The 65,755-nt window shown below is 36.8% G+C and overlaps 5 protein-coding genes across 6 annotated transcripts; 3 read left to right on the top strand and 2 right to left on the bottom strand.

The window, feature by feature from the left end:
* Positions 1-9,136: 9,136 nt before the first annotated feature.
* On the top strand, positions 9,137-21,388 carry LOC136238991 (heat shock 70 kDa protein 12A-like). Its single transcript, XM_066029719.1, has 3 exons — positions 9,137-9,468; positions 11,188-11,403; positions 19,952-21,388. Exons 1-3 carry the CDS (start codon positions 9,160-9,162, stop codon positions 21,179-21,181), a joined length of 1,755 nt encoding a protein of 584 aa, XP_065885791.1. The 5' UTR covers positions 9,137-9,159; the 3' UTR covers positions 21,182-21,388.
* A 3,818-nt stretch (positions 21,389-25,206) lies between these two features.
* On the top strand, positions 25,207-37,623 carry LOC136238988 (heat shock 70 kDa protein 12A-like). The gene is made up of 3 exons (XM_066029716.1): positions 25,207-25,599; positions 27,223-27,429; positions 35,978-37,623. Exons 1-3 carry the CDS (start codon positions 25,309-25,311, stop codon positions 37,526-37,528), a joined length of 2,049 nt encoding a protein of 682 aa, XP_065885788.1. The 5' UTR covers positions 25,207-25,308; the 3' UTR covers positions 37,529-37,623.
* A 3,729-nt stretch (positions 37,624-41,352) lies between these two features.
* On the bottom strand, positions 41,353-44,050 carry LOC136238989 (protein asteroid homolog 1-like). Its single transcript, XM_066029717.1, has one exon. The coding sequence runs from the start codon at positions 43,960-43,962 to the stop codon at positions 41,959-41,961; it is 2,004 nt and encodes a 667-aa protein (XP_065885789.1). The 5' UTR covers positions 43,963-44,050; the 3' UTR covers positions 41,353-41,958.
* A 7,018-nt stretch (positions 44,051-51,068) lies between these two features.
* LOC136238990 (heat shock 70 kDa protein 12A-like) lies at positions 51,069-58,618 on the bottom strand. Its single transcript, XM_066029718.1, has 3 exons — positions 58,190-58,618; positions 56,937-57,152; positions 51,069-52,414 (listed from the first exon to the last, which is right to left on the bottom strand). The coding sequence occupies exons 1-3, from the start codon at positions 58,496-58,498 to the stop codon at positions 51,173-51,175; spliced, it is 1,767 nt and encodes a 588-aa protein (XP_065885790.1). The 5' UTR covers positions 58,499-58,618; the 3' UTR covers positions 51,069-51,172.
* Positions 58,575-64,601, top strand: LOC136238987 (heat shock 70 kDa protein 12A-like). Of its 2 annotated transcripts, none has more exons than XM_066029714.1 (3): positions 58,575-58,669; positions 61,056-61,262; positions 62,977-64,601. In XM_066029714.1, the coding sequence occupies exons 2-3, from the start codon at positions 61,116-61,118 to the stop codon at positions 64,528-64,530; spliced, it is 1,701 nt and encodes a 566-aa protein (XP_065885786.1). In that variant the 5' UTR covers positions 58,575-58,669; positions 61,056-61,115; the 3' UTR covers positions 64,531-64,601. The 2 variants fall into 2 exon arrangements, with proteins under 2 accessions (XP_065885786.1, XP_065885785.1); XM_066029713.1 differs by lacking the exon at positions 58,575-58,669 and adding an exon at positions 58,721-59,159.
* Positions 64,602-65,755: the final 1,154 nt, after the last annotated feature.

Raw genomic sequence — 65,755 nt, 5'->3', positions numbered from 1 at the left:
ATATCATAGCAGATGAATGGGTTGCCTACACCTGTAGCTATTATTATAGTGATCATGAACTTTTATTTTCTATAACACAAGGACAGCTCCAGGAATTTTGGTGACACTGAAGTTTCCAAATTTTTCTGTTACATGTACACTTAAATCTGAGGAAATGCTCCCCCAGAACATTTTTGAAAATTATGTATTGTGAAATTGAATTTGGTGACAATTTTCACCAAAAGATTTCAAGCTGAAATTTTAAACGTATGTCAGGAATTGATTGATTGATTGAATGATTGATTGATATAGGCTTCTGCTGACATGACAGTAGGAGCACGCTAAAGAATTTAGAAGTGGCCATGGAGCGTAACTATGTGAAATTTGAAGCATACAGCAGACACACATGCGGCGCTTTAAATCGAAACGGTACATTCTTTCGATGTGTGCGCATGCGTGTAGATCTATGAGAAGTCGCCATTTTGTTGGATTGTTATCCTGAAGGATCTGGGTGCATACCCCCAGGAAAATTTTAGGTTTAAACACACTGAGATATAATTTTAGACTATGTTAGTACAGGTTTTTTTACTGTGCTGGTACAAGTAAACCAAGAAACTTTAATACAAAATGTGACTGTTCTATTAGGGTAGTTGACTGCTCTGGATTCGTGTGTGTGTGTGTGTGTGTGTGTGTGTGTGTGTGTGTGTGTGTGTGTGTGTGTGTGTGTGTGTGTGTGTGTGTGTGTGTGTGTGTGTGTGTGTGTGTGTGTGTGTGTGTGTGTGTGTGTGTGTGTGTGTGTGTGTGTGTGTGTGTGTGTTCATTGCCTGGATATACTTGACCAGCCCCCTAGATTCACCCCCTGATAACACAGGTACTTCATCGTCATACTGTCGTTCTGTCATTATAGCAGTTGTCTTAATTCCCTCCCCTCCTCTGAACAACCAAAATAAGTCTGCTTGGACCATTCATCTGTGTACCCCCATTACACATGTAGTGATTTATAATATGAATTCAGTACACTAGCTATTCATTATGCAAACTGTTGTAACCATTTATTGTAGACAACCACAACAAGATTATACATGCAAGATTCTAGCTAAAATGTTTGAGGTGTAATTTGCATGTAGCTAGTTGCAATGAGTATAGCTATTAAATTGTAAATACATCTATAAAAATAATCCAGGTGATGGTTTGGGTGCATATTTATCTAGATACTTGTGCAAGTGGAATGTTGTAAGAACTGCAATAGCTACCCTTACAAAGCAATGAGCTAACAATGAAGTGTTTTGATTACTTTAATAGTTTATAGAATTGTGAGTACATATAATACATTTGATAAAGGTGATGATTATGTGGGAACATATGTACTGTAACAATTCTGAGCATCTGCCAGTGACTTACAGCAATAGCCTTATTTGCATTAATTAAATTGAAGAAATTAAACAACTATAGTTACAAAAAGAGAACTCCTGTAACTAGCTACACAGAAATCCATGCTTCTAATTAAAATCTATATGAAGAATGTCTTCAGGTATGATTTGCAGGTGAGGAGTACCAGAGTGGGTATACTAGGAATTCATGGTGAATTATATATATATAGTTATAGACTGTCTCAGTTGCTACCAGTAGATCTTGTAGTATAGCAGTGATGAAGTCTACAAAGATAATAGATCAGCCTAGCTCTATTATATGAATTTAGGCATGGGGCTATAATCTCTTCTTTTTATGGGCATACCGCCGATACCGGCATAGACAGGGTCAACTTTCGTCATGACTCTCTTGTATTTTAGCTAAACATATCAGTAGCTTTATGTACAATTTTGTATTTATAAATTAAAGCATGTATACAGAGCTGATCATATACATATTAAACATATAAATAAGGAACGGTCTGTGGTAGTGCAGTAAATCCCAGATGCAGGAGTTTGGGAGCAAAGCCCTCATTATGCTGACAAAATTCAATTTTGTAAAGGAAATCCAACATAGCTAAACACCTTTAAACTTCAAAACTACATGTATAAACTTTAAATCAAGTTACAATCTGGACCTATACCAGCAAGGTAATAAATCATTATAGCTTATCAACATTTACTTGTGCAAAAAAGATAATTTTAGTTACAAGAATTGCATGGTATATCTAAATAACCATAGATTGCCATTCACAACACACTCAACACATGGTGACATGAAGTATGCTGCTTATACTTATGTACATATATTATCATAGCGAGCATGCACATGCATAGCTACCAACTAAAGAAGATTTAAGCATGAAAGTATTATAGTGCGGGTCACAAATTGTGTGGAACTGTTTGTGTCAACACTGAGTTAATCCAGATCAACACTGAGTTAATCCAGATCAGCACTGAGTTAATCCAGATCAGCACTGTATGGTTTAGCTCTATTAACTTTTTTGCATAGCTTATGAAACATACAAATTCTAATTTTATCAAACTGCTTAAGTCCGGCTATACTTGTAATGTACCAGATACTTAAATTGTTGTTTCCTTATCCTTATCCATGCTTGTTTTCAGTGAAGATGGACATAGCTGCTTACGTATGTGACTACTAAGATTTTGTTAAATAATATCAAGTCACTGTCCATGATATACAGTGTAGATCTATAGCTATGCATGCATAATAAATAAGCTCCATTATGTTGATCATATATTGGAATGAATGTTGGGCCCTGTATTTGTCATTGATAAGTTCTTCAGGCAATTTATTCCACTAATCTGGAGTCAAACATCTAAATAATATTTAGTGGTAGATTGCCAACACCTGGGTGTGTCGGCAAACGTTATATTTATGTACACTTACTGCTATAATTGGAAGGGATAGCATGTTCTGCAGTGTAATGGTGATGCAAACTATGTGATCCACTCCTGGAAGCCATGAAAAAGTTTGAAGATGCCAGGTACTTTTGAAAAAGTGGATTATACAAATGCCTATAGTTGTAATGAGTTAGATTAAGATGGTCACTATCCAGGAAGAACACAATCTAAGTAAGATATCACAATTTAGAGTCAACTAGCAATTCAATCACAGCAGTACTTAGACACCTTATAAGGAGTAATCCAAAAAAAGTGTTAAGACATCTTTGGAAAATCTGGAATGACCAGGCAAGTTTTGCACCAACCATTAAACCTGAAGGGTAATCCTCTGTAGAGCAGTTCCATAAGTAGAAACCTCTGGAATTGCACCACCACGTTTTAGTTTGTATTACACTAGACTTTATAGCTAGTATAGATCCAAAGTAATAATGATTGCAAATCCTTTATAGTTTGACTGCAGAGTCCTGGCCAGACACACTACAACTGCAGCATTATCTGCAAATTGTAGAAATTTCCCATATTTAATATGCTGTGAGTCTGACATATAATATTATCATTTAAATCAGAAACAGAAGAGATCCAAGAGCCGCAAGCTGTCTGTGGGTCAAGTCAGTAAAATCACCACCATGGCCAGGGATATTTTCTGTGTTCAACTTCAGGTTTCTGACTCTCTACTTCACAGGCTTTAGGATAGTGATTAATAAAAACTCACTGCCTTGGCATAATCCAAGTCCGCTTCCTACAGACTATTTACCACACATATTGAAAACATTCAGTTAGGTAGTTAGTAAACCTTGCAGATCCTACAGAGCATGCAGTCATTGTAAATAAATGACATGATTAAGATAAAGATAGTCAAATGTTTTTTCTTATCCCCAAAAAAGGCAAGACAGACTACAACTCTCTTGTTTACTGCGATAATCAATGGTTGCTACAGCCTGTTTAAATTTGTTACATAAATGTTCTTGAAAAGGTGGAGAAAGGAGAAAAAAATCCATGAGCAGCCTTGAACCTGCAGCCATCCGATTAACGCTGGAATGTTTACAGGAGTCTGCCAGGCAGTCGGGATGTTTTCTCCCTATCAATTTCAATTTCTCTATAGACGAAATTAACTATATATCAAGATATAGTGAAAGAAGAAAGGTAGGAGGAATTTTTGAATGTCCAAGTATGGTTGGTACTTTGTCAGATTTTGCACTAGAATTATTAACATTACATGTAGTTGCACAGTATGTAGAGGCATTTCATCTGAACATCAAATTTGTAGCTACCAGCATCAACAGGATCAATGAACAGTTATACATAAATAAATTATATTGTGCATTAAAGGTACTGTATAAGTATACAGTATATGTAACTTGACTTTAGCATGATAACAATATAGTCTAGACAAAGAGGTGAATTGGAACGCACAACTTTACTTGCTTCACTAAAGCTTAACGAATTCCTTGATGTTCATTTGAGTAAAGTGTGTTATATGTTTGGCTGTTAAACAGCTTTATTATATTCCTACAAATAATTACACCATTCATTGATCCTTATAGGAGAGCTTATAGTCCTTCTCTTTGCTGTTTTCAAATATCCACGTACCCATACATATTATTACACTTCCTACATAGTACAGACTATATATGTACCTAGCTAACATATGATCAAACAATTTTGAAAGGGGTACTGAATTCATTATGACTGTTTTCTATTATCTCTGCATTTCATTACGTTTGATGTGTCTCCATGTGGTCTTGAAAAATCAATGCTATGTAACTATGGAATTGTTGTCATGTATGATAATCTTTTTTGAATAAGTCCCTTTTTACTCACCCTCATACAGGGTTTATAAACATAATACAGTGAGTACCTGGTATTCCCTTTAATTGTACAATAAAAATAGTACACACATGTACAAACATGCATTAAAAAAATAATGTGTATTAAAATAAAAAAAAGTTAAAAATGTACATTATAATTACATAGTACCAAATTAAGCAACCTGTGCATATATAAATGCAAACAATATAAATATACGTATGTCAAACTACAATAATATGTGTTTATAAGGATATGTACTCAGTACACATGCATGCAAATTTTGTATTTGAAACTCCATATTCATTTTTTCCTTCCTGCTTTTCCTGATTTAGAGCTAGTACCTACTTGCAGTAGGTCTCTCTTTGTGTTGATATATTCATTTGTGATGGTAGCAAAGCTATCAGCTGATGTCAGAAGATTTTTAAACCTTTTGAAACTTCTACTGGTGGACATGTTGTCATAGAAATTTTTTATTTTCACATCGTCACCATGAAATTTCTCCTTCTGAGAAAATTTAAAAGCAGTGCCATGCAAAGGAATGTACACGAAAGGTTGGAAAATGGTGGATGGTAGTGGTAGGTATACATGTAGACCCAGCAAAGAAGCAATTAACCTAGCATGTTGCAGTATGACCATAAACTGTGAAGCAATAGTAACTCCAGTTGGACCAGGTCTTGCAGCTAACTTTGGTGGTGTCCTACCCAAACCACAACAGAAGCAGGTCATTATTAATGGAGTAATATATGGTTCGTGTACAAGATTGCATTTAACAGCAAACAAGAGGCAGACACAAGTTAAAGTTGCCCTAAAGAAGTCCTCGGCTTCATCAGAATCAGAATCTTTTAAATCGAAACCAAGGATTTTTTGATCTACAATACCTTTGAGCAAAAATATTTCATTCACAACACTATCATCGTTCATTTTTTCAATGCCAAATTTGACCTGACAGTTCAGCAGAGCATTAAACACCAATACTACTTTTTGATCAAATGGTAAATCTCTCAAAGCAGATATGGTATCCACCTTACATGGATTTACATCTATCTCTACCTTTGTGTAGCCATCTACCCCAAGTTGCCCATACTCAGTAACATGTGGTACACATAGCAATTTGTACATCAACTTGCGGGCAGGCTGTAGTATCTCATGAATGCAAGGCATACGTTCATCTAACTGTTCAATTTCACTTCGCCATACTACCCCAGTCTTTGTAAACAAAAGAAATTCCTCTGCTACAAAATCATATAATGGACTCACCGGAGACTCTGGAATTTTTGGAAATAGACTTTTTGGAATGCTGCATGATATTCAGCAGGGGCGGATCTAGGATTTATAAAAGGGGGGGTGGGAGGTACTTAACTCTTTGGTGGAGGTGTGCGAACCCAGCTGGAACTAAAGGGGTCTGGGGGCATGCCCCCCCCAGGACAATGTTGAAAAATAGATGCTAAAATACTGCAATTTGGAGACATTTCCACATAATATGCCTGTAGATATTTTTAATATACTGTATACTGCCTTTAGATTATAGCTACTTAGGTGTGGCTCTCTGCAGCATTTGTTAATGGAAAGGTTTGTGTAGCTAGGTTCATGACAACCAAGCACATGATGCACCTGACCCTCTTACAATTGCACAACATTAGGTGCATGTTGGAATAATAATGATGAAACTTGAAATATGAATGATACGAGATTGAGTCTGAGAGCATTTTCAATGGAAATTGTGTACAATTAAGTATTGCCATCCATAATAACTACACAAGTAGATGAATCAAGCCTTTTAAACAGACCAAAGCACTTCATTGTATGTATAGGTACAGGTAGACTTGAAAAAATTCCATAACAGAACCAACTTATGCTTCCACTGAATGTTCTATTAGAGTGATTAGGTGACTGCTCTATTAGAGTATCTCGATCTTGTACAACTTATTTATTTATTTATTTTAATGCTTTATGGTGAAAAGTGACACCAAAGGTCTGATGGTAACTTGCACCATCAGCCTGCCTAAGTACAAAATTATCTACAATTATACAATGTTATGTTGATTAATTATAAATGTTTGAAGTTTGTGACTGGAGGTCTGGATTGATGACAGGTTCTGCAAGGACAAAGGAAGTGAAAGGTACAGTTGTTGCTCTCGTCAAAATTCATTAGAAAGTGATTCCATAAGAATGATTTAAGCTTAGATTTGAGAGTAAAATATGATGTGTTTATATCCATTATCGGAATGGCATTCCACAAAGATGGTAACCGATGGAAATAAGAATGTCGAGCTGTGTTGTTAAGGTGATGAGGTATCAAGAGTTTATTGCTTGCTCCAGCCCTAGTAGTAGAAGAGTTGAAACTGATAAAGTTGTTGATGTTGAACTGGTAGGTTGGTGACTTTAGTGACTTGATAGCAAACAGTATGTCCTGCAGTTCAAATATGTATATGAGGGGAAGGAGCTTCAGGTTAATTAGACGATCTTTGTAGCAGCTGGTGTAGTCATTGAGGATGTGTTTAGTGGCTCGGCGTTGGATTCTCTCAAGGTTAACAATGTCTTTCATCAAATGTGGTCGCCAGATCTGAGTACAGTAAAGTAATTGTGATCTTACCAAGGATACGTACAATCTAACCAAGGTAGTAGGTGAATGATTGCAGACAAATGTCCGTCGAATTAGACCAAGTGTTCTGTAAGCACGGGCAATGATGGTTTTATGATGTTTCTCCCAGCTCAGATCTTCAGATAGTATCACGCCAAGATCCTTGTGAGAATCTACATGAGGTATAATGGAATCAGACATTGAGTATGTTGTGTGGAATTTGCGTTTGAATGATAAGTGAATAAATTTCTTTATATTGAAATTTACGTCATTGTCCTGTGACCAGGCGAAAAGAGCAGTAATGTTATCTTGAAGGTCTTCCTTGTCAGAGACCGATTTAATGTGATTAAAACATTTGGCATCGTCTGCAAACTTTAGAAGCTGGCATTGATGGATATATGCAGACATATCATTGATATATACTAGAAACAATAACGGACCGAGGATGCTCCCCTGTGGAACACCTGAAACTACTGGTAACAAGTCAGAGTAGACATTGTTAATAGAGACTCTTTGATAACGGTTAGTCAGGTAGATCTTGAACCAGGACCATAATGGGCCTGTTATTCCAATTGACCATAGCTTTTGAAGTAAAATATCCGGGTCCTTGTTGCATAACCTTTTACATATATCCACTGATAATACCTTTTGTAAGGTGGATTTAGGAGTATTTGTATAATTAGTGATCAATTTTGCTAGGACAAAATTTCATTGTAATACTCAGCATATTGATCAAGTAAAGCCTAAAAGTGAAGGGGGTGGGCTTCTGCCCCCAAAGCCCCCCCCCCCTGGATCCGCCCCTGTTCAGGGTACATATACTGTATACCAGTACTCATCCTGATTTGCTTGATGACAACAAAAGTACACAATTATCATATAGCACAGTAGACTTGATTTCATGACTATATTTTTGCCAAAATTGTGCTTTTAATGATGAAAAAGCATGGAATTTGGCACAGAATTAGGACAGGTCCTTAGAAAGAATTTGAGCCATAGGGGCATCTCAGATTTGACTATTGGTGACCTTTACAACCATTCTGTGCCATTCTTTTGTCTTTATTTCCTTCAGGGATAATTTTTGAATTACTAAAACTTGTAAAATAAATGGTCTCATGGTAAGAAACATTTTGGGTTTTGTTTAGCATGCTTCATTATACCAGCTCTTTCGTATTAACAAAATTCTGTAAACTGATTTACCACCCACACATTTGATAATACTAGACTTGTTTTCAGTGCTTTACCATTATTTACACAGGTATGGCTATTTGAAGGCTGACACTTCTTCAAGGTTATACCACAAACCTATTTATCACCATGGATACCTCCACAAGACTTTTTCACTAATCAAATAGAATTGCTAGATATACATACATGTACAGTGGAATTTTTTACTGTATACTTAAAAATATATATGTATCTTTACCTACTGTATGTATGCCATCCTATAGTATAGACTTATACACATCATCAGTATAATAATGTTCTGGTGGTAATCATCTTTATGTTTTGATCCATGTAGCCATGTGCATATAATAGCATTCACTGCATAAACAAACCTAAGCTACAAGTACAAAACCAACTACAACTATTACCCTCTTGCCAGTGCGGCCTTTCTCTCTGTACTGCACAAATTTTATACTTTTACAGACTTTGTGTATCTGTGGCTAAATGACTGAACTTGCATCAATCACATTGCATTAGCTAGACCTCACTACAGAGATTAATTGTTAACAGCTCTAGCTGTAATGCAAGACTTAATTGTGCATCTGGTACAGTACATATACAGTACTCTAATTAATACTGTTGGTTGCAAATTAATTTGTGAGTTAACAAGAGGGGCGTGGCACACAAATTGCTTGTCACATGTTACGTGTTAAATGACGTCATAATGATGTTGCATTTATAGGGGATTTCATACGCCTTTCCAAGAAAAGCTAAATAAACCTCGGCTAAAACATGGCTAATGGTTCGGACAATACTTTGTACACCCATTTTATCGCTATCGACTTTGGGACATCTGGTTGTGGAATAGTCATGTCGACCGACGTCAGCGAAAAACCACGTTTATTCTCCAAATGGGTGCCAGGTCAGGTTGGAATTGCAATAAAATGTCCAACAGTGATGCTGCTAGATCATAACGGAAAATGTGAAGCGTTTGGATTAAAAGCTAGAGTAAACTACAACAAGAACTGTGTTAAGCATTCTGAAGAGTTTAAGAATTACTCTCTATTCGAGCACTTCAAAATGAAATTATACGAAGAAAAGGTGCCGCATTGCAATTGTGTATCGCGTATAAATGTGGGACATGTACATTGCGTGCATGTAGGGACTGGTTTAGGATAATTACGGTAGAAATCACTGTAGCTAAGTGTGCTAATATAAGCACTCAAATGCAAAGCTTGAATTTGAAATGGAAGCAATTTTGACTGAAAATTAGTGAATAGTGTGGAAATTGTAGGCTTAAGGCCAATGAAACTTGATTAGCAGTTTCGCGTCATCGCCCGCATGCTTTTGATACACCCGCATGGAATTTCATTATTGGTATTTCAGATCGAAATACTCTAATAGAGCAGTCACTTTTACTCTAATAGAGCAATCAGCTATACTCTAATGGAAAAATCACTTGTTATAGATTAGTAAGGTATTTATGCAAGAGTAGTCAATGTAGATCTTGCTTTTTGGCAGAAATCTTCATGTTTGGGATGTGTGTTGTGCTTTTGAAAAATAATGAATAATGATTAATAACCGCCCGCCCGCATCAAATTTTCAAAATTCTGAGCGAGAAACTGGCAATCAAGTTTCATTGGCCTAATATATACCTTATCATAATGCGTATATGCATGGCACTGTCATGTAGGCCAGTTGCTGCTCTATTAGTGTAGCAACAATGATATGTTAAAGAAGGAAATAGGAATTTGAAGCAAACGGTGAGTTAAACCATGTTGTAATATGGACACGAGTGATTTGCCAGAAATGTATGCCCAAAGTCCAAGGGCTGCATGCTGTCAAGCTAACAGAGGACTCATTACTTGGGATTGCATGTCTATAACCCCTGACATATATAGCAAAAGCTTTAGCTATATATGAACTATCTGCTTGTACATACTATTAGAACCAACTAGCTGGTTATGCCAACATAATTTGGGGCATAATAATATTTTTATTTATTTATTTTTATTTTTGGGGGGGGCATAATAGGTAGGCAGTAAGCAAAAGCATTGGGCACAATGCCATCACAGTGTTAGTGCATTGAGTATCAGAATTCTTCACATTTTGCATGATGTAGATTGGGATAGTCTAATAAAACAGGCAAACACAATTAGATATACAGCTACTTGTGAAGGACAAAGTATAGCTAAAGATCTAATAGGAACAGTCACTGCTTGCTGAATTATTAAAAGTTCACAAATGCATTAGATACTCTAATAGAGCAGTCAAGATGTAGCACGTGCTGACGGCTATCCTACATTTGTAACAGGAATTGTCCATATTTTCCATAGTGACTAGATTGATTGCAGAGACACTTCTCATAGTGTTCTTTGTTTGCAATGTAATGTAACGGGTTGAAAATAAAGCATAATGGCTCACTCTCCATTTTTCAGTGATTGATAGTGGAGGCACGTGTATGGCACCATTCTTTCTTTTGATGTAATGTGAGCATGTTCACTAGTCATAATTATGTTGCTAAAAAAAGTAAGCAAACAAGTATAAAGAAATTAGGAGTTTTAAGTTTGATTAGGGATCATAGAAATTAAAAGTAGTGAAACAAGGTACACCTGAAGATATACTAGTGGACATTAAATCCCTAATTCAGTCATGGGAAGTAGGGATTAAATGTCCACTATATCTTCAGGTGTAGGCAACCTCCCTTGTTTCACTACTTTATAGATATTCATGGTCTGTTTGTTTTGTGCTTAGTATAAAGTCTGTCATTTTATACGTAACATGTACAAATGTAACAGATATTTAATAACATTTCTTCAGAACATCACTCATGGTTTGATGATTCAGGCAGTCAATGGAAGGAAGTTACCAGCTGTCACAGTTTTTAGTGAAGCTTTGGGTTACATGAAAAAGACAATCTTAAGCGAGCTTGATGCACAAGTTGTCCATCCTAATAGAGCCATTTTGTGGATATTGACAGTACCAGCAATATGGAGTTCTGCTGCAAAGCAAGTTATGAGAATTGCAGCTGAAAATGTATGTGCAAATTATACATGTACGTGTATACAAGTGCAACTGTTAGCTTTTTTAAAATTCTATACTTAGTTTTCTGTATGCGTTTTCAAGTTTTTAATGCTGGATTTGATGTTAGATGCACCTTGAATATTCCTTAAAGCAGAGTCAATTATTACTGCCTGACATAGGCCATTTGTCAGACAAATATCATGCATGGCCGACCATAATGGAACCTGCCTGACAAAATGTCAGACCAAAATAGAAGAAAATTGTAGAGTTTTTATAGTGAAGCATTGTCAATAATAGCAAATGCAATTTGACAACAATGATTGTATTATTATAGGTTGAGTCACTCTATTCTATCAATGTATCATAAAGATTTCCCTGTTATGACGAATTCCTTAAAACAGTAGTATATCAATGTCAGGTAATGCTTTAGGTTGTCTGACATTTTCACTGGGATTTGAAAAAACTTATAATTGTCTCTGCCTTAAAGATAATTTTCATTACGTGTGATATTTCTAGGGTGGTTTTATGGTAGCATTTTGCCATCCATTTTAGGGAGAACCTGCAGAGATATAGTCAGTTATGAAATTTTTTCAATAGTTTGTAAGCATTTCATTCATTGACTTTAATGCATTTAACCAAGAGTTCATATAATATTATATATATATATATTGGTTTAACTATCAAACAGTATGGTAGCACTGTTTAGAAGAGGGTAAGCCAATCTTATCACCTATTTATGAATTTCGTGAAGTGCTAGTGTTGAGTATTCAGAGAGTTGTAGATCACCTATGTTTGAAGCTACGTGTACCAGCTTTTTGCACATTTTACTCCTAATTCCTACCTTCCAGAGCATTACAACTAAGTTTCCTGCCATTTTACATACATGGTGTTTTTGAGGTCAATTGTATCAGGCAAGCTCCAATAGGGTTGTTGGCAAGGTGTGGAGGAGCAGTTTTTAAAATTGAAAGAGGAATGTGTAGGGATGGAATTAAGTCAAATTATGGCTATGCAGGACTGAAACCTAGCTAAAATGAAATTCAAATTGGTAAACTAGCTATACTGATGTAGCTACCTGGTGCAATTATGCATATGTGGGCAAAACCAGTCTTATCATTTACAAGTGTCAAAATACACAGTATTCAGAGCTAGGGTTGTACTTGCCAACAGTTGAAACTACATTTTCACATAGAAATTTACTGGAAGACATTTTAAAGGTATGTTTCTAATCAATTTGATTGAACTAATCAAATTGTTTTGGCAGATCTTTCCTGTACAGTACTACGTGTGCTGCATGATACAATGTATATCATATGACACAGTACTACAATAGTGTATAATCCTCCTCAGTAGATCTGCAAAGTTCTCATTCATTAGTTCCTATGTGGTAGATTATCAATTATGTGTAGCAATAGTATTCAAGCATGCTGTAAGGCCATCATTATTATATTCCTTGTTTCCAGTCACTGCCCGCATAAATTTTTAGGTAGCCACATCAAATTTTAATTATTTGATTATAGATCACGTGAATGCACTATTTCATGATAGAAGGAGGCACAGAGTGAACAAGTTTTAAGGTAAATGCATTGGTTGTGCATGTAAAGATAGCAGCAGAAGGGTGGATGTCCCTCCAACAGGTGTACAGTCCTGGCAGCCTTCAAGATTGAGATACTCTAATAGAGCAGTCAGAACTGAAATAACAATAGTCAAGTATATAATTAATAATCAATAATCACCTCCCACCCACATTACTTTTTGTTCCATTGGGTGACAGGAAACAGGCAATACAATAATGATGGTCTAATAATAACTGACTAAAAAGGCTAAGGTTATGCATAATCGCCAAATTACCGCTGTCTCCTTACCTTTTAAATCATCCGATATTATTACTGTCTGTTCATTTTGACAACAGGGCTGCGATGAAAAAAGACCAACAATGATTCTATTCCTACATGATAAATACAGTAACACATGGAACCATTGACATGATATCCATGAATTGACACCTTTGTGCTACCAGAAATGGGAACAATTCCATAATGCATGTATGGGATGGATCAACATCAGTTAGTAGCTAAGTTAATCATTTAGTAGAAAATTCTATTTGATAGAAAGTTTGTATTCAATTGTAAAAGCAAAGGCTCTTATTTTTGGGCTCTTATTTTTGGGCACTTATGACAAACTAAAAGATGGGCATATCCCAGACTGAAATGCAGAATACAGAAGTGTAGCCACAGGTACTGGCTAAAGAATTTACACAATAAAGCATGAAAGAGAAGGCATAAAGAGCCAAGATGACACATTGTGTGTATTTGTATTATTTACTATGAACTCCATAGTTACAAATTCAAACATGTGCTTACAAATGGTAGTACTGTATATAGGCCAAAATTATCACCCAAACACTAGCTTCACAATGCCATCCTGGCGCCTTGGCAGTATTGGTTAGGTATATCCAAACCCAAAAGTGCCTTCAGTATGACCAAGAGTTCATAACATATATACTGAGGAGAGTATCCTACTCTCATATACCCCTGTAGAAGGGCGTATTGTGAAGTTATGATGCAACGACAAGATGTTGTGGTTTGTAATATATGGGCAGCCGTAAAAAGTACAAGATTTGTTAGCACCATTTCACACTTGCAATGCTCAGGATAGCTGTATTTGCGAATGGCCTAGCAAGAAACGCCTACAAAGCAGTCTTAACCCATAAAGGAACGATTGTAGTTCGGTGAAAAATGCTTAGAGCTGGAGTTAATTTGGTTGCTAGCGATGTTTTTAGGCACACGTTCAATCGATATCATGTTCAACTAATGATATCATTAATTATACAAAGAAAAATGGGTGAACTGAGAAGTGTTATATCATAACTTCAGGATACGCCCTTCTACAGGGTATATGAGAGTAGGATACTCTCCTCAGTATATTATGAACTCTTGGTATGACTAAGAGTAAATAATAACAGAGAGAGTATCTATCTCCAGTATGGGTCATCAAAAATGACAGCTGCAAGTCCATAGGAGGCTTCCCTTGAATTTACAGGAAGGGTGATAATATGTTTTGGCTTGTATACACTAACTCTCAAGGGGCCCTAAAGTGTTAATTCACTCAATCAGCACTTATATCATAAGTGTGGATTTACTGAAAGACCTTTGGCTGTCATTTTTGATGGCCCATACTGGAGTTAGATACTCTCTCTGTTATTATTGTTTGATGTCACTTCAGCCCGACAGGTGCCTTTTCATACCACAGTGCATACAATACATGCATCATGGACTTAATTACCTTTGTCCTCCTTTGTGTCCATGCCATTTCATTTTGCTGACAGCCCAAGGTGTCAATTTGCAGTAGCATGATGGCTTCCCTAAGTTTTTAAATGGGAAGTGTTCGTATTTTCCATGGTGACAGGGTTGATTGCAGAGGTACTTCTCCTACTGTTTTTCACTTGTAGCGCTGTGTAACGAATGGGCTGCCACTTTGCTTTCAAGTCAGTAATTGATAGCTGCAGTGTACATTCAGACGAAAACGTTAACTCTGGAACCATTCTTTCTTTTGATGTGGTATGCATGGGTTTACCAGTCATAATGATGCTACAAAAAGTAAACAAACAAGTATCAGGAAAAAAATTAGGAATTTAAAGTTCAATTAGGGATCATAAAACGTAGAGAAACAAAGGGTACACCTGCAGATATACTAGTAGATATTTAGTCCCTAATTCAGTCATGAGTATAAACTAAGGTAGGTAATAAATGTCCACTAGCATATCTGTAGGTGTAGACAACCTTCCTTGTTTCTCTACATTTTTGCTATGGTCCTTAAAATTCCTATTCCTTATACTTGTATAATATTAATATTAAACTAGATAGTAAGTAATTAACTAATAAATGGCTAATCAGCAGTTAGTACCAGTCAGATGCCAACATAAACTTCTTCTGAAATTTGTATGTATGCATATATGTAACCCAGTCTGAGAAAACCGGTCTTATCACCCATGTCAGCAGATTCGATTTTTCACCCAGGACACAAAGCTACATGAATAAATTCGCAATCAAAATCAGCTAGACTTGAGTGGTCTGGTTTTGCTGGCTGCTTTTCCCAAGCCCAGTGGCGATCTGTACGTGTGGTGTGGGGCCTTAATGGAGCTCTGGTCAGCCTGGGGATGACTGTACATGGCTGTACATGGCTGTACAGCTTTGTGGTATTGAATAAGTACATCTACTGTGACTTTCCTTTCATTTTAACCAATTTTGAGACCTCAATGGCCCAAAACTTGGCCTAATTCATCCTTATGCCTTCCTTTTCAATTTTTGAACACCATCTTGCCCATCTTCCAGGCCCCCCGCTTCCCACCCATTTTGCAGCTCGCCTGATACAGTCAACCTCGGTTTAAAAACTATATAAAATGGTGGGAAATTTAGTTGTTGGCTACTTGCACAGTGGATGCTGTGGAAGGTAGGGAATTGGTGTAAAACGTGTGAAAATTTGGTGCACATAGCTTCAACCATTGGCGAGCTACAACACACTAAATACTTAAAACCGGCATTTCTCAATACTTTTAAATAGATGATAAGCCCAGTTTTCCCAGACTGGGTCACATATCATATCGTATGATAGTACTGTACATTAGAGATCATGAAGTTTTGGGCTTTTCTGGCCAAAAATAATTAATATCACGCTAAACCATACAGCCTCAATTTCTTTCATGACAGCTTGGCAGTATTGGTTAGGCATAACCAAGCCCATAAATGTCTTCAAAGTACTCCTCCAAAAATTTTCTATTTACCAGAATTTCTGATGACTAACTGATGCCTTCATCCAAGCATAATTCAACATTGGATAAGGCTATATATGGGCTTGGTTTCTTCATTGTTTGACACCACTTTGACTTGAGACATGCCTTTTTTGCCAACCACAGCAGCTACAATGCATGCATCATGAAATGACTAACTTACATTATAATTAGTCCTCTTTTGCGTCCCAGTTTTTTTCGCTTATGACACAAAGGTGTTGATTCACAGTAGTGCAATATGGCTTCCCCGTGGCCGCTTATCACACTTATAGGATTGATTGCAGTGATGCCTCTCATACTGTTTCTCGTGTGTAATGTGTATTGTATTGTATTGTATTCTTCGTGTGTATTGCTGAAAACAAAGCATAGTGGCTATACCATTTTAGTAATTGATTACTAGGGGCATACATTCAGACACATTCATGCCTGGAACCATTCTTTCTTTTATGCAATATGTACTGGTTCATTAGTCATAATTATGTTATAAAAATGTTAACAAACAAGTAGAAAGAAGAATATTTAAGTTAGACAAGTTAAAGGAAAAATTAGAAATTTTAAGTTCGATTAGGGATCATAGAAAAAAAAAGTAGGGGAAACAAGGGAGGTTGCCTACACCTCCAGATATACTATTGAACATTTGATCCCTAATCCAGTCTATACCCAAGACCAAGACTGAATTAGGGATTAAATGTTCACTAGTATATCTGGAGGTGTAGGCAACTTCCCTTGTTTCCCTACTTTTTTTTCTATGATCCCTAATCGAACTTAAAATTTCTAATTTTTCCTTTAACTACTTTTTTTGTAACATTATTATGACTGGTGAACCCACGCATACCGCATCAAAAGAAAGGATGGTGCCAGAATTAATGGTTTTGTCTGAACGCACGCCCCAGCTATCACAAACTGCTTAGAAAGTACAGTGGCCATTATGCTTCGATTTCAGCTATGTTCAGCCCGTTACACAGTGCCACAGATGAAAAACAGTAAAAGAAGTCCCTCTGCAACAATCCAGTCACCACAAAAATACAACGATTCGCGTGCCCCCAACTATCAATTACTGCCTTGTAAGTGCAGCGGCTATATTACGCTTCGCTTTCAACTATGTTCAGCCCATTACACAGTATTACAAATGAAGAACAGTGTTAGAATCATCTCTGCAATCAGTCCAGTCACCACGGAAAATACGGACAATTCCCGTTTACAAATGTACTGTAAGGAAGCCATGCATTGCACTACCACGGATTGACACCTTTGGCTGTAAGCAAAAAGAAATGGGACACAAAGGAGAACAAAGGTAAATCCATGATGTGTGTATTGTACGTACTGTGGTATGCCAAAAGGCACATCTCGGGATGAAGCGACATCAAACAGTGAAAAAATCAAACCCGTAGCCTTAGCCGTTATCAAGTTATGCTTGCCTGAAGGCATCAGGCAGGCAGGCAGGCGGGCGGGCGGGCAGGCAGGCAGTTAGTCAGTAGAAAATTCCATTGTATAATATTTTTTTTTAAATTCGTAACAATTTATTGGAAGCCTTTATGATCGTACTGATACCTAAGTAATATAGTTACTGTAACGAATCTAATATTACATAATATTATTACTACAAGTAGCAAAGTTACTAATCTCGTTAGTGATCCACTGAGTAACGCCTAGCCACAACGAAGTAATGAAGCCTACTGAATGAAGCTTATTCACCAGCTTCTTACTTATAACCAAGATTTGCACATTGTTCAACAACGCAATCATGTCACATGATAAGGTGGTAGTTTCACATGTGAGAGCTTAAGGCTGTGGACACAAAGTAATATAATATGTAATATTATTATAGTTACTTTATTTTATGAGTAATATGTAACTGTAACTAAATAGTTCAGTTGCAAGTAATATGTAACTAGTTACTTTTAAACAGTAATAACTTGCCCAACACTGCCTAACCAATACTGCCAAGGTGCCAGGATGGAGTTGTGAAGCTGGTTTTTGGGTGAATTTTTTGGCTAGGAAGGAAAACCCAAATCTCCATGATCCCTAATATACAGTACTACCATACTATATGATTAGAGAACTAGGGATCAAAGAAAAAAGTAGTGGAACAAGGGAATAGCTAAAAAGTAGTAAAACCGAGAGGTTGCCTATTCCTACAGTCACTTGCACAGAGAAGACAAACATCAAGGCTTAAATTATTTTTTAATCATTTACACTTCTCAATACAATTTATAAACACTAATTCTTACAAGTACACAGAAAAATTTGGAATTTTCAACTAGAGTAAGGACCATAACACATCAATAAAAATACTGAAACAAGTTGGAGTAGTGCACGATATTAAATCACAGTAAAACAATAAGAAGTGTTATATCTCTACTGTGCTCAAGATACCATTATGGAAATGCACAGTAAGGATATAACACTTCTTATTGTTTTACTGTGATTTAATATCGTGCACTACTCCAACTTGTTTCAGTATTTTTTATCAATGTGCTATGGTCCCTACTCTAGTTGAAAATTCCAAATTTTTCTGTGTACTTGTTTGTTAACTTTTTTTGTACTGGTGAACCCACGCATCTGAAATGGCACCGCATATCTCAATTATCGTCTGAAAAGTGAAATATCCATTACGCTTTGTTGTCAGCTTTGTTCAACCAGCTGCAGTTACGTAGCATTTTGAATTAAGAACTGTTCGAAAAGCATCTCTGCAATCCACGCATACCAAAAGAAATGGTGCCACGCACTTCGGTATATCAATTATCGTCTGAAAAGTGAAGTATCCATTACGCTTTGTTGTTGGCTATGTTCAACCCGTTACACAACAGTACGAATCAAGAACTGTTTGAAAAGCACCTCTGCTATCAAAATAGCCACTGTGACAAATACGGACGATTTCCGTTACGAAGGGAAGCCATCATGTGCTATCACCAAATCGACACTTTTCGCTGTCAGCAAAGATGAATGGGGCACAAAGGAGGACACTGGTAAGTCCATGAAGAATGCATTGTACGTACTGCAGTATGCCAAAAGGAACCTGTCGGGCCGAAGCGATGTCGAACAGTGAAAAAATCAAGCCCGTAGCCTTAGCCGTTATCGAGTTACGCTTGTCTGAAGGCATCAGTCAGTTACTTACTTACTCAGTCAATAGAAAATTCTGTTAAATAAATTATTTTTAAAATTCCATAGCAACTTGATGAAAGCCATTTGGGTTGATCTGAAAGCTTGTTTGGACTTAGTTCTACCTAACCAATACTGCCTCATCGTCGTCAGTGGAAATTGAGGCTGTTTTTGGGTGATATTGTTTTGTGGGCCACGCCTACTCCTTTGTGGTCCCTACTATACAGTTACTATCGTACTGTATGATAAATTTAGTTTTTTCCCAAGAACAATTGATGAATGGAATCATTTACCCCACCATTTACTTGAGTTGGGATCAGTCGATTTATTTGTAGTTAATGTAATTGCATGTATGTAAGTAGTTAACTAAGCATGTATGTGTGTATTTGATTTTTCTTGGGGCAGGTCCCCCTGGACATACTGGCTGTCCAGTATAATTAATTTTTTTTAAATCAGTCATGGTTATAGACTGAAGTATAGGGTTAGACTAAATGTCTGTATATCTGATAGGCAACTTCTCTTGTTTCACTACTTTTTAGCTATTCCATTGTTCCACTACTTTTTCTTTGATTCTTAATACAACTTAAAATTCTTAATTCCTTCTACTTGTTACCATTGTTTTACTATTAGTTAGCCATGTATTTTTAGCTATATAACTGATTTTTTTTACAGGCTGGCTTTTGTTCAGACAACAACTCATTAAAGTTTGCACTGGAGCCAGAGGCAGCATCACTCTACTGTTTAGATGAAAAGGAGGATGATATACTGAGTGCAGCTAGTGGCCAACATCTGGTTGTTGATTGTGGAGGTGGAACTGTCGACATTGCTGCTCATAAATGGATAAAAGTCCCTCTAGAAAAAAAGGTATATGCAGAAGAAATACATAAAGTCCATGGTGGCCCTTGTGGAAGTTATGCCATAAATGCTGAATTTGAAAAGCTACTTATTGAGATATTTAAACTAGATATAACTGACCTAAGAAAAGTATGTGGTTCTCATTGGAGCAAAATGATATATGATAATTTTGAAAAAGAAAAGTGTTCCTTTGTCATTGGTAATGATAAAATCTCTGTCCCAGTACCTATTAAAGTATTTGAGTATATCGAAAAATTATCTGGTAGAAGTATGTCTCAACTTCTCAATGAATACACACAATATAACATAGAGTGGGATGAAAGTTACGAAGCACTTGTTCTACCCTCTGAACTAATGTGCAGCTTATTTGACCTGATTGTCAATCAAGTTATTCATGTTATAGACGACGTATTAAAAGCTCCAGAATGTAGTCTGATTAAAAAAGTTTTGATGGTTGGAGGTTTTTCACAAAGCAGCATTTTAGTTAATGCTGTAAGAAAGCACTTCTCTTCCAGATTAAGCGTGTGTATAGGTACCACTCCAATATTTTCTGTATTGTATGGCGCAGTAAAATTTGGCAGGCATCGGAACCTCATTAGATCTCGTATTATGTGCCAAACAGTGGGAGTGGAAACTTGGGACGACTTTAAGCCAGGAGAACATGATGAGGGTAGAAAATACACTGATGCTAATGGTAAATCTTATTGCAAACATGTATTTACAGAATTAGTTCAAATTGGACAGAGCATATCTACTCAAACACCCATTTCAAAAAAATATGTTTTCACACCAATTCTGAATGACAAAAAGATATGTTGTTTAAATATATATAGCTCTTATGAAAAGGAACCGAAGTATATAGATGATATATGCAGCTACCTAGTTGGCACGTTAATCCTAACAGACTTACCTGATGAAGCATCTCAGCAAGTGGCAGTACTTATGGATTTCCGAGGAACTGAGATAACTGTAACAGCTACTAATAATGCTACTCATCAGCACCTTCCGCTAAAGCTTGATTGGATCAAAGATAAATATGTCACATAACATTATTACGCATCTATGTATGTTTCTACACAGTAATTTATGTAACATGCATACACGCATATGTACAGGTATCTTTATTTGCACATTATTTGCTGAGGTGTATAATCATTATGTAGTTGCATAATTATAATGTCTGTCATTCCTAGTTTGCTTTTGTGTTATTTAAAGGCTATTCTTGATGTACTTTAACGAACATACCATGCTATGTGGTGCATGTACATGTAGCAATTTAATGTTTTAAATACGTACTTAAAATAAGATGTTACGCATGTAAGTGTGTCTGTTATTATTAGTACTAGTACTAGGACCAGGTCACATACAACCTAGTACATATATACACCAACATGACAAACCCCTTGTGAGGCTATGCACAACAAGGTGGTTGAAAGTGTGATCAACATGTGATTCCAAACCAAGCCAATATGGAACAATAGTAACAGATATAACACAATAGTACCATCATAACTAGAGGCCACTAATACGTATAGGTAGCTATGTTTTGTATGCATATACATCAGACATCACTGTGCCATTGCCACACTACTGGGCACTTAGCTACATTACTGTGGTAATGGTATGTAGCAATACATTAGTGGCAACACCAAAGTGGTACCTCATTTCCATAAATCTGGGTCAGCCCAGCCCCCCCTCATATCGACTACTTCCTCTGTCCCTGCTCCATCATTTGCAGTGATGTACTGAAGAGCAAAGGTTTTGTCATTTTCATAGAGTGACTACATGGCTAGGGTATTTGCTGCCTCTACATCATTTGTGTTATATGGACACTTGTCCCAATCACCAGAGGATATTTGGGAAAATGGTTTAAAAACCTTCTTCAAATGCTTCAGCCTGGTCCACCACTGGACCCAATGTTCTGCTCCTGCCATTTTGATGTTGACAGTCTTCTTAGTCCTGTACTAATAAGCTTGATGGTGTCCAGACCTCCATGCAGTGCCTGCAGTAAGTCAAAAATATTTAAAATATCTTGCTTTGATGTGGAACTTCAGTGATGCATTTTGCAATCTTGCAAAATGCATCTTGCATCTTCTCTTTTGCACTATCGTTCACCATGTCAGCAACTCACTAGTATGATCTCGTCTAGTGAACATTACACCCTCGTAGAACAATCTCATCTCATCTCCAACCACATCTCTCAATTCTTTTGCTTCAGAATCACTCCAAGCGATTACAATACCTTTCGAATTCTCACTTAATTATTAAACTATCCTGGCATGTGCAAAACATGATATTAAATGTCACCTTGTGAAGTTCAGATGATTCCTTGCTTGCCCTCATGCAGGCTACTACAGCCCATTTCATTGTTGCAACATCAACAACAGTAGCATTAAATAGATACATTAGTTCTGTATTCTCATTGTGCAGTGTATGTAGTCTAAAAAGCCTGCTTCTAAAAGAAGCTTGCTCATCATAGTCATAATGGGTTCATGATGAATTGGTAGGTCATAGATACTGTTATGGCATAGTACACCATATACAGCTGTCCAAATGCCTTGTATTGCTTATTTACTATGGTGAATCCTTCCTTAAAGCTATCTTTCTCATCTACCTTATCAGCAATTGCTCCATTTCTGTGATAATATGCACACCTTTTCATAACTATACCACTCTTTTTTGTATATAATAATAAATTGATCCTTTCATAACTAGTTCCTGCCACGTCTACACAGTAAATTCAAATGGGTTATTTCAACCTCCATGGGTAAATTTAAACTACAGAAATTTTGGTTAAAATGACCATCTAAAGGTGGTTGTAACTGGGGTAGGCATTTGAACTAAATCAGTCAAAATAACTAGGGAAGGTCAAGATAAATATTCACTTAGGATGTTGAATTACCATATTTTGGTAATTTCAGTGTGTATTGTCAAGTCTAGTATGGTAAGGTTGAGATGATCAACTACATGGTTAAATTTACATTGGTACACGTACTGGTCATTAAAATATTTGCAGTTAATACTGTTAGCTAACTTTACATCCCACAATCAAAAGCAAACATGGAGAACATAGGTTTATATACAATTTGAAAACTGTAAGATTAGGTATGTTGAAAGTATTAAGATGTAGAATTATCATGAATACACGTGTCATAGATATAGATTAATGTATGTTATTACTAGTGATGACTGACTCATTAACTAATTAAACAAATAAATAAACAAATATTTGTGACGAGAGTTAATTTTACATTGGATGGTTAAAATGACCATGATGGCAAAGTGGTTTCAAACACTTGGCAAGAGGTTGAACAGACCATGGGACATCTGGGTAATATACCAATTTGACACCTCAGATCAAAAGAAATATTTCATGCATTGCCCTGACCACAGGCATGATATAGCCCTGACCATTGACTTTGATGCTGAGGCATTTACAAAGCATTGGTTCCCTTTGATTATTATATAGAGCTGCTTAGTGATTTAAGTTGAACATGTTGGTTTCAGTTAGGCTAGACATTATTTTTGAAGAAAAAATAGTTAAGTGAATCAGCATTGGATAGTTCAGTTACTAAGTATCACTAAATAGCTAATCAATTTTGCAATGTGGGAATTGAAAATAACAAGGAGAAAACATCCTGACCACCTGGTAGACTCCTGTAAGCGTTCGAGCGTAAATCGGATGGCTGCAGGTTCGAGGCTACCAATGTCCAGTAATGGATTTTTTCTCCCTTCTGCAACTTTTCAAATACACTTTAGGTAGCTAATGTCTTTGAGCAGGCTTTAGGAACAGGTGTCCTATAGATCTTCAGCACTTGTGCTGTAAAGCATTAATAAATTAAAAAAAAATTTTTTCTACACTGTGTAACTAGTACTACTAGTACTACTACTGCTACTACTACTATTACTACTACTGTGGTGTGAGTAAGTGTTGGCAATCATTGTTTGGTCTTCGTGGACGAAAAACCTTTTTTGGAACCCAAAACTGATCCTGTCTAAATGATGCAGTGATAGTAACTATAGTTACTGTCACTACATCATTTAGACCAAAATGACATGCTTCACCAATCAAACCATCAATACATTTTGGTTTGGTAACAGAGGAAGGTTGAAGTATATACAGTAGGTCTATCCTAGTATGATAAAAGTTCATTGTTTCTGAGAGTTACAGCTCGTAAGGCCACTCCAAGGAAATTCCTTGTTTCCCATTTCATTGACCTCAAAAATACATGCGGGTGGGCGGTTCATTATCCATTATTCATTATAGATATTTCCACTAATTTTCGAAGTTCATAACTAACTTATAACAGGTAAGAATACAGTAGAAATATTTAAACTAATAACCTGAACAGTGAAAAGCTAGCTAAATGGGCTTTCTGAATGCTAAACTAGTTACTGCTATGCAATCACAGGATATATTAATGTTCAGTTGACAGCAATAATGATTGGAAGAGAATTTGCATGCGGGCGGGAAATGGGAAACAATGAATTTTCTTGGAGTGGCCTAATCTCGTGATTCATTGGAGACATTTTGATCGATCTGGCAGTTTATAATAACCGGAACCAGAAATGGAACGGGACGGAACGACTAAACCAGGTAGAGAAGAAACCAAAGCTGAACCCGACCCGAACCCTCAGTAACCTGAGGTTTGCCTGTTAAGCATAATGATGCAGTCTTTCACTGTCTGTATGAAGATAAGTTTTTGGTGAGTTCGAGGTGAGCTAGGGTTGGCCTTCGCTCGCTCAAACTCTAGCTCGCCTCGAACTCACCAAAAACTTACCTTCATACAATTAGTGTGCTTGATAGTGGAATTATCAGAGTGACCTTTCCGTTCCATTCCTGATTCCGGTTCCGGTTATTAGTCTATAACTTGCCAATCGATTTCCACCATTGATTTCCACCCCAAAACCGCCATTGCAGCTGTGAGAGTTAGTCCAACATGTAACAGCATGTTAGCTATTTTGAAAATGTTGTGGAAACCCTACGTGTGCATTATACACAGTCCAGGCGCCAATATGACGTCATCTAAAACTAGGGATTGTACCTGGTGGCGCCGCTAAAACTTCTTGGAATCGAAATTTGGTTTACCTCGACCGAGACTGCGTTAAGTATAGGATGATCTTGGGATATTACTGATTCGGATCTTACTGTACAAGTAGCTACTAGCTGATGCATGATGTCGAATGAATCGGATTATTATGTATCTATTGATTTTGGAACTTCTGGGTGTGCTATAGCGAAGGGATGTGGTAATCCTGATCCAGAACGAATAGAAGTTTTTTCTGCTTGGACTGTAATCCACACTGGGATTGATTTGAAGCAACCTACAATATTACTCGCCAATCCTAATGGAGAGTTTGTGGAGTTTGGAGTGGAAGCGTGGAAAGCTTACGAAAAATTGAAAGATAAGGCTAAGGATTACTATTTCTTCTACAGATTTAAAATGAACCTGTATGATTCTCCTGTAAGTACATTCGCTACTTGTGTTTGTCATTGTACAAAGTGGATTATCTCTTCTAGTTCTAGGCCTTAAAGCCTTCTCACAGCCTGAGGTCCCTACCCAGGGAGAATTATGTGCAAGACTTTCAAGTCTTCAAGCAAGATTCTTGCACGGAAAATGTCCCATTTCTTGCAAGATTCTTGCAAGCAATGCAAGTCCAGCAACTTGTAATATTCTTGCAAGTCTTGCATTATTCGTATATGTAATAGGATGGATGGCTGTGGTATTCAGGATTAATAGTACGAGTATTGTAAACATGAAGGAGTGAAATAGTGTGGGGCAAAGCCGAGCACTATATCCTTCCTGTTTACAATGCGAGAACTATTAATCCTGAATACCACAGCCATCTGTCCTATTGCAAATTAATCCGACAACCATAGCAATTGTTACTAGGCAACAGAAATAGCCACTGCAAAAGACCAATCACACATAGCAACCATTGCTATGGTCTTAAAATGATGTTTACCTTAGCAACGGTTTCTTAGCAACCATTGCTAAGCAACCATATTGTTGCACTATGGTAACATCTGTTGTGAAGTTGGACATTCACTTCTAATACACTATACTATTTTAGCCAATCAAATTAGTATTACAGATTTTTGTCAAGGGACCTTGACAAACAAGTGTAATACTGATTCTATTGGCTAAGGTGCTATTGAGAGTATTATATTGTAACACATTCAGTTGTTGGATTATGTACGGAAAATGTCCCTTTTCTTGCAAGAATCATGCAACTCATTTCTCACTGGGTATATAGTAGCTGCACCATCATACTACTACTGAGTTTTGATCCTCAGTACTATATACTCAAACTACTCAAGGCTGGTTTAACAGACATCTTCTCTGGGTGGTGTGGAGAGCTCGAGTGGTTTCTGGCCTTGTGGTGGGCCTGATATGGCAGTTTACTGCTGATAACGTGGGCCAATTTTTTTCTGTTGATTTTGCTGCATATCAGCCACTAAGATGCCAGCACAGCCCTATAATCTCGTGTCTGGAATTCAATTGTGACCTGCCTCCATGTTAAAGTCTATCTCTTACCCACCCTGTCAGCCCCACCCTCCTCTCCTCGTGATACTACTTCACTTGTCCAACTGTGCTCAGATTTCTGTCTTATTTGGTGGAAAACTCTACAAGCAGCTACAAGTACCGGAAGGGTAATAAATTGATGCATCTCTTGTGTGAATTTCATATGCAAGCTTGCTATCCTTGGCAAGTTATGCATGCTGACTTTAACTCTGTATCTAGAAGCTTCTAATATGTGCAATTTGGATCGTTTTTCCAAAATCTAGTCACAATACATAATGTATACATACTTAAACTCCAGTTGTGCAAACGAGTATTGCTTGCAATTGTTGACCTTGTACACACAGTTCACAATAAAAAAAAGTTACATGTACTGTTTACTTTTGTCCACTCTCAACTTACAGCATATTAATTTCTGGACACTTACATATCAAAAGCAAGTGTAGGCATGGTATTCCAGTCTCTACTTTATGATAAAAAAATTGACATATTATTGTCTACTTTGTACCACAAACTTTGCATTGTGTTATGTGAGTAAAGCCTGTGTTTTGATCTGTTATATAGAATGCTGAAACAATACAAGCAGCTAATGGAAAAAGTCTACCAGCAGTTCATGTGTATGCTATGACACTAAAATATTTGAAGGATGTTGCTTTAGAGTGGATTGATAAACTATATGGTAATTCTGTCGGGAATATTCATTGGATTGTTACAGTACCAGCCATTTGGACTGATGCTGCTAAAGAAGTAATGCGGAGAGCTGCAGCGAAGGTATATTGATTTGTATCAATATAATTATATTTGTGACCAACTGAGCAAAACTGGTCGTTTTCACAAAATTCTACTTTTGCTAGAAAACATATTGAGAAATAAACTGAATAAAAATACACTCGAAAATATATGTGCTACATAAATAAATTACATGTGTTTTAATCGCTTCAGTATGTACTGAAAAAAAGGTGAAATCAATAGAACATATATACCATTGGATTCACCAGTTCATGGAGAGTTTAAAAAAAACTTCATTTTTGTCTATGTGCACCAAGACACATGAGTTATATGGACACTTATTCACAATGGGATAGAAATAAAGTTTACCATCGTCATTTCTTTGTTGGATTGGCCTTTTTCTTTGTCCGCATGGAGGAAATTGATAAATTTGCCAGTTCATGGTGAACAGATTGAGCCTAGTCCCATCTTCATACCTTGTTTCAGTTTTGAGTTACACTTGATTAATAAGTGCCTGTAATTTATTTGCTGTATCATTACTGTACAAATTTATTTCTGTTCACTGTCTAGTGCTACAACTCCAAGACTAAGGCTGAAACTATGCCTATATACTTTCACTACTGGAGATTTTGTCCATGAAAATCCAATGAAAAAAATGTTCATCCTGTGAAAAGTGAAGTTTTCAGTGGGTGGCACCAATGAAATTTTATTTTCATAGCATTTTCATAGGAAAATTTAATGAAAAACCAATGAAAAATTACCAATGAAAATTCCATGAAAAGCAGTTTCACAGAGTTTTCAGTGATGATTTTTCATTGGGTTTTCATTAAATTTTCCTTTGAATATGCTATGAAATAAAATTTCATTGGGGTACCCAATGAAAACTTCACTTTTCACAGGGTGAACTTTTTTTTTCATTGGATTTTCATGGACAAAATCTCCAGTAGTGTTTGTTACAGAGAAGCACTAAGAATGTGCAAAAATGTTTTTTGTTCAGCCAGCCACATTTGTTTCAGTGGTGGTGGCACAGTACGCACATATAGTATGTTCACTGAATCCTCAAAAACATTTAATAACTCATGGATACAATTACACATGATCTTGAAATTTGGCTCATTTGTAGCACTGCTTGACCCACTAAAAATAGTTCTAAATTATTTTGTTCAAATGTTTGACATAATATTTACAGCCAATCAAAATTTTCACAATACATTTCCTATGGGAAGCCATATAAGTACAGCGTCCATTACAGCCCTTTCCTGAACTTGTAATGGAGCCAAACCGTATGTGTCTGTTGTTGACATTTTTGCTGTTACCAATAATCATCTGGTTGGCTGAAATGTTAACTCTATTGAGAAAAAACCCACTTTTAATTTTTAGGATTCAGCTCAACGTGAACATACTATAGCTACCACAAATAAACATCATGTGAGCAAATTTATCATGTGAGCAAATTTATCATCAGGTCAAATTTATCTACAAAGTGATATTAGCTTACACAGGCTACATTTCTTGGGCCCTCTTTAACTCATTATGCTGTGTAAAATAGCCAAGCTTTGAAACAGGTACAGCTTTCAATTAAGCCTGGGCTAAAATCATAATAGTGGTTGCATGATATCGATTCGAACAATAGCAAGGGTACACTGTCACTGACATTTTAACATCATCGCAGCCATTTCTTGGTCATCGACTTTGATTGAATCAATTCTGCAACTTTTGAACCGTGGCATTTTTGAAATGGCTGTTTTGGGTAATTTTCAATTCTCTTTACACAGGTTTATGCAAGCCCTAATACTGAATGTGGACCAGCTTTGGAGCTTGCACGCTTTTAAATGTCTGTATTTACATTAATTGATGTATCAATTTAAGCTATGAAACAATTATATGAATGATGATATTTTGACATACAGTACAGCTCAAAGGTAACATCGCGAGTATACACATGCGAGTAATGCTCGCATCTTCTCACGGGATCATTATTTTGCAATGTACTGTACAATACCTGTGGAATATTGCGTGGATATGCACTAGCCGTGCGAGAAGCTCACCATACATGAGAACACTCGCTACTGAGTTCAGTAACTTCATACAACACTTAAATCACATAAACATTTGTGATTGGTCTCATAATTATGTTTGTGCAAGCCTAGCTAGTTAATTATACAGTAGAATGCAATAAACGCACGCTGGGCCCGCAGAACACAATGGGTCGAATATTTACGAAAACGAATAAAAATCCATAAATTCTAAAGCACTTGTTTCACAATGAAGGAAAGTGATAACACCAAAAACCTTGGTAGCATCGTGATCCCAAAAGCAAGAGGAGTTCCAAAATCTTTGTTTCGTGTCAGTACTCTCAAGGAGACAGAAGATATCAGCGTTAGTCTGCCTTACATTGAACGAGCGGTTCACTATCGCTTTTTCTCATGTTCGTTTGCCTTCGCCGGTACCCCGTGGACATATGAAAGGCCTGGAAGACAAAACTTACCCAACAATGGATTTTCTTGTTCATGGAGAATTCGATGGTGCAAGTTTCATCTTGGTAGAGGACTGCATCCGTATGTTATGATCGTTTTATTAAACGCCTGTAGTTTATTGTCACTGTACAAATCGATTTTTTGCTGTTAGCACTTATAAGCCCCTTCGTAGCGCTGTAACTTCGAAATTTCTTGGCTTCTAGAGTTGAAACTTCGGTTGACCATTCCTTTAACTATCTAGATAAAGAAAATACGAATTAGAAAAATGCACTAACTGGGGTTCTGTGGCATTACTTAGCGACCAATCCATCTAGGTTTACGCCTACTGCTAGCTACAGTACTGACTGTAGTCAGTGACAGAGTCGAGGTCAAGTCAGTAGCTAAGTTACCGAGTATTCGGTTGAACACAGGCATTGCAATAGGAAACTACACAGCTGGCGGAACTGAGCCAGTGTTGCCTCCCAAGACCATAGGTGAGACCTGTTATCTTGTCTTGCGTGACGCTCTCGAGTAAAGTTAGCTATCGTGGAGCATTACTGTAGCCTTACATGGGTCACTCGAGCACGCGTCGTGCGTGTACATGCGACGTTACCCGTGAGCTGTACTGTAGCTCTGTGAGAAATCCTTGTTATAACAATTATTTGCTTAGTACCAAAGTAGGGGTTTTCCTGTAGAGCTATGTCATCATTTATTGTTATCATTATTATTACATTACTACTTTAGTGTCCAGCACTGAATTATACAGTATCCCTTGTAACTTGTATCACTTGGATTCCTACTTCATTAATAATTTTTAAGTAAATGTTAGTTTGTTGTAACATTTAGTCAATATCCATGTGTGATTGTCTGACATATTAGAATTTTTAACATGGTAGGGTGACTGCTTTACTAGTGTATCTTGAGCAAGCTTATATGACTGGTCTACACGATAATCAAGTACTGACTTTTTTTATATTGTTTGTATTGCTAAATCTGTCGTTAGTCATATCAAGACTCTTATGTAGAAAGATTACTTCAACGTGACATAAACAAACACCCATAATTTGGTCTACTGCAGGAAACAAAGACTTTTGAACTCCTCTTGAGTAACGCAAATCAGATAATATCCAAGTTGTTACCAGTTAGACCCTTTCTTCACAAAGAACAAAGCATTAAAAAATTTATTAAATTTTAATATATTTTGGGAAGAAAGGGTCTAATGGTAAAAACTGGATATTATCATCTTATTTGCCTACTCAAGAAGAGTTCAAAAGTTTTCATTTTGTTGCTGTAGACCAGTGGATACATACTGTAAACTATGAGTGTTTGTTTACGTCACAAAGCAACAGAACACAATCAATCTATTTAGATTTTGTATGTGGTAAATAAAGGAAAACATCATACCATCCAACAAATGATTCCCCTATTCATGGTGAACATGATAATGTAAGTTTTAACTCCATAATATCATTGTGTTTGTTAAGTTACAATCGTTTTAATAAGTGCCTGTCATTGTTTTCCCTCTGTGTATTTGCTGTGCAAATCAATCTTCTGTTGTTGCCGCTTTGTGTAGGGCTGTAATTCCCAAAGTTAGTGGCATATGTGGCTGAAACTCTACCAGAGCATACACTTGGCTAAGTAGATTGTAAATATTTGTGACTGGATCTGCAAAAACCCAACATAATTGTGTAAGCATAAAACTTACAGTATTTAACAGTGATTACAATTATGGGTAAAATACTTTTTGGTTTAGCTACAGGTGCCCAGACTGTATTTTTCTTTTGTGTTGGAGTGGAGAAAAAGGGTCTGGTAAATCTCCAATACTGTTTTTGTGCAGCTAGATCTTCAAATTCTAGGGATCGTAATTAGTGATGATGAACAGTAAGGGATCGTTAATTAGTGATGATGAACAGCAAAGGCCTGTTAACAAAGCAAGAATGGGAAAACAGCATATGTTAGCTTGATAAAACTCTAAATTCTGCATCTAAGGGCACCTGTGTTGTATTTCTTGCTTCAGTAACAGAACTATGTCAAGGTGTTGATTTGAAACAGAACCATGTGATGAATCCCCTGCATTTGTAATGGGAATTGTTCAAGTTTTTCCGTTGAGACTGAATTGATTGCAGAGGTCCTTCTTGCTGCGTTCTTCATTTGTAACAGGCTGAACATAACTGATAATGGCCACTTCACTGTTTCAGTAATTGTTGATATTTGAATGCCAAAGTTGGGATTTTCCTACAGAGCTATGCTACAATACCATCATTCGTATCTCTTGTCCCACTACTGCTTGGATCCCTACTTCATTTTTAAATTAGTAGTGTCTACCGACTGTCTACCAGTAATATCTCTAGCAGCGTGAGCACTTCAAGTAAATTGGCATCTAAATACGAATAGTGTCAATATGGAAAATTAACACCTCAATACAATTTCCTAGCTTGAAGAAGAAGACAATCAGCATGACTGAAGATAAAGAAAAGCCAAGGCAAGCACTCATCAGAATCCCAATAGGCACTATCACATGCCACCTGGGAGTTCGTTATTGTGGCAAAAAATGATGGTCATACCATGCCTCTAGCCTTGCGACTCTGGTGGGCAAGGTGGCAAGCAGACAGACCAAAAATCGGGTTTACGTAATTGTTTTAAAATTCAATATTATGGCTTATAATATGTTTTTTTGTAGGTTTAATGCTGTATTTGACTTTGGATCTTTTGTAAAAGTACTTTTTCCCCTTTAGAGTGGTTTTTAGAGGCAACATTTGGCAGGCACTGTTCACTATTGGGGTGATCTACATAGTGTCACACTAACCATCTATCCACAGAACTACTTAGTAACCTTATATCTAAATACTTGCTATAAACTAAGGATTTGTTTACCGCAAAGAAATTATCAAACAACCAAGTGTCTAAACTTTGATAAAAGCCAGCCTGAACAAACAACAGAACCCTAACTAACCATTCACAAAAGTATCTTACACTACAAAAACTATTCTATACGGCTTATTTACTGTGTGATCTATATACAGTTTCTTAGTCTTTTGTCCCCTTTTTGCTATTGTGCATGTGTATAGGTACTGGCATCCACCATACCAGGTCCAGGATAAAGCAGCTAACTGTCAACTTTACCTGTCTCCAATGCATAACACTTTCTTTGTTTTTTCATAAGTTGCCTATGATGAAAGGTTGCACTTTTATGCTATTACATAACAAATGTACACTAGTCCAGGAAGAATCCGATTATGGGACCTCTATGGGCATGTCCACTTTAGTACTAGTGCACCTTGCTATGAAACGTTCTAGCAAGGCAAAAGTTTATTCTATTATGATGCCATGGCGGCAGTGGCTGTTAATGGATTAACAGTACTACCATACTATTAAACACTTATTTGTTTACTACTATATTAAAAAATTGTTAAGTTTAAAGCGAAGTAGGGATCCAAGCAATAAAAAGTAGTGAAACAAGAGATGAATGATAGTATTACAGCATAGCTCTGTGAGAAAATCCATGCATGGCATGGGGATTTTCTCACAGAACTATGCTATAATATACCATCATTCATCTCTAGTTTCAGTACTTTTTATTGCTTGGATCCCTACTTCACTTTTAAATTAACAAGCTTTTAATATACTAGTTTGTTTAGTTTTTTAGTTATAGCATACAGCTATAAACTTGCCCCTGTTCTATTAGGATGACTGCTGTATTAGAGTATATCAAGTCAGCCTCTAGCCTACAAGGGATGTGGTCATTGTAATGCAGCCAGACCAATAAGTGGTACAGTCATCATGTTTGAGTGAATAGATTGTTAAGAGGTGTGGTGAAGGACGTTCTACTGCTATTATTATTCGTCAATCTGTCGTGAAGTCAGTTACAGGTATATACTCATGTCCAGTAGACCCTTACAGTATAGTGCAAGCGCTTTAAATAATGTTGTGGCATCTAAATAATTATGCTACTCAAGGTAAGTGTTGATATGGAAATTAACACCTATTATGCTTTTGAGCAGTGCTCAAAAATTCAAATTATGTCAAATTAGGCTTATACACTAGAGTTGGCTGTTTTATTAGAGTATATCAGCCTTTTTTATCTGTGTTGTATTAGAGTAAGTGACTGCTCTATTAGAGTATCTTGATCTTTTTCCATGAAGTGTGAATAATCAGCCAAGAGACAATAAAAATAATAACATAACACATTTTCTTGATATCAAATGCAGTAATAATGTGTAGCGTATTCATGCTTTACTGTATTTTTGGAGTGCACATTGCACATTTTAATTAAAAATCTTGAAAATCGTCCTATTATGCTGGCATAATGCTTGATGCTTTTGCTAGCCTATTATGTTTGAAATTATGCCAGCATAATTGGCGCAAGCCTACCAGTAAGTTTGCTATTGTGGCATAACATGGTGGCTGTGCACTGCTTTGTTGGTCTCAAGGCTTGCAACATGTGGTCAGTGAGTGAGGCAGACCAAATTTCAAGTTTGGTGATTTAAAAAAATTCTATATCCGGCTGCATGAAAGTGTTTTCTTGTTTTTAATACTGTATTTCATGTTAGATGGGTTGGTATTATTTCGTAAAGGTGGTTTTTGTTGTGTAAAAGGTCTCTAGGATGATATCTAAAGGCCAGGTTATATGTGAGTTAACCCTGTGCTGTGCCTTTGAATGCCCACACTAAAGTGGTATATAACTCAATTGAAATGTCAAATATCATGATCATATGTCTACCCTCCCCCACATTACTATACTAGTGGAGATTGATGTCGGCTTTGATTTTATCAAAACCGATTCAGCTAGTAGCCAATATCAGCCTGATATCAATTATTGAACCAATTATCGGTGCAATACTATTTGTGACTGGATTTTGGAAAAACGATCCAAATCGCACATTAGAAGTTTCGAGATAAACGGTTTTAAAGAATTGAAGCCAGCATAACTCTCCAAGGATAGCAAGCACGCGTATGAAATTTACACAAAAGATGCATGATCAATCTGTTACCTTTCAAGCCACTTCCAGTACCTGTAGCTGCTTGTACAGTTTCCCACCAAATAAGATAGAAAATCTGAGCAGTTGGACGAGCGAAGTAGTATCACGAGTGCTCACAAAGGGGTGGAGGCTGGGGGGTGGTGGGGAGGGCAAAAGATAGGCCTCAAAATGGAGGCAGACCACGATTGGAGTCCAGACACGAGATTACAGGGCTGTGCTGGCTCCTTAGTGGCTGATATGTAGCAAAATCTACAGAGAACACGTCTGGCCAACATTATAAGGCTGTCCACCAGTAAACCACTGATTCTTGCCAAGCCAGGTCCTTCACAAGGCCTGAAACCGCCATTTGGGCACTCCACACCACCCTGAAAAGACGTCTATTAAAACCAGCCTCGTGTAGTTTGAGTAGTGCCGAGGGTCAAAACTTGTAGTACAATAGTGTAGCTATCCACTGGTGGTGTTAGTTTGATTTTGCCTGATGTGCGATTTGGTTCGGTTCTGTAAAATCTGGTCACATTTGTGCATGCACATATTTTATGACTGGTGAAAAAGTGCATTATAAACCACATCAAAGGAAAGACCAGAATCAAAATAATTAATTGTGTGATGAACGCATGCCCTTCCAATGAAATACTGAATATAAAAGTGGTCTTTACACCATATGTTAATTCCACACATTGTACAGTGTTATAAACATAGAGCAGCACAAGAAGTGCCTCTGCAATCAATCCACTTATTATGAAAATTATGGATGATTTCTTGTGACAGCTATCATTGAAGCCTTGACATGCTACCCACATAACACCTCCAAGGTCGCGGAGAAAGAAAGGGACACAAAGGCAAGTACATGATGCATGTCATTGTATCAGCTGGGATTGATAAAAAGGCACATCCCAGGTCTATATAGCCTTAACCATAGTTGAGTTATGCTTGGCTGATAACACCATAGCAACTTGGGGTTGCTCTGTCTAAATGGTTTGATTTTACCTAATCAATACTGCCAAGCTATATGTGAAGGAAAAGTGAATCTATGTAGTTTAGGGTGATATTTTAGGGCAGGAAAGCCCAATCCTTCATGATCCTTACTATACAGTACTATTTCTATTTTTTTCTCATGTTATAAAATGTGACATACTTATTGTAAAAAATTTCTAGGTTGGATTATCAAGGGAGTCAATGGTATTTGCATATGAACCAGAAGCAGCAGCACTGTTTTCTAGGTTGGATTTATTACGTGATGAGCAAACGTATTCAGAAGCTTCCTACCTCGTTGTGGACTGCGGTGGGGGTACAGTGGACATAGTAGCACACAAGATGACCAAACAACTTGGACATGTATACATTGATGAGCTATGTCATCCTGTAGGAGATGATTGTGGTGGGTTTGCAGTCAATGATCAGTTTGAAAAGTTAATAATGGACATATTAAAGATACCCCTGCAGCAGTTTCAACAATTAAAAATAAATTGCTCTGCCCAATGGACAGAACTGATCAATGTACACTTTGAACTTTCTAAAGTAATGTTAGATCCTAAAGAACCTTTCGCTAAATTTACACTACCACTGCATAAAAAAATTTGCAACGAAATCAAAAAACTAACAGGTAAATCAATGGAAGAATTGGTGGAAAATTATGGTGATGAATACATTGAGTGGGATGGTGACGAGCGTGACATTGTTCTTCATTTTCATGCCATGAATAAAATATTTTGTCCTGTTCTAGATGAAGTTTGTAAACTTATAAAAAGAGTTCTTGAAAAGTCATCTTGCCAACAAGTAGATATTATACTTTTAGTTGGAGGCTTTGCTGAGAGTGCACTCTTACTTAAAAATGTCCAAGAATCATTTCCAAAAATTAATGTCTATCGAAGTTCTACTCCCACTTACTCTGTGGTGAAAGGTGCTGTACTTTGTGGTCAGCATGAGAATTTGATAAAGCCAATTTTAAAAAGCATAAAAATTGATGGAAATCCATCACCTGCTTTGCAGCCAAGTCTAAGTAATTCTCTACCTGACATGGCATTGAAATCTGATAGTGCTGATGATGTAACAAATACTTTTTCAGATGTAGCAATATTAGAGGAGCCTATTGAGCAAATTACAATGGATCTTCCTTCTACTGAAACTAATGCAGAAATTGCTAAGCAACTTCTTCCTCCAATTACAAAGCATCTTCCTCCTACTATTACAATGGCAACTAGTATAGAAATCGCTAAACACCTTCCTCCTCCCATTTCAAAGCATCTTCCATTTGTTGTATCTCGAAAAATGCGATACTCTGTTGGTGTTGAGACAACTGAGCCTTTTAAAACTAACTGCCATGATCCCAGCAGAAAATTTGTTCATGGTAAGGAAGATTATTGTGCAAAGGTCTTTTTTCCTCTTGTAAAAGCTAATGAGAGTATATATGTAGGGGCTGCTACACGACAGCACAGATTCCGTCCACTTACCAATGAACAGTCATATTGTGTTATCACCATCTTTGCTTCTGAAAGTGAAGTAGTCAAATACATTGATGATATAGGATGCCAAAAAAGAGCCATAGTCGAAATCAGCGATCTTCCAAAATGCAATACTGATTTATCTAGAGAAGTCGAGATATGTGTTGACTTTTACAGCACAGAGCTTGAGATTACAGCCCATAGTGTTACTTCTCAAGAGACAAAGAAGGTGACAGTTAGTTATGAATTTTCCCATACAACTTGATCCTGCAAACTGTGATGTAGATAAGCTTTTATATACGGGATGTTTTAATTACTTATAATTTATTTAATGTAAATATGAATCCATTGTAGTATAAATTTCACATGGGAGAACTGAAACAGTACTACTGCCTAGGCTTGTATTGAATGTCACTGTAATATACGCATAATGAAAATTAATGCTCTAATTGAACAGTGTCTTAAATGTTGCAAACATAGTATTCTTGCTTATGATATAAAGACACTGTGAACTTTGAGGGAATCTAGCATTTACAGAGTGGAACACTACATTTAATGTTTATTTTTCTTTGGGGTGAAAGTATAATTATTATGATAGATAGCTACAATAGCTAAGGGACAAAAAGTTGTTTTGTTATACTGGTCTGATTTAGTGATGATGCATGATTATAATAATTATTCATAATAACAGCAATAATATTGAGTATTGAGGTGAATTTGTGTTGCATTCTCTAGGATTTGGCACAAAATTAGCCTAAATTGTCATGATCAAAAATTTTGCATTACAATCATTTCTTAGCCACCACTTTTGGATTTCACATCTTTTTTCACCTTGGCCTTTTGGGGGACTGCACCCTGTTTCACAGATTGGCTGTTTTGGTATAGATATCATGTAACACATACCCCAAAACCAGCCATAGGCCAGCTTTTGGATTTCCTTTTTACTGTTTTTTAATAATTCTTACAGAGTGCAGATTTTTTCAATGTGTAATTACAGTATATCCATTTGAACTTCTGTAATTGTTTCGTACTGTAAAATTATCAAATCATGAACACTCTACAGGTTGATTTGTTTGTAGCTGAACTCTATACTGGGAGACTTCTAACATAGCTGAACTCTCTTGAGGGTGTAACTGAACTCTCCACAGGGTAGCCTGTAACATAACTGAGCTGGTGACTTATTTGTACAGTATCTGAATAGTCTACAGGTTGACATGTATCATAGCTAAATTATCTACAGGGTGGCTAGAACGTACTGACTTACAACCTAGCTGAATTCTCCATGCACAGGGTGACTTGTTGTGTAGCTAAACTTTCAGGCTGGTTTGTTCGTAGCTAAAGTCTCTACAAGGCACCTTGTAAGTACCTACTGTACTTGTAACTTAGCTGAACTCTCTACAGAGAGACTTGTAACATCACTGAAGTCTTTGCAGGGTGACTTGTAGTGTAGATGAACTCTGGGACTTGTGTTGTGGCTGAACTCTCTACAGGGCAACTTGTTTGCAGCTAAATTCTCAGGGTGATTTATTGTTTGTAGCTTAACTCTCTACAGGGTGACTTGTTACTGTATGTACAATAGCTACAAGATGACTTACTGTAAAATCTAGCTGAATTCTTTATAAGGTGGCTTGTAATACAGCTGAAATCTCCTCAGCAACATATATATATATATAGCTAGCTGAATTAACTCTCTACAGGGTTATTTGTAGCATAACTGAACTCTCTACATCTCCCTCTACATGGTGACTGTTGCATTGTGTATAGCTGAATGCACTTTAATAGACTAGTGACTTATTTGTATTCTTAGGCCTGCACCTGCAAGTGAACATTTAACCTAATTCAGTCTATATATTATACCCCATGACTGAATCAGGGATTAAATTACCACTAGTAGGTGTAAGTAACCTCCATTGTTTCATTACTTTTTTTTCTATGAAGTTGAAATTCCATGACTTGTATTTGTAAATTTATCCCTCACAACTTTATGATTGGAGTGATGTACACCCTGTTTAGTAGCCAACACCTGATCACAAACCAACATTTCATCATAACTATTAAGTCCTTATTTACAGGTGTACGTAGTACTAAATTGGTTTATATACATGCTTTTTTTTACAGAGTCCACTCTAGGATTTGTGGTTATTACTTGCTTTACATACATATAAAATGCAATATACAAGTAGAAGGGATATATACAGTGGTCACTGTTTGTTCTAAATAAAGCTAGTGGAGCTTGATCAAGTAATAGATGACACAGCCCTCAGACACTGAAGCCATGTTAGCTTTGTGGATGATACAAGGTATGATTTGTCAAGTCATAGTAACTGAAAAGGCTATGAGACTGGCTTTGTCAGACCGAGTCATATTTAACTATAACTTTTCAGGCAATTGATATAAGGCAGGATATTTAGCACAATGATGAGATGTAGCTAGTAGTACACAGGTTAAGAGAAAGACGTTCAATTTCAACATACACATTGGTATTTGTTCCTTACATAGTTTAGAATAATGGACGTTGTATTAGAGTATTGTGTGAGCTTGTGCCTGTGGGTTCTCTTCAGATGACTATGGATACTTTATTAATGCATTTAAATATTTTCTATTCCTGAAATATAGTTCTGCTGCTGTTCAGTTTTGGAGTAAATGTTTATAGCAATTGATGGACAGAGATACTTGGGATCTGCTATTATTGGCAATGACAATTTTTTCAGCAGATCGTGTATCAAACCATGTTTATACTTGGCATGATGAAGTGTTCAACATTGCCAGATCTCAACTTCATGCATATGCCACCTTTAAATTTCTTGCATATTTATGGCTTTGAAAGTAGGTGGACTTTCTTGTGCCATACTAGCTACTCCTTCCATATGTAATGAAGCCATCTAAGGTTTTTCTGACTTGTTATATGAATTCTGTTAAAGTTAGTAGTTGGTCCCAATAATAATATTAACTCATTTGGAGGCTTGTGATGAAATATGTTGGCCTAATAAAATGATGATGGTTGATGAAATGATGAAGTGTTTTGATAAAATGATATATAAAATAATGTTTCTTTTCTTTGGACCATAGCTAATACATTTGATTGTTCTATTATTAGAGTACTTGTGTGACTGTTCTATTAGAGTATATCGATTAGGCTTACGTCAAATATGCCAGAATATCGGTAATAGGCTAGAGTGGTATGCCAGCATATTACTGTAGGTGGATATTTAAAACTATGCGGCTTAATTCCTTGAAAATTGATAGTCCCTAATAGAACAGTCAGTGGAAAATGCAAGCTGCAAGAAAGCATGTTCATATTAAGTGCTATTCCACTAGGGACCTGTGTTCATAGTCCTTAGATTGATACTTTCTAATAGAACAGTCACTTTGTAGTGAAACACCCTGCTCTAAGATCATTGTAAAAATGTTAAAACATAAGGGAACACTGAAAAGCATAATAGGTAAACCAGCTTGTCAAACACTGTTTTGAAAAACTGATCGACAAATCCAGAGAGGATTTGTCTGAACCTGCCAGCCCTGATTTAATTTTGTTAAGATCTTTGTAGCTATTCAGCATCCTGTGGTGTGTAGAGATTTTATTGTATGCTATTAGGTGAGGAATACTGTTGCCACATGTAATTATACACCAGCTTTGAATGATGTTACTGGAAGGATCACTTTCAAGCATGTATGTAGATTTGTTGAGTATGTAGACCTTTATAGCTACACATTATATCAGTAGCTGTCAAAGACTGTTCTATAAATCAACTAACACTACAAAAAAATGATCAACATTCAGGTGCTTTTCAAGTCATTGGAAAGGCATAGGAAGGGCCACATTTTCACACCTTTCCAAAAACTCCTTTGGAAATATGAATGGCCCTTCCAATGATTTGGAAAGTAGGAAAACATCTGAAAGTTGATCATTTTTGTAGTGTAACTAACTTGTTGGTGTAGCATGATAAATGGTAGCTACTATTAGCTCTAATAGTAGTAATAGAGCAGTCGTGATTAGGTGTATATATACATACAGACTTGGTGCTTATACTTTGTACACTGTTTGTGCTTGATTTTTTTTTATATTTTAGACTCCTATATTTGGCATAGTTAATGCTGATCACCCAACACAGGGGATTGAGAACACACAAAAAACACTATAGAAAGAATGAACAATTGCAAAGCACTGAAACAGATACTAACTGCTAGCTAGGCAACAATACAAAACAACAAAAATACACACACAAACATAACAATAATCAAACAGTACAGCAGTAATATTTCAGTAAAGTGACAAGCGCTGCTAAATATATATGCTGCATCTAAAAGCCATCATACGGGAATACGGGACGAAAATCACCTTTACAGAATAAACTCCCTGATATTGTTTTTTGAATAACAAACAGCAGCTCCAATCCTTTTCACCTCCATTGCTCAGGGAGAAACATGTTTATAAACATAATACAGTATGTAGCCAGTATTCCCTTTAATAAAAAATGGTACACACAAACAGTACATACAAGCATAAAAATGTGTAGCTATCAAACTGAAAAGGTTATAAAATGCATATTACATATGGTATAGTACCAAAGCAACCTGCATTGAGTAACTATGTATGAATGTATAAATACAGACAATATAAAAATATATGTCAAACTATTGTACTTATGCGAACATGTACTCGGTACATAAGCAAAGTTTGTGTTTGTAAATGGTTTATTTTTTTCTTCCTGCTGTTCCTAATTTAGAACTAGCACTTACTTGCAGTAGGTCTCTCTTTGTGTTGATATATTCATTCATGATGGTAGCAAAGCTATCAGCTGATGTCACAAGATTTTTAAACTTTCTGAAACTTCTATTGGTGGACATGTTGTCATAGAAATTTTTTATTTTCACATCGTCACCATGAAATTTCTCCTTCTGAGAAAATTTAAAAGCAGTGCCATGCAAAGGAATGTACACAAAAGGTTGGAAAATGGTGGATGGTAATGGTAGGTATATATGTAGACCCAGCAAAGAAGCAATCAACCTAGCATGTTGCAGAATGACCATAAACTGTGAAGCAATAGTAACTCCAGTTGGACCAGGTCTTGCAGCTAACTTTGGTGGTGTCCTACCCAAAGTACAACAGAAGCAGGTCATTATTAATGGAGTAATATATGGTTCGCATACAAGGTTGCATTTAACAGCAAACAAGAGGCAGACACATGTTAAAGTTGCCCTAAAGAAGTCCTCGGCTTCATCCGAATCAGAATCTTTTAAATCGACACCAAGGATTTTTTGATCTACAATACCTTTGAGCAAAAATATTTCATTCACAACACTATCATCGTTCATTTTTTCAATACCAAATTTGACCTGACAGTTCAGCAGAGCATTAAACACTAATACTACTTTTTGATCAAATGGTAAATCTCTCAAAGCAGATATGGTATCCACCTTACATGGATTTACATCTATCTCTACCTTTGTGTAGCCATCTACCCCAAGTTGCCCATACTCAGTAATGTGTGGTACACATAGCAATTTGTACATCAACTTACGGGCAGGCTGTAGTATCTCATGAATGCAAGGCATACGTTCATCTAACTGTTCAATTTCACTTCGCCATACTACCCCAGTCTTTGCAAACGAAAGAAAGTTTTTGTGCATCTCATGATTCTTCACTTCCTCTGCTATAAAGTTATACAATGGACTCACTGGAGACTGTAGACTTTTGGAAATGGATTTTTTGGATTGATAAAAATCATATGAATGAAAAATAGCTGCATGATATTCAGGATACTCATCACAAATCTCCTTGATTTGCTTGATGCTTACAAAAGTATCAGCTGCCATGCAGTCTTTTTCGTGATACTTAATCCATACCGCACACGAAACAATTATAGGCCAGCCAAAGCCTAACAGGTCTTTGAGCTTAATTTTGTCATTGATGTTTCTTGTGAAGTCATTTCCAGTCAGAATAGCCAATGCAGGTAAACATTTCTCATCTATTTTGAGATCTCTAGCTAAATACTGTGGCTTCATAATATCACAGCAAATTTCATGTGACCTTTTTAATGTGGGACGATAAAGTTCTAATGTGTCCTTGCGATCAAAAAATTTATAATGGACCATTTTACACCCCGACATTAAAGCCATATCAGTATCATTAGTCAAAATGGCGCAAACATCTGAATGCTCCCTTGCAAATTCTGCCATTGCATTGTCAGCTTCACCTTCACACTGAATAACAGTCACTTTAGCATCCCTAAGGGCACAGACAAGTTCTTCAAATAGCAATGTCTGCTTGATACGTTTCTCAAACTTTATTTCTGCAGCATGAAACTTACAGATTTCTGCATTCGTTTTAACTTTGGCAAGAGTTTTCTTAGCCCTTTCTTTCCACGTGTCCAATTTCATGGCATAATCATACTCTGATCCATGAGGGCCATCTCGAAAGAAAATTGGCTCCACGTTAACAAAACGAAGTGCTTCAACAAACTCGAGGACTCTTTCCCTATAATCGTTGAAGTCTCCACCATAAATACAACTGTATTTGGAGTACTCTTGAGCGGACACTTTGGCGTTGTGAAGTAGTTCGATGAGCCAGTAAAACACCGCTATCAAATCGCATACGAGGAATAGCTTTTCATCTCCTCGCTTAAATAGACGGACAGAATCTAATTTGATGGTTGACTTGCTACTTCTGATGTACTTCAGTAGCCCACGAACACCCATGACGGAAATTCTACCAAGTCAGTAAGTCACCTACCAAGTCAGCAATTCTACCAAGTCAGCAATTCTACCAAGTCACCTACGCGTACGCCTGATTCTTAGCAGGGGTGTGGTCTACAGACATAGAGATCACGTGACCAAAGGGGATTCCCTAACTGCTGATTGGTATGTATCTGCTGCGGGTGTCACTAAAAGGAGGAATGGGAAATGAGGAAATGGTGTATTTCTCTATAGTGCATTTTCATCGTATGGGAGGTAGCTATTAGTGCTAGCAAGTGAAGGCATCAGAAGCCATAGTGCAAGCTGGACAAAGCCATAGGTATTATATCTATGACAAAGCTAAATGCATGGTCGAAACTTACTATTTCAATCCATTATTCGGTGTTCCACAGTCTTTGATAGGAGTAGTTAGAGTGACAATGAGCAAGACTGATTGAAAGCACTAAACTCTAAAGAGCTCTTCAAGTGTTCTCAGTATTGTGCAAACTCTTCCGACATGTGATCTTACATTTGTGTACCTCCTGCTGTGGTTATATTATATAGTGTGATTATCCAGTGTCACGAGTTCTCCTGTCCCTGCTGCTAACACTGGTATATTGTACATATGATACGATGTTGGAGCTATCAGATGATAGTTCATGACATTGTGACATGCTTAATGTGTAGTGGTCAGTAAAGGAACTTATAGTGTTACACCTCAGGGGCAGATCTAGGATTGTTTGAATGAGGGGGTTAAGCTGGACATGGACATAGGTAACTACTGAGCCAGACATTAGAAGATACCAAGCCTTCTCACAAGGCCCTAGTGGTAAGATTCAAGTAGTATCCATGGTCAATTAGTTATTTGGAATAGTGACTACATTAGTGTGCAAAACATGCCAACCTAGGGGGATCTGGGGGAATGCCCCTCCAGGAGATTTTTGCAAATTAGGCCCTCTATAGGTAAATCTGAGAGTATTTTAGCAGTTTTTCAGTGGAAAATAATGGAATGTCATTTTATATCATTAAATTTTACTTTCCCATTAACTCAAGACTGATTGCAATAGCTATGCATTGAGTAGCTATCATGCATACATGCATGATAATCTTTTCTAATTAGTAGCTACCGAGCATTAAGATATAGCTAGCTATATACCATAATGTATCAGCTCCTCTTAGCCATGCTCTAATCAGCTAAATCTGTTAGGCAGAAACATGTATAGCTAAGTAGTAATTGTGTTGAATGTCACAATTATTAGTATGCATGCTGCTGCTTAGCCTAGTGACACTTTGTTAGCCTTAACACCAATGAAAAGCAGAATGCCAACAGTGAAGGGTACTAGTAGCTATTAGCTAGTCCACTGGCAAAGTGCAATTGTATTTACATTTATGGGCTTTCTGAATTTGATGTTGTGATAGTCAACTTACTTCTGGTTATGAAGACTGATCCATAGCTAGCTACAAATTCCAACATCATAACCCACAGCATGCATGGGGTCAAATGAGAAGGTAACTGATACAAAGTTCAAGGGCGGATTTAGGGAGGGTGCTTGGGGTGCTGAAGCACCCCCCTCCAAAATTTTACCATGCGCAAGCTAGGAAGCTTCTAGAAGTTGTAGTATAGATGCAATTGCATCTTATACGTATGCATGGGCAATGGAAAGACGGAAAAATAAGGGAGAATGGCTAATCTTTACTTAGAATTATAAAGAGTGGTTCAAATTTTGTTGTGAGACTTAACCTAAAAGCTGCTACAAATCGAAATACTCTAATAGAACAGTCAACTGCTCTAATAGAACATCCATCATAATTTTTTTTATTCAAGAAGTTGCCAGTGTGTTTTCTTGACCTGTGCACTGCTATCTTACCATTACTCCAAACATCTTGCCATGTACTAATCACTTTCTCAGAACAACCTCTGTCAAAATAATGGTTTGATATTATAGTGGGTATTTTGGTTGCTGCTACATTGATGCTTGGGTTGACATGCTTAAGTAAAACAGTTAATTTCTTAGCATGTATACAGTTAACAAGGCTGTAGTATCTGAGAACGGTTTGTTTTTGCTTTATCCATGCTGCATTTATCTGCATGAATCTAGCATCAATTGTAGCTAATAAAATTTAATGTCACACAGGGTGTGCACTCTCAGCTCAACTTTATAAGCTCAAGTGATACCACATCATTTATGCTGTCACGTAATAAGGGGGTTAGTTGTAGCCAAAAACTAGTTGTATATGTAAGTGACTTTGAATGGACTCTGGTTGTAAAAAATTAATATGGCGATGAGGCCATATAGTTGTAAAAAGTCAGATTGAAATAGTAACAAAACAGTCTGTGGCTATATATACTACAAAGTTGAAATTATTTTTTGTGTGCATTTTAAATCTCTACAGTAACCTTAAGATCCAATCCTGTGTATGTCTTTGACAATCCACTATTATGTATTGCCTTACAATCCATTGAATCCAATAGCATTTAAAAGTGTAGTTCTGTTTTCTAAAATTGCTTACAACTGAACTCATCCATCTTGTACCCCCACAATCTTTCAGTACTGTACAATAGAGTACAGAATATTAGAGTATTTGGTTAAAAATAGCTTCCAGATTTAATCTTGTGATAGCTATATTCCAAAAATTTCCAGAGGAAGCATCACCTCAGACCCCCCCCCCCCCCCCCCCCTAGCTGGAAATTCTACGTATGCGTACTCTACACACTGCACACTGCATGGTGAGTGTATACTTGTCCTCTCAAGCCCTCTCTTCATAATCATTGTTGCTGTTTGGACATTATAGTTTGAGCCATGAGACTGTAAAGCACACTAGCTATACCTTAAGCCAAACAATGCACTAAATTTAGCAATCTTATATATTGATGAATTTACCATATAAATTTTAATAATTCATGAATTGATATAATCAATTAGCAAAAACCAAACTCTAAAATTGCTAAATTTAATGTATCATTAAATTAAGGTATTTCAAACATAATCATGTGTAGCTGCATCCCGTTCTTTATGTAAAGAATATATTTTTAGTTACTGGCTTTGCCCTTATTATGACAGCTAGTATTACAACTGTTCTGGAATAATGGTGTCGTTTCATCATTATTAAACTTAGGTGACTCACACAAAGTGGCAGTCAAAAATATTGCCAAATTTTAATACTGAATAGGCTAAATTTGCAATATAATTTCTGTGGGGGCATGCCCCCATACCCCCCTAGATAAAGCATGCTGAGCGTGCTTTGCACACTATAGCTAGTTGTATTAACTAGTTGTTACTTTTCGTAGCCAACTAACCATTATGTTAGCCCCCCCCCTCCTTCTGAAATACTAGATCCGCCCCTGAAGTTTACATTCATAGACAAAAGTGGGTGAATATGCTATAGCTGTCTTATGAGATGGTAAATTACAGTTTGCTAAATGGCTGAGTTGGTAGCTACATATTATACTGAAGCTGATAACTCTAACCAATTACACCAACTAACTCTTTTTGAATTATATAATTCATTTTAAAATATAAAAACCACACTAATCACCTCTTATAGCTATAATGGAAAAAACTAATCATCTGAACCCACAATAAAACTTTTGTAATTGGAGATACAACCCACAATCGAAACCTGCTTTTTGTAGAACTCTTGAGGAAAATGAAGCTATACTCTCCTGGAACAGAGTTGAATAATATAGGTGTAGTTACATAGACACTATTGTTGTTAGTGATGCATAGTTTCTGAAATAAGTCTGCATGCTTATGATACACATAGAAGATTTAGGGTTTTATTGACGAAGTACTAACTTAGAAAGGAAAGGGGGGCTACAGCCCCCTCCTCCCCCCTAAATCTTCCCCTGCACCTTGCAATGTTTGTAGTAGCTACAGTACCAGGGGCGGATCTAGGATTTATAAAAGGGGGGGGCTAACTCAAGGTACTAATCTCTTGGGTAGAGGTGTGTGAAGTACACTTCCCAGCATACGAAGCATGCTGGAACTAGGGGGGTCTGGGGGGCATGCCCCCCCCCCCCCAGGAAAATTTTGAAAAATAGATGCTAAAATACTGCAATTTGGAGACATTTCCACATAAAATTCATAATATTTTCTGCCCATAGATATTTTATATACTGCCTTTAGATTATAGGTATGGCTCTCTGAAGCATTTTGCTAATGGAAAAGTTTGGGTAGATACAGACAACCAAATACATGATGCACCCTCTCACAATTGCACAACACTGAATAGGTGCATGTTAGAATAATAATGTTGAAAGTGGAAAATTTTGAAATTTGAACAATACAAGATTGAATCTGAGAGCACTTTCAATGGAAATTGGGTACCTGAATTAAGTATTGCCATACATATTATTAACTACACAAGTTGATGAATGAAGCCCTTTAAACAGACCAATGCATTTCATTGTATGTATAGGTGCAGGCAGATTTGGAAAAATTCCATAACAGAATCAACTACATGTTTCCAGTGAATGCTCTATTAGAGTAGTTAGCTGACTGCTCTATTAGAGTACCTCGACCTTGTACACCTCCAATGCTGATACTGGTCCTTGTTGCACATAAATCCACTGATAATATCTTGGAAAGATGTTTATAAGGTGGTTTTATGAGTATTTGTATTATTAGTGATCATATAATTATGCTAAGACAAAATTTCATTATAATACTCAGCATATTGATCAAGTAAAGCCTAAATATGAAGGGGGGGGCTTCAGCCCCCAAAGCCCCCCCCCCCCCCCCCCCCCCCCCCCTGGATCCGCCCCCGAGTACATGTTATAAGTATACTATTTTGTGACCATGATAGAGTATATAACAGATTCCCTTTTGAGTTACCCTAGTCCACTATACAGTCATGATAGCACAGAGCTGCTAGTAGTGCAATAGTGTCTTGACATCACCATATCCTAAACAAATAAAACTGGATCGGCTTTCTTGGAACACATTATTTCTTTTTGAAGGAACCGAGTACCAGTAGCTGACTAGTGAGAAGATTTCACTCTACCCAAGCTACTACCAGGCTATGCTGATTGCACGTGTGTCATATATGCGCATGTAGCTGCATAATACCATATTATGTGGCCATGCATATGTGTCATTAGTAGCTACTTTAGTTCATAGTTCTTGATGAATCATAATCTGATTAGTGCCAAACTTCAAAATAAAAGAATTCTTGTTTGATCCAGTAGTTGCTCTAATGCCATGGCAGTAGGCTGTTGTTGATGCAGTGACAGGAGAATTTGAGTTGTGACACTGGGTATAGAGTATAATCACACTATAGTATAATCACACTATAGTATAATCACACTATAGTATAATCACAGCAGGAAGTACACAAATATGAGATCACATGCCGGAAGAATGAGGCCAATACTAGTGAAAACACTTGAAGAGCTGCTTTCAATCAGTCTTGCTCATTGTTACTCCTAGCAAAGTCGCACTGACTGTAGTGTAAAATGCCGAATAATGGATTCAAGTTTCAACATGCACTTGGCTTTGTGTCACCTTGTACCTTCACTGACGACTTTTGATGCCCTCACTTGCTAGTAATACCACCCATACGATGAAAACACACTATAGAGAAATACTCCGTTTCTCATTTCCTCATTTCCTAATCTCCCATTCCTCCTTTTAGTGACACCCATCTGCTGCTGGGATTCTGGGACATGCTATCGTGCTGGGACATGCTAACCTGGATCACCAGCAATTAAGAGTGCCAGTTTTTTGCTTGGAATGCAGGTTGTGTATCAAAGAGTTAAGGTGAAATGTTCCACGTAGCTACAATCTTACCTGCCAATCTAGACTTTCAAAACTATATACATCCAGTACACGTGGTCACAACTTAAGATACAAGGCAAGTCCCTACCAGAATTGATGCATACCTTCATTCCTACCTACATCCATAGATTATATATTCCCTACCCTAGGCTACATCCGGCTATTCACTACCTCCTGATCAAGGCTCCTGATTTTGTACACTCACAATCTTTAACAATTTACATTATACTCAGTAAGTGAGGTCTGTACATTACCCCAAAAACCAATCCTCCCAATGGATCAAATGAGAAGTTTGGAGAAGAGGCGCTACTAGTGACAAATTCATATAACTAAGGTTGAAAGATAAAGGCAAAGAATTAAATATTAAAATGAAGTGAAATAGCTAGCCTAGTTGTACACAGTGGATAAAATTTATCTATTTACAATACACTAGTCAGTAGTGTATTATGTTTTACATTTTTCTGAGTTATCATTTTAAAGCACTCAGCCCTGCTAGTGTGCTGCAGCTTCTCAATCTGTAGAAACATAATGTGACCAGATCTGCGAAAAGAGGTCTTATAGCCTTTTCAATTGCATGTACTTGGGTAATCCATAACTTGACTTGTATGTATGGTACCAGCCTGAAAAGGTCACCTATACACTCCTAGCATAACATTATTCCTGGATGTAATTTTAAGACAATGGGTTAAACACATGATGAGTTATGACTCATCAAACTTGGAAATTTGGAAAGATCCAGTTACATTTTTAAAATATTATAAATTGCTCACTGGCAATTACAATAGTGAAAATCTGGTCAAAAATAAGCTAGCTAGTTTGCTGTTGTACATACATTTGTTAACATTGAATAGAAAACTAAATTGAAAATTTTATTGTCTATTTAGAATGGACAGGTACATGTTGTTGCATTGAACTAAACAGAAAGATATATACAGTGTTATTCAGGTTGTTTGCATAAACATAAAATAGCTATGTGTCAAACACATGATCAGTGATACAAATATCTTGAACTAGCAAGTGTTGCAGTGCAGTTAGTAGCTCTCTATCACAAGCTGCATGATGCTGGAAATTAATGGAAAATACAGTCCTCTTCAACACTTTGATCCTCCCATGTAAAGTACTAGCATTAAATGTCATGTTTGCAATTGTCGATGAGAACCTTCAGTGATCACATAATTTATGCAACGTGCATACTCATCCTCTAATCGAACATGCAGTCACTGCATTGTTAGCATGTTACTTCTAGTGCGGTATACAGAATTTTGGCTAGGAATACAGAGGAAAGATATATCAAAATATATTATAACATACCTTCATACAATGTAAGATATAGATGTAAAGTTTTCATGAACGTATCATTCAAACCTTCGATAAAGACAACAAAACACATACATACAAAGTATACAACTGCATAACACCAAATTGTGTGCTATGAGGTCATGGATATTAAAATGCAATCATGATGCTCTAAATTTATCTTTCATCCAATCAAGTTTTAGTGGAATTTGTTGTTGCGACGTATTACCAGTAGCTGTTACAGTTATTTCAGTTCCTCTAACATCCATCTGTACGGTGACCTCTTGAGACACTCCACTGCTAGGACTAGGTAAGTCTTTTAGAGTTAATGTTGCAACCTGGTAGCAGCATATGTCATCTACATATTTTGGCTCTTTTTCATAAGAGCCATATATTGTTAAATAGCCAATATTCTGATCATTTGGTATTGGTGTGAAAATGTGGCTTTTCGAAATTGGATTTTGAGTAGATATACTTTGGCCAATTTTAACAAATTCAGTAAACACTTTTGTGCAGTAGCACTTGCCATTTTTGTCAGTATACTTCCTTCTTTCATCATGTGTATCTAAACTAAAATCATCCCAAGTTTCTATTCCTAATGTTTGGCTCATTATTCGAGACCTTATCATTTCGTGATGTCTGCCAAATTTCACTGCACCATACATCACAGAAAATACTGGATTGGCACCTGTTATAACAGTCAGTCTAGGTGAGAAGTGCTTTTTTACTGCATCAAACAAAATATTACTTTCTGAAAACCCTCCAACCATTGAAATTTTTTCTATTGATCTACATTCTGGAGCTTTTAATACATCATCTATGACACAAATGATTTGATTAATAACTGGATGAAATAGACTGCACATTAAGTCAGAGGGAAGGACAAGGTTTTCTTCATCTTCATCCCACTCTATGGTAAAGTTTTTGTAGTTACTAACAAGCTCAGTTATATTTCTTCCTGATGCTCTTTCAACATATTTATACAACTTTTTAGGAATTGGAATAGAGATTTCACGACTCTCACCATTAAATAAACATTTTTCTTTTTCAAAGCTTTCAGATACAAGTTTACTCCAATGAGCACCACATTCCCTTTTTAGTTCAGGCATGTTCACTTTAAATATCTCAATGAGCAACTTTTCAAATGCAACATTTATAGCAAAACTTCCACAAGAGCCACCATGGACTTTATGTATTTCCTCTACATATAACTCCTTGCTTTGGGGGGCTTTTATCCACTTATGAGCTGCAATATCTACAGTTCCACCTCCACAGTCCACTACCAGGTGCTGGCCACTAGCTGCACTAAGCAAATCAACCTCCTTTTCACCCAGGCAGTATAATGATGCCGCTTCAGGCTCTAGTGCAAACTTCAAGGAATTGTTTCCTGTGCAGAATCCAGCCTGAATTGTAATAACATAAGATCAACACATTGTAGCAGCTAAACAAACATGCATGGTGACTTCAAACATTTACTGAACTAACCTACAAAAAGAACCTCACTGATAAAGTTAAAGATACGTAAATAGATTAAGTGAGAAAGGTGTAAAGTTTTTATTCAAAAATACTGCACTAAATTTAAAGTGAATAAAATAGTGATGAAAGGGAAGGTATAAAAGCTGGAACCGGAATGGAACCAATTGTGGTGTCAGCTTTATAATTGCTTTTAAAACCATTCCCAATTCATTATACATTACCTAGTCTTACATTAACTTTATTTTTCTACTTATAGGCATGTTAGCAATAGTCTATGGGTAGTTTTATTTAACACCCACTGCATGAATACTTTGTTGCGAGTCTATACCTTAGCCTATACTGCTAAAAAGCAATCTTTAAGTCTGCTAAAGTGTGATAAAATAAATGAACAGAGAGTATTTGTGAGTTACTGTAATCCTCACATCTGTTGATTTATGCATGAACTTAATCAATAGTTGTGACCAAATTTTTGATAATCATTGATCTACGCACACACCAGTGAAGTTCATTTTTCACCATGAATGAATAGTCACACCAATACTCTACACATTTGCACCACAGCCATGCCATTGAGCTGCTTTTCATGAGTGGATTCCTAGAGACGTGTGCCAGCCACTGGGAACATTCTGGCACCTTGTAATGCCACTGGTAAGCTGAAACATGAGATTAGAGACATGAACAGCCTTGGACAGTTGTCCAGATATTTTCTACATACATATCTTTAACTTTCAGTGTCACAGGTGGCCTTGGGAGCCCAATATTAAGGCTGAAGATACCATATGACCTACTCAGCCATTTTCTGTTCATGTACCAATTGCCTACCCACCACCCCTTGGTGATGTGCTTGTGTTACAGATACCATTGTGAAAAGAGGTACTCAAAATCATGTTATATCAATAGCTAGCTTGCTATGAATCGAAGTAAAATAAAGACTATGGTTGGCTGTATTCATGGTGAAAATTTCAAATCACATATCTCATTAATCTATTGATGTGCTATAGATCAACGGTTTTCCCAAATTAGGTCACAGTTGATCTGGATGATTTGAACACAAACTTCTACTGTACCTCTTCCCCACAGACTGATTACACTATTATCGGTGTTTATACTCATTTGTGAGTTTTACACAATAAAAAAATAACTTGCAACATCAAAAGTTTGTTGCAGATTTAGCAATTGAACAGTTTGAAGTTTGAATTTTTAAAGGAACATTTGAGCCTTACTTTGCTAAATTTTCTTGCACTCTGATACAATACATCAAGAAAATATGGGGTCTGCACAGTAGTACTGTATGGTAGAAACCCCCCTAGAGCACCTGCTAAAACACTGTTGCTGAAAACCATTGTAGAAACATTTTCTGTGATGAAAAGTAGATTTATGAAAGAATATTAAAAGTGAGTAAACCAGTTCAGAAAAAGAATAATTTCATATATATATATATATTTTTTTTTTAAATTGCCAAAACCTAAACTTTGGTCTATAAGCAAGCAAGCCAGCCAGCCAGCCAGCCTGACCACAGTCACCAGCTAGAAGTTGAACAACATATTGTTTAGCCACCATCTTACATCACTATACCTCACATCTAGGATGTACCTTATATGGGTGTCTGCCATTAGTGCTATTATCTTAATTACAATACTTGTCATCTCCATGCAACAAACCATCTAGTGCATAATTTTTTGTATTGTGACTTTCAAGGAGTGAATTTAGATTATTTGAAATGCTTCCACTACTGTAAGGGGTATTACACATGCAGTAGTATTGTAGCTGCTGGTTACTGAAAACAGAGCTTAATGACCCTGCACGCTTCTCATGATTTACCTAGATTTCTAATGATCAAGCATGGCAATCATGTTCTTTAACCCTTAAACCCACATACACCAATATATCGGCATTTTTTTTTTAAAAGCTTGAAATACGCACAGTTATTATTGTTAATGGATGAATGCGTGATGGCTTCTAAACCGGCAGTGTATGAAGCTTGTCTAACTACATTAGTCCAAAAACCACCTATCACTGGAAAGTATATTCATTGGGCTACTTACTTATTAGACAATGACGAATAGTCGTTGTAACAACATTCACTCACTTGTTATGATGCGCTGAAGATCGACGTCTGGTTTCCCCTACCTCGTGAATGCATGGTCTGGTAGCCATTATATTAAATGTGTGATTCACATGAGCTTTATAGACATTTAATAACATTTAATCCCTAATTCAGTCATTTAATCCCTAATTCAGTCATTTGACATTTAATCCCTAATTCAGTCATGGTTATAGACTGAATTTTAGGATTTAATGTCCACTAGTTAGTAGTATATCTACAGGTATAGGCAATCTTCCTTGTTTCACTACTTTTATGCTTAAAGTTCATTCGAATAGCATAGAGGAAATAAGGCATATGACAACCAAATACACTTAATATCATGTAGGCTAGATACTTACTTGAGATAGTCTAATAAAGCAGTCGCAAGTCATGCAGCATATGTACGTGACTGGATCTGCGAAAACCTGACACAATCATGCATTTCTTGAATTCCTGTTTGTTAAATATTTATAATCTACTTACAGGGGTGGATCCAGGGGGGTTCAAAGGATTCCATGGAACCCCCTTTTGAAAAAGCCTTTCTTACGTGACATACTCTAATGGAGCAGTCACAATATTCTTAAGGGGAGCAGTGTAGCAGGCTACATGTGGAGTTAAAAATAAGGAAATATAGTTGGTGAGAGTATTAATGGTGAGGGACAGCTAATGTCAGCAGGTGATGACCTTTTTTTTTTTGGTCTTCGACTTACAGCCTAGGCTGAAGTTGCAATTCCAGAGTGGAATCCCCTTTTTAAAAAGTCTGGATTCACCCCAACTACATGCTCTGGCAAATTTATAGTTATTATTGGGTAAGTTTTTTCTTGCATCATCTAGTGAAGAAGATTGATCACTTACTATCATTTCAATGTGATGTAAACAAACACCCTTAACTTCCGTATCCTTGAGTCTACTGCAAGGATTTTTGAGCTCCTCTTGAGAAGGATAATAAGATGATTTCCAGATTTCTATTAGTAGCCCTTTTATCACTAATAACTAAGCTTGCACGGGGTTTTGCAGATCCAGTCACATATATACATATCGTAGCTATATGCTATAGCAAAAAAAAGTTAGCTTATTTGAAAATTAAGTAGGGATCCAAGCAATAAAAAAGTAGGAACGATATATGAATGATGGTATTACTGTGGGAAAATCCCTACTTCGGCATTGAACAAAGAATCACCATAACATTCCATTGTAGAGATTTTCCCACAGAGCTGTATTGTAATAATTATCATCATTCATATATATTCACTACTTTTACTTCGATCAATACTTCACTGCATATAATTAAAAATTTCAAACTAGGTGTTATTATACATACGTATATGTACATACTGTACATGTTTTCGGAAATAATTACCCACATGTACGCATAGCCACTGACCTGAGTCAGAGACGAAGCCAAGGACACATGTCAATGACTAAGATGTTCTATACAGTATGGAATATTATTTCATTGTTTTATAAAGGCACTATTAAACAGCATACATGAACAGCAGAAAGTGAAGACTGTACATGTATGACAGAATTTGCTACATGTTTGAGCAGAGGAGATTGTCAGATATATCATGTACTATAGTACTGTAGTGATACAGGAACTTACTACAGGTTAGATTGTGACCACCAACTTTTCACTCATATACACCTACATATTACCTCATAACTTATCCCGAGTACAACAAGCTGACTGCAAACTTTAGATAGTATCCCCATATTGATGGAAGTTGAGGGTAGTGGATGGGTAATGAATACCACTTGGTACGTAATAAAAAGAGCAACATGTCGGAAGTCACAAAGCCAAAACCAGTTTTACTGGAACTACTGATGGTTGAAAACACTCGATACACTAGTTGTCCAACATAGCAGATATTTGTGTAGATTCCACCAGTCCAGATTCATGGGAGTACGTCAACCTGCCATTCGCATATACAACAGCCTTATACATCGAGTGTGGTGCTTGGCCGAATCTGGGTGGCCTGCGGATCAAATAATGATGGTGTTGATTTTTTTTCAGCCCTTTTATTGTCCCGTTTCACTTTAGGATACTTTACTCAAAGATTTTCACTTAGGCTCCTAGTCTAGTGGTAAACACCTCATACGGGATCTGCCTTCTGTGTTCACCCTCCAGTGCCTAACTGGTAAAGTTGATAAATTCTGGAAAGTAAGTAAAAGCTTGTATGAAGCAAGGAAAGTCGGTACAGAAACTAATATCGTATGAATATATCTATCGATTTGTGTTGTAATATATCAGAATCGTTGCTTGTGCTAACATGCCAGGTCCAGTCACACATTGAAATTAAATTCTTATAGTGACCAAAAGCATTATACATGCGTAATTGCATATGAGAACTAAATACACTTACATCTTCAGCTGCAATTCTCATAACCTGCTTTGCAGCAGAACTCCATATTGCCGGTACTGTCAGAATCCACAAGATGGCTCGGTTAGGATAGGCAATTTGTATATCAAGCTCATTCAAGACTATTTCCTTCATGTAGCTCAAAGCCTTACTAAATACTGTGGTAGCTGGTAGCTCTTTTCCATCCACTGCCTGTATCATCATGTGTTGAGTTATGTTCTAAAATACAGCAGAACATGTCATTACAACAGTTAATTGTTGTTCAATCTGTGCCATAACAAGCAAATTTCCTTGCTATTTTATTCTACGACTCCTACTTGAATTTAAAATTCTTCGACTTTCCCCTGTACTTGTTTGTTTACTTTTCTGTAATGTAATGGTGACTGATGAGCCTGGCATATGGCATAAAACAAAATAACATTGTATCGATCTACATGCATGTCCTAACTATAATTACTGAAAGTGAAATCACCAGTAGACTCTCAGGGGCGGATACAGAGTTTCGAAAGAGGGGGGGGCACCTTTCTGAAAAACAGTTGAAGACCAAAAAAACTTGCTGAAAACCAGTTGAAGACCAAAAAAAAAAAAAAAAAAAGGTCACAACAATAATAGCTAGTTATCCTTACCTACTATATCACGTCTGTTATGTAAAATAAAATCCTATTTGTAGCTTCATAGGTAAGCTACACTGCCTCATGAACATTGTGACTGCTTTATTAGAGTAATTGACTGCTCTATTAGAGTATATCGATCTTGTATGCAATTTCTTGAAGGGGGGGGGGGGGGGCATTTGCCCCAAATGCCCCATCCTGGATCCGCCACTGACTCTGTTTTCAGCTATTAACCACCTGTTACAAAGCCCTCTGCAATCAATCCAGTCACTACAGAAATTATGGATAGTTTCCATTATAGACTTAGTAGTCAGTAAAAGGAAGCCACTATGTGCTACCAACGAATAAACACCTTTCTGGAAGTGGAGAAAGAAATGCATAAAGGTATTGTAACTGCATGATGCATTGTAGCTGCTGCAGTAGGTGAAAAGGCACGTCTTGCTAATTGGGCACAAGGGACGGCAAACAGCAAGCCCATAGCCTTGCCCGGCCATAGTTGAGTTATGCTTGGGAATGGATCTTACTATGTACATGCATTGCACTACAGACTGCATGCCATGTGATTATACTATTACTGAATGGCTCCTTGTTTATCATACAGTATGTCCCACTATTCCAACCAAATGCTACACACACTATAGGTACCTTTTCTTCATATAAACTCATTTTGAAATACTCAAATAGGTAGTAATTATTGAACTCTTTAGTATGCTTAACACCCTTCTTGTGGTAGTTTTCTCTAGCTTTTAATCCAAACGCTTCACATTCTTTGTTATGATTCAACAGCAGTACTGATGGGCATTTTATTGCCACCCCAGTCTGACTTGGGAGCCATTTGCTGAACAGACGTGGCTTTTCATTAGCACTGGTCGACAAAACTATTCCACAACCAGACGTCCCGAAGTCGATAGCGATATAATGAGTATACGAAGTCTTGTCAAAACCACTAGCCATGTTTAAACTTTTCTTAGAAAGACATATAAAATCCCCCACATATGCGGACACAAAGGTGTTATATATGACGTCATTTCATGAATTTACGATGGTGAGCAATTTGTATAGACCACGCCCTACCCAAGTTATGATAAAGTTTATCGAATACGCCGGATTCACTGAAACATAGAGGTACTGTGCTCTTGGCCGAGCTCTTGGTAGCAACGTTTATGACAACACGTAGATCACGTGACTATAGGAAACCCCCTTGTGGTGTCGTTGAATCCCTGTGTATTTTCTCGGAATCAGTATTTGAAAACGTTAAAGAAAGCAGCTAACTGTTTTACTGTTTCTGTGTGTTAAGCTTCGACATTATATAACTGGAATGTCGTCATCTCGGTCGTCATATACTCACTACATTTCTATTGATTTCGGCACCTCTGGGTGTGCTATCGCGCTGGGACACGCTTACCCGGATCCACAGCAAATAAGGGTGTTTTCTGCTTGGAATGCAGGTCGTATGGGAGTTGTGTTGAAGCACCCCACAGTTCTACTTGTCAACCCTAATGGGGAATTTGAGAAGTTTGGTGAAGAGGCGCTGCTTGCTCATAAAAACTTAAAAGACAAGGCAAACGATTACTATTTATTCTACAGATTTAAAATGAACCTTTATGATTCACCAGTAAGTGGATTGTATAGCATGTATTAGTGTTTATCGTGTATAAATCCTACCGAGCCAGTCTATTCCCAATTTGCCATAACCCATTAGTGGGCACATTCAATTCAGTGATAGGTTGGCCGGGTTTTCTGCAAATGGGTGGTGTAGCCATCAGTGCATGGAGATTGATTTATGTTTTGACTATTGACTTCATCAAAAAGTTTGTCCTAACCATTAAGTTAACCTGATTTGATTACATTTTCGAGTGTGGTTGAACGTGGCTTTTGCATTTCATAGTGTTCAAACACCAATCTTCTTGTCTACTTTACAGAACACTCCTTACCCTTCAGTCATGAGTTTGTTGTACTGTTGTCTGAACTTCTTACTGCTGAGGTCATCAATCATCTGTATTCATGAGCTCTAGACATGACCTTGTAAATTTGGTGTCCACTGTTTGTGATGCTGCAAGTCTTTGTATGTAGGTATCTTCTCTACAAGCCGGGTTTAGTTTCTTTTTTTAAGCCTATACTTATTTCCCTTCTAGATTTGTTATAGAGGTATATGAGTGAAAGGGAGTACCATCAGCACCAGTTAGTTTTACTAAATCTACATTTTTTGAACACTCCATCCTGGGAAAACAGCATGACCATTAATTTACTTTTGGTCTTGTTCATTCGAACACTTTGACCAGAGTCACAGATCGTAGTACAGTGGCTGTTGCAGTGACGCAACTTATGCTTCTGAGTTTCCACTCTTCTAAATGTAGTTTTATCTAGTTACCCTAATTTACTTGACCAGATTTGTGCATATGTACATATTTGATGATTCATAACCACCACCAATGACTTGAAATTTTGTCAGTAGTGAGGATCAACATACATAATTATTTAAGTTTGTATATTCTTAAACTAAATTTTGGTCTTCCACATTCACAGTTGTAAGACTTGAATAAAAATAATAATTTTTTTTCCTAACCAATTTTCACTTTCCAGATGGGAATGTAGCTCTATACCATAATTTTTGTTTCTGAGTAGAAGTGTGCAATATAATGAAACTTTCTCAGTATCTGGGGGCTGCAGTTCCAGATTCCTCCATCACAAATCTAACACTGAAAACAATTCAGAAATTAGACCCGCCTCTGCACACGTAGATATGCCCATTAAGTTTTAACCCATGCTGAGTCCATCTTTAATGGATTTTTAACACATTTGCTTCAAATATTGTTTTTAAGTGCATAAATGTATCTAGTCAGCTAATTACATTCTATACTGTTGTTTCTGAAGCTTATTTCGCTAATTTAATGCATGCTACTTCATGAATAACAAAAGCTAGAGGCAAACAATTATTATGAAAACAACTCATTAGTCATGCATCAGTAATCCATGTATATATACTCCAACCTTCATTCAACTTTGCCCTATACTCACATTATATAGCCTTATGGTTAGGCTAATAATTTACAGTAATTGCATAATTTCTTATGTCTCACAATTCAACAGTTTCTTAATTTGTTTATCACTTTCAGTCACTTGGTCATCAACAAAAAAACCTGATGCTTTTGTTCACAACTAATCTTGTGGCATGATAGACTCCCAAATCATGCCCATCTCAAAGTTACCACCATCCTGCCTTATTTTTAAATTCAATTATGCTTATGTGATGCCACTTCTGCATTGGCATTGAGATCACATGATGCATGGACTTGTTAAACGCTTAGCAAACCTCAATCTCAACTGATGTTTCTTGATTCCTGCAATACTTTTTCTTTTGTATTTCATTAACTCATTTTTGGGATGTTTAGCTCTTGGCTCACTCGTACCAGTTGAGCCATTATATGTATACAATTAAAACTATTAAAATTATAGCTATATTATAAGCATGTAAGATCGATTATGATGGACTGTTCCTTTGATTTGCTAGAAGGCAGATACTATACAAGCAGCTAATGGAAGAAGCCTACCAGCAGTTGATGTGTATGCCATGGCACTGAAATATTTGAAAGATACTGCTACTCTGTGGCTTGATAAGCAAGTTGAGAATCCTGCAAGAGACATACAATGGATTGTTACAGTACCAGCCATTTGGAGTGATGCTGCTAAGGAAGTTATGAGGAAAGCTGCAGTAAAAGTAAACAAATCAATTACAGTAGTATACTATGTATAACCATGCACTTTTCTAATTATTTCTAATCTAAAGCAGGCTTATACAACTAACTAAAGCACTGTTACTGTTGCATGTGAATGTGTACTTGTTGTAAAGGGATGTGGTACATCTCTGATAGTGTTGGTATCATCATACAGTACGGTAGTACTGCGTATTAGGGATCATGAAGGTTTGGGCTTTTCTGGCCAAAACTGTTAACCTAAAACCAGCCTCAAAATATCCTCATAGCACCTTGGCAGTATTGGTTAGGTATAACCAAACCCAAAAGTGTGACCTGAAACGCTTCCAAAAAGTTGCTACAAAATATTTTTTAAAAGTTTAGTGGAATTTTCTACTGACTGATGGACGGACTGACTTGACTGACTGACTGACTTGACTGACTGACTAATGCCATAGCTCAATAACAGTTAAGGATACGGGCTTGATTTTTTCATTGTTCGACGTTGCTTCAGCTCAACAGGTGTCTTTTGGCATACCGCAGTACGTACAATACAGGCATCATGGACTTACCTTCTGACAACCCAAGTTGTCCATTCATGCTAGCTCAGTGTTTGTAGCTAAATGGACATTGTCCGTATTTTCCATGGAGACTGGATTAATTGCAGAGATGCTTCTCTTACTGTTCTTCATTTGTAATGCTGTGTAACAGGTTGAACATAGTTGAAAGTGAAGCATAATGGCTATTTCATGTTCCAGTCAGTATTAGTTGGGGTACATGTTCAGATGAAACATCAACTCTGGTGCCATTCTTCTTTTGATGTAGTATGCATGGGTTCACCAGTCATAATAGTGTCACAAAAAGTAAACAAACAAGTATAAGGAAAAATTAGGAATTTTATGTTCTATTAGGGATGATAGAGAAAAAGTAGGGAAACAAGGGAGGGCGCCTACACCTGCAGATATACTAGTGGACATTTAATCCTTAATTCAGGTATAGACTGAACTAGGGATTAAATGTCCACTAGTATATAGGCAACCTCCCTTGTTTCCCTACCTTTTTCTTTAATCCCTAATCGAACTTAAAATTCCTAATTCCTTATACTTGTTTGCATGAATAACTATTAGAATTACCAAACTTGTGAGATAGCTACAGAAGTGAGTATGTGAGAACATAAGTGCAGTAGTTTTACCGATAGGGATCTGCCAAAAATGGCAATAAATAAAGTCTACCTGTAGTAAATTGTTATATGTTTGTACTAAAAACTCACAATTCATCCGTTAAAACAGTGCATGGTTAGTGAGAGGGGCTATACAGGCAGAAGAATTGTATTCTTCAATGTAATGAAAATTTTCAATTTTTAAACACAAGTAGTTACAGTGTCGCACATCTCTGTGCCTAAAAAGCTCTGTTGAAATACAAGCTTGAGAGTTGAAATTCTGATAGTTGAAATTAAACTTGTAAGCTTCGACTTACTGGAGAGATGTATGCGCTGCTTAGTTATCCAATATCAATCTATTCATTGCTCCTTGATATATTACCCTGACCAATTATTTTATCTGCTAGAAGCTTGTTAATAGCTTTTGCAGAGGTATAAAATTTTTGGATACATAAAGCCAAATTCACCGTGCTTATACAAGTTTAATATGTACTTATGCTGGGTTAATGGCTATTAATTATACTTGTAATACTTTTATTTGCACATTTCTTTCATTTATTGTAAACATATATGTCTTTCAGGTTGGACTGCCAAAAGAATCAATGGTATTTGCATATGAACCAGAAGCAGCAGCACTGTTTTCTAGATTAGACTTTTTACGTGACGAGGAAAATTATTCTGAAGCATCCTACCTTGTTGTTGACTGTGGTGGGGGGACAGTGGACATAGCAGCACACAAGATGACCAAACAACATGGACATATTTACATTGATGAGCTGAGTCCTCCAGAAGGAGGAAATTGCGGTGGGTTTGCAGTCAACGATCAGTTTGAAAATTTGATACTCGACATACTGAAAGTACCGATGGAGCAGTTTAAGCAACTAAAAATTAACTGTTCTGTACAGTGGACTAAATTGATGAATGAACGATTTGAAACTTCAAAGTTAATGTTGGACCCTGATGTTAGCTCTACTACTATTACACTAGAGTTTCACACTAAAATTTGCAAAGAAATTACACGATTAACAGGTAAATCAATGGAAGAATTAGTAGAAAACTACAATGATGAAAATATTGAGTGGGACGAGGATGAGTCTGGCTTTGTTCTGCACGGTCCTGCCATACATAGAATTTTTCAACCAGTTCTTGATAAGGTTTGTAAACTAATTAAAAAGGTACTGGAAAAGCCATCCTGTGCACAGATAGACATAATACTGTTGGTTGGGGGTTTTGCTGAAAGTGCACTGTTGTTCAAAAAAGTTCAAGACTCCTTTTCAGCGATTAATATCTACAAAAGTTCTGATCCAAAGTTCTGTGTTGTGAAAGGCGCAATACTTTGTGGCCAGCATGAGAATTTGGTAAAGCCGGTTTTAGAAAATATGAAAATTGATGGCAACCCACCACATACATTGCTGCCAATGTCAAATGACCCTCTACCCAACACAATACCACAACTTGATAGTACTCATGATATAACAAACTCTTTGTCTGATGTTGCAATATCAGAGGAACCCAGTGGGCATGTAACGAAGCATTTTCCTCCTACTAACTCAAATGAGACCAGCGCTGAACACGTTCTTCCAGTCATAACAAAGCATCTTCCTCATACTATTACAATGGAAACTAGCATAGAAATTGCTAAACATCTTCCTCCTCCACTAACAAAGCATCTTCCATTTCTTGTGTCTCGAAAAATGAAGTACTCTATTGGTCTTGAAACATCTGAACCTTTTAAAGCTAGCTTCCATGATTTTAGCAGAAGAATAGTACATGCTGGAGAAGATTATTGCACAAATGTGTTTTTTTCTCTTGTAAAAGCCAATGATAGTGTATATGTGGGGGCTGCTACACGGCGATACAGGTTCACTCCACTTACCAATGAACAGTCAAATTGTGATATCACCATTTTTGCATCTGAAAGTGAAACGGTCAAGTACATTGATGAGCGTGGATGTCATAAAAGAGCCACAGTTGAAATCAGTAATCTTCCAAGCTACAAGACTGGTTTATCTAGAGAAGTAGAGATATGTGTTGACTTCTATGGTACTGAACTTGAGATTACAGCCTACTGTGCTATTTCACTATCAGAGACTAAAAACGCTAAAGTTAGTTATGAATTTTCCCTTACAGTTTAACCTTGTAAGCTGTACAATGATGACCAATTGGATGTGTATTGCAGAATGCTTCTACATATCTACCATGAAAAAAAAAGAAGATATATATATATATATATATATATATAATATTGGAGTTAGGCCATACCAAATTATAGTTAATCATATGTTTCATGGACTGTTAGCTCTCTAGTAGCGACCTGGCAGGTTGAAAATTAATAAAAATGTGAATCATTTCATGCAGCTACAACTAACTGTTTTATTAGAATATATATGACTGCCCTATTAGAGTATCTCAGGTGCAAAAACTAATGAAGCCCCCCCCCCCCCCCCCCCACCTGAAATAAACTGAAGGAGCTCCATTCCCTTCCCCTTTACTATACTACACCTATTATTGCTTGCACAATGTTAAAGAGTCTATATATGCAGCCATTTTTATAAGAGATTACGTGATTTACATGAGTTTCCAAAACACTGGCCTGTCACATCCATGAAACTTAAGATTAATTTGTCATAGCCTTAGAAAATGTATGGCTAGCTCTAGTTTTGAATAATTTCACAAATTTGCAGCATATATATATATGCATGCACAACTTGAGTCTTGAGGACACACTCTGGCTCCCATGGTTTATTTGTATTACCCATTGCTTGTTGTGTAATAGCTTGCAGTACCAATGTAGCATGTAGTCACAGCAATGTTGTGTGGCTGTGTGGAATGCATGGCGATCACTTACAACCTGTTTAGTCAATCATTACTTTATTCCTTGTTTCCCATTATTGTCCACATCAAGTTTTAGGTATATAGTTGTACCAAATTATGCACCATTCTATAGGAAAGATGGAGGTACTGAATTACTGAGTGTTAGCTGTAAATACATTAGCTGTGCATACATTAGCTGTGCACAGGGGCATAGCTGAAGAGGGTTGGAGTTTCTCCACTTGTTTCACAGGGTGTACTATCCAATAAAACACTAAAGATTGCCAGCAATAAATCTACCATATATATAATATACTTTTGGTAAAAAATATTGAAAATTTAACATTTAAATCTACCCTAAGTGGATTATTTTATGATCACACCACTGTTCTCAATTAGTCACAGGACAGTAGAGAACTAGTCCTGAAAATTTCATCATGATTGCTTAATGTACGTATGTAGGAGATATGAAGCAATATGTGGAATATAACGCCAACTCTGTCTGGTCCCCTCACATCAGAAGAGACATTGATAAGCTTAAACGAGTAC

The sequence above is a fragment of the Dysidea avara genome, chromosome 11 (assembly GCF_963678975.1).
Source record: "Dysidea avara chromosome 11, odDysAvar1.4, whole genome shotgun sequence".
Classification (NCBI taxonomy): domain Eukaryota; kingdom Metazoa; phylum Porifera; class Demospongiae; order Dictyoceratida; family Dysideidae; genus Dysidea; species Dysidea avara.
Note: the sequence above shows the minus strand (reverse complement) of the source record. Positions and strands in the feature narration are given on the sequence as shown.

What these genes read in the sequence shown, in the direction of transcription:
- LOC136238989 (XM_066029717.1), bottom strand. Translation starts at nt 43,962, where the DNA reads ATGGGTGTTCGTGGGCTACTGAAGTACATCAGAAGTAGCAAGTCAACC.
- LOC136238988 (XM_066029716.1), top strand. Translation starts at nt 25,309, where the DNA reads ATGATGTCGAATGAATCGGATTATTATGTATCTATTGATTTTGGAACT. An exon ending in TGAACCTGTATGATTCTCCT is followed by an intron (nt 25,600 to 27,222) that starts GTAAGTACATTC and finishes TCTGTTATATAG; the next exon opens with AATGCTGAAACAATACAAGC. An exon ending in TGCGGAGAGCTGCAGCGAAG is followed by an intron (nt 27,430 to 35,977) that starts GTATATTGATTT and finishes AAAAATTTCTAG; the next exon opens with GTTGGATTATCAAGGGAGTC.
- LOC136238987 (XM_066029713.1), top strand. Translation starts at nt 58,863, where the DNA reads ATGTCGTCATCTCGGTCGTCATATACTCACTACATTTCTATTGATTTC. An exon ending in TGAACCTTTATGATTCACCA is followed by an intron (nt 59,160 to 61,055) that starts GTAAGTGGATTG and finishes TTGATTTGCTAG; the next exon opens with AAGGCAGATACTATACAAGC. An exon ending in TGAGGAAAGCTGCAGTAAAA is followed by an intron (nt 61,263 to 62,976) that starts GTAAACAAATCA and finishes TATGTCTTTCAG; the next exon opens with GTTGGACTGCCAAAAGAATC.
- LOC136238991 (XM_066029719.1), top strand. Translation starts at nt 9,160, where the DNA reads ATGGCTAATGGTTCGGACAATACTTTGTACACCCATTTTATCGCTATC. An exon ending in TGAAATTATACGAAGAAAAG is followed by an intron (nt 9,469 to 11,187) that starts GTGCCGCATTGC and finishes ACATTTCTTCAG; the next exon opens with AACATCACTCATGGTTTGAT. An exon ending in TGAGAATTGCAGCTGAAAAT is followed by an intron (nt 11,404 to 19,951) that starts GTATGTGCAAAT and finishes TTTTTTTTACAG; the next exon opens with GCTGGCTTTTGTTCAGACAA.
- LOC136238990 (XM_066029718.1), bottom strand. Translation starts at nt 58,498, where the DNA reads ATGGCTAGTGGTTTTGACAAGACTTCGTATACTCATTATATCGCTATC. An exon ending in TGAGTTTATATGAAGAAAAG is followed by an intron (nt 57,153 to 58,189) that starts GTACCTATAGTG and finishes GCTGTATTTTAG; the next exon opens with AACATAACTCAACACATGAT. An exon ending in TGAGAATTGCAGCTGAAGAT is followed by an intron (nt 52,415 to 56,936) that starts GTAAGTGTATTT and finishes ATTACAATTCAG; the next exon opens with GCTGGATTCTGCACAGGAAA.